General features: G+C 40.4%; 6 protein-coding genes across 9 annotated transcripts in view; 4 read left to right on the forward strand and 2 right to left on the reverse strand.

Annotated features, from left to right (window-relative positions):
* rad50 (RAD50 homolog, double strand break repair protein) overlaps positions 1 to 3,983 on the forward strand; it is a 14,059-nt gene extending 10,076 nt beyond the window's left edge. Inside the window, exons 24-28 of the mRNA XM_088280216.1 lie at positions 1 to 116; positions 1,744 to 1,829; positions 2,048 to 2,190; positions 2,297 to 2,430; positions 3,664 to 3,983. The exon at positions 1 to 116 is cut by the window's left edge and continues 7 nt beyond it. Of these exons, the coding sequence (XP_088136342.1) occupies positions 1 to 116; positions 1,744 to 1,829; positions 2,048 to 2,190; positions 2,297 to 2,430; positions 3,664 to 3,850 (666 nt within the window). The 3' untranslated portion in view covers positions 3,851 to 3,983. The remainder of the gene's footprint in view (positions 117 to 1,743; positions 1,830 to 2,047; positions 2,191 to 2,296; positions 2,431 to 3,663) is intronic.
* A 128-nt stretch (positions 3,984 to 4,111) lies between these two features.
* On the forward strand, positions 4,112 to 5,568 carry LOC148319811 (uncharacterized). Its single transcript, XM_088280220.1, has 4 exons — positions 4,112 to 4,155; positions 4,611 to 4,953; positions 5,056 to 5,151; positions 5,223 to 5,568. The coding sequence occupies exons 1-4, from the start codon at positions 4,112 to 4,114 to the stop codon at positions 5,382 to 5,384; spliced, it is 645 nt and encodes a 214-aa protein (XP_088136346.1). The 3' UTR covers positions 5,385 to 5,568.
* A 9,550-nt stretch (positions 5,569 to 15,118) lies between these two features.
* Positions 15,119 to 17,985, reverse strand: pou4f3 (POU class 4 homeobox 3). The gene is made up of 2 exons (XM_088280431.1): positions 17,855 to 17,985; positions 15,119 to 17,628 (listed from the first exon to the last, which is right to left on the reverse strand). The coding sequence occupies exons 1-2, from the start codon at positions 17,933 to 17,935 to the stop codon at positions 16,690 to 16,692; spliced, it is 1,020 nt and encodes a 339-aa protein (XP_088136557.1). The 5' UTR covers positions 17,936 to 17,985; the 3' UTR covers positions 15,119 to 16,689.
* Positions 17,986 to 22,306: 4,321 nt separating this feature from the next.
* rbm27 (RNA binding motif protein 27) lies at positions 22,307 to 37,057 on the reverse strand. 2 transcript variants are annotated; one of them, XM_088279487.1, is made up of 21 exons: positions 36,856 to 37,057; positions 35,646 to 35,764; positions 35,005 to 35,132; positions 34,846 to 34,925; positions 34,032 to 34,213; positions 33,509 to 33,811; positions 31,734 to 31,970; positions 30,087 to 30,266; positions 29,199 to 29,345; positions 28,958 to 29,111; positions 28,161 to 28,308; positions 27,806 to 28,015; positions 27,509 to 27,622; positions 27,097 to 27,222; positions 26,882 to 26,956; positions 26,404 to 26,574; positions 26,168 to 26,272; positions 24,374 to 24,571; positions 24,202 to 24,285; positions 23,936 to 24,055; positions 22,307 to 22,895 (listed from the first exon to the last, which is right to left on the reverse strand). In XM_088279487.1, exons 1-21 carry the CDS (start codon positions 36,912 to 36,914, stop codon positions 22,800 to 22,802), a joined length of 3,036 nt encoding a protein of 1,011 aa, XP_088135613.1. In that variant the 5' UTR covers positions 36,915 to 37,057; the 3' UTR covers positions 22,307 to 22,799. The 2 variants fall into 2 exon arrangements, with proteins under 2 accessions (XP_088135613.1, XP_088135614.1); XM_088279488.1 differs by lacking the exon at positions 30,087 to 30,266.
* A 210-nt stretch (positions 37,058 to 37,267) lies between these two features.
* lars1b (leucyl-tRNA synthetase 1b) lies at positions 37,268 to 54,595 on the forward strand. The gene is made up of 32 exons (XM_088279486.1): positions 37,268 to 37,418; positions 37,715 to 37,836; positions 38,062 to 38,149; positions 38,226 to 38,306; positions 38,390 to 38,527; positions 39,006 to 39,167; positions 39,256 to 39,368; positions 39,430 to 39,493; positions 39,661 to 39,749; positions 39,817 to 40,042; positions 40,464 to 40,551; positions 40,911 to 40,987; positions 41,114 to 41,167; positions 41,249 to 41,389; positions 42,235 to 42,312; positions 42,428 to 42,513; positions 42,592 to 42,657; positions 42,768 to 42,850; positions 43,468 to 43,606; positions 43,703 to 43,915; positions 44,478 to 44,535; positions 44,679 to 44,742; positions 46,440 to 46,623; positions 47,803 to 47,893; positions 48,005 to 48,145; positions 48,658 to 48,798; positions 51,725 to 51,835; positions 51,935 to 52,045; positions 53,493 to 53,597; positions 53,678 to 53,773; positions 53,852 to 53,984; positions 54,122 to 54,595. Exons 1-32 carry the CDS (start codon positions 37,413 to 37,415, stop codon positions 54,322 to 54,324), a joined length of 3,552 nt encoding a protein of 1,183 aa, XP_088135612.1. The 5' UTR covers positions 37,268 to 37,412; the 3' UTR covers positions 54,325 to 54,595.
* A 2,737-nt stretch (positions 54,596 to 57,332) lies between these two features.
* Positions 57,333 to 60,124, forward strand: plac8l1 (PLAC8 like 1). 3 transcript variants are annotated; one of them, XM_088279918.1, is made up of 5 exons: positions 57,352 to 57,466; positions 57,568 to 57,593; positions 58,719 to 58,936; positions 58,997 to 59,133; positions 59,323 to 60,124. In XM_088279918.1, the coding sequence occupies exons 3-5, from the start codon at positions 58,738 to 58,740 to the stop codon at positions 59,452 to 59,454; spliced, it is 468 nt and encodes a 155-aa protein (XP_088136044.1). In that variant the 5' UTR covers positions 57,352 to 57,466; positions 57,568 to 57,593; positions 58,719 to 58,737; the 3' UTR covers positions 59,455 to 60,124. The 3 variants fall into 3 exon arrangements, with proteins under 3 accessions (XP_088136046.1, XP_088136044.1, XP_088136045.1); XM_088279920.1 differs by lacking the exon at positions 57,568 to 57,593 and having other exon boundaries at positions 57,333 to 57,466; XM_088279919.1 differs by lacking the exon at positions 57,568 to 57,593 and having other exon boundaries at positions 57,358 to 57,466; positions 58,997 to 59,202; positions 59,323 to 59,469.
* The last annotated feature ends 10,001 nt before the right edge of the window (positions 60,125 to 70,125 follow it).

Here is a 70,125-nt window from a genome sequence, read left to right on the forward strand (position 1 = left end):
CTTCGAGAAGACCAGTACCACAAAGCGGACGAGCTCTACAAAAACAAAATGATCATAATGCGCACGACAGAGCTGGTCATCAAAGACCTGGATCTCTACTACAAAGCCCTCGATCAGTGAGTGTGACATTTTGCTATATCCCGTAACATTGGCGCGTTTTGTGATCCCGTCTCCATCACGGATTGAGTTGACGAGATTAGCTCATTGAATGTAAAAGATGGTATATGGAAATATAGTAGGCCCTGCTGTAAATGGAAAATAAAAGTCATTCAAATCTTCCTAGAAAGGTTTATGATTGCATATTTATGCCACAAGCTGGTGGCAGTGGTACCTTACAATTAAATTCAACATAGTTTTTGTCACTAAGATGGCACAGAAGTAATTTACTGTTTTGGTCTGAGCACAGAAACAGGGAATATGTCAATTGTTTTCAAAATTGCTAGTACCGTAATTGTACTTCTGTCAATGTGTAGTAACACCTGATAGAGGTTTTAAACTATAAAACTGTCTGTAGCTTGAACAAAAAGTAATTACATTGGTCACAAGCAGCCAATATACTTGTAAAAAATAACCTGAAGAAAGTAGAAAAGTGAAGCCTGACAGTCACTTAATGGGGAAGTGTGTCACTGTCATACAGTCATAATTACACAGTGGAATTGTTATTTCCCTCACGTCTGCATCGGTTGAGTCAGCATTATCGATATCAAATGCAAGTAGGCCTTGGCCACCTTCCAAGGGATGAGAGCTGCATGACCCAGTTACTGTCATAGTGGCCAAAAAATACTTTGCCTTAAACAGCAAATCATTAAAAAAAAAAATAAAAAAAAATAATGAAGAGTCACCCGAAAGTCTGATTCCACCAATCCTTTCTTTGATTGGTCAGGAGTTACTCACATCTAGTTCTCAAAAATATCTGACCAACCTTTTATCTTGCCAACCTTTTGACACATTGTTCTGTTCAAAAGCTTCAAAATTAATAGGCCCTAAGTTGCTGTATAGTATTAAAAGCTACTTTCTGTCTCGTAAGCAAACCAGATGGCTTGATAAAAATGGCTTTCCTATTTCGTCATGATTCTTCTCTTCAGTTGCCATATATGGGCGTCGGAAGAAGGCGGTTGATTTCCACTTGATATTCTGACCACATTAGAGCTGTTCATCAGTTGATGAGGTTATTGACCAAACGCTTCTAGTAACACCGGAAGACAACATCCAGTCAGCTTCTGTTTTATCACCTTTATCAACCTACTTGTTTACCGTATTTCATCAATATGACTCAGATTAAAACTCTTATGTTTTGGAATACTGTGACCCACAATTAAACTGGAGAATGAACAAATATATCACGTTTCATGGTTGGGCTGCCTCCCAGTTTTGTAAAAGTTAACCATCCACTTAAGAAATCTCAAAGTTGGACGAGGGTATTAACTTAACTCTTATCACCGTTATAAATTTCAAAATGTGATGCTTCAGCATTTGCATTTCTTTGAGTTAATAGCATTCCTGTCTATGAAACATGGACTGATTTTTTTATTATTTTTTTATTTTTTAGCGTACAGTATTTTGCACATATTGAAACTCCTTTCATGTGCATGTGCAGCACAAAAAATATAGAGCATTAATTCTACATTTTCTTTCATTTAATTTTCTTAGATTGGAAAATAAAGACGATAGCAGTATTTCATGATTGATTTGAGGTCCAATAGAATCCACCACCCCCTCTCCTTCTGTCTTTGGTCCAATCAGAACCATCATGAAGTTCCACAGTATGAAGATGGATGAAATCAACAAAATCATCAGAGACCTTTGGCGTAGCACCTATCGAGGACAAGGTACGCTAGCCTTTGCACCTCTTTTAGACAAAGATCTCACAAATTGTCCAGCTCAGAATACACGCGGATTTTGCCTGCCTTTCACGCCAAACCCAGCAAAACGAAAATAAATAATTGAATGTGCTTTTTAAATAATTGTCAATTTAGGGACACGACCCACTGGCATGAAAGGTTCACTATCCATCCACATCTCAATCGGACTCCCTTAATTTTTCTAGACATCGAGTATGTGGAAATACGCTCAGACGTGGATGAGAACTCGTCTGCTGGAGGGAGACGAAGGGTTTACAAATATCGAGTAGTCATGGTAAAGGGAGACACCGCTTTGGATATGAGAGGACGCTGTAGTGCTGGCCAGAAGGTACATAGTTGACTTTTTGATTGTTTTTTTTAATTTATTTTTTAAATTTATTTCCGAGCCTGGTGCATGTTGTGTGTTATAATTTTGATTCAATGTGCGTGTGCAGGTGCTGGCATCTCTTATTATCCGTCTTGCCTTGGCGGAGACCTTCTGTCTGAATTGCGGAATTCTGGCACTGGATGAGCCCACCACCAACCTGGACAGAGAAAACATTGAGTCGCTGGCACATGCTCTTGTCGAGTCAGTACGCACACACACGCATACACCTTATTATGACTCCATTATTAGAGTGGTTACATTTTCAAAAAGCTCCACGACCACAGACTTCTCTCTTTATTATTTGTCCTGCGGTGTTCAGTGTCAATCCACGTCTCTGCCACATTTTTTAAACTCATCAAATACAGGGGTGTCAAACTCATTTTTGTGGACGGGCCACATCGTAGTTGTGGTTTCCCTCAGAGGGCCGGTATGACTGTGAACCCATATAAATTTGATTGGAAAGCCAGTTTTGAAATCAGAAGCTAGTAAGTAATTGTTCAACAATTTTTCACTTTATTTTAAAAGGGGAGGATTGGTAACAAATAAATGGCAATATCTCATATCTCAATGTTGTTAAAAGTGAAGAAAATATCCTAGAAACAGGAAGTTGATGCAGATGATTTGCCCTTTGCGGGCCACATAAAATGAGGTTGCGGGCCAGATCTGGCCCCCGGGCCTTGAGTTTGACACTTGTGAAATAAAAGAACTATGTCAGTGTCAATCTAAGAAATTCTTTATGTTCGGTCTGCTACATTAATGTTTATCAGAATCTACTGCAAGAGACAGTCATCAAAGATCATCTCCGCAGGGGTGCTTGAGCAAGAGTTTTTGCACTAGATAATTAAAAACAGCAATGTCATATAGAATTGTGATTTAATTGTTTTTAGTACAATAAATCAAGGCAGATGGAGTGCGCCCTTTTTTCCGAAAAACCACAAATTAATTGACGCTACTACTATGAATGGCAAGTAATATTACTTGTAATAGTTTAACAGTAAACACAAACTGTTATTCCAATATATCAAATTCAATATAATTTCCAACTCATCTTACGACAGTAGATTTAAAAATAAGTTACAGATCATTTAATTTTGACAATAAATCGAAAGTCAGTGTGTACTCAGCTTGTTTTTCTGTCGAGACGTATCACTTCTACATACTGTCTTGCCAGTATGCCATTTTAAGGCTCGACACACCACTGTACTGCTTTACTGCTTAAACAGGGCTTTGGCGGTATCACAGAATGAGCACAAAGCTGAAAATATTGCAGAGGATCACTGTGGATCCCAACAGCAACAATAACAAAGTTCTATAAAACAGAAATATTCTCACAGTTTTATTGCATCGTCCCTCCTTGAATGTAATCACTGGCATCCATCTGCGTGTTTTCAGACTGCAACTCATGTTCCTTTTCCTCCTCTATGATCGGCACAGAATCATCAAGAGCCGCTCCCGCCAGCGCAACTTCCAGCTGCTGATCATCACGCACGACGAGGACTTTGTGGAGCTGCTGGGCCGCTCCAGTTACATCGAACACTTCTATCGCATTCGCAAGAACCAGGACCAGAACTCTGAGATCACCAAGTGCAGCATCAGCTCCCTCTCCTCCTATCTGCACTGAGCATGCCACCGCAGTTGTACAGTAACTCCCCTTTAGTTGCATTATTACCCGTTTGGTATTCTTCCCATGATTGTTTACTGTAGAACACACCTGAATATTCACATTCAATGAATAAAAATGTAATGTTTCTGTGTTTTTGGTTTGGTTCATTTTTTTGTTACTGAATTAACCAAAAACAACTTAGCAAGCTGTCTGCAGATCCTTAATGTGTGCATTTTGCTTTGTCTGAAAGATATAATTTTACAATGATCAACTTATAAAATGGCTTTAAAAAACTGCTTTGTCAGAAACAGCTCACAAATACAGTAACAAGTATGTTTGATGTAGTTGATTGATAAACAACATTTTGCTTCTTGCGTTAATAAAGGCCACTTCCTGCAAGCTGCAATCAGTGTAAAAATATTTCAGACTTGTAGCGAATATCAATAATATAGTTAAAAATAAGTATTCGATGTTAGTCCCCTTAAATTCCAAGTCTTGTAACAAATTGATTGCAATTCTGATGATGGCAGGAGATGAAATAATTTGCTCGGATGGTCATTTTCCAATATTTTGAACTAGTGTGACACTAAAATTCAAAGAAACATATCTCAGTTTGTTGGAAGCATAATCATACAAATCTTATTTCCTGTCTACTGCAGCGCCGCAGTGTGACTTTTTTAAGAGTGGGGGGACACCGCAAAAGGGGTGTGGCAAGACGTGTATAAGTCAAATGCTCACGATTGACGTGGCACAGCGAGCTAGTAGCCGACAATTGAAGTGATTCTTCAATTCGAGCTGATTTCGACAAAGTATTTCTATCAGCGAAAATGATGACGATGATGACAACAGTGCTCCTAATGATGTCCTCCGTGGCCTTGCTGGGCCATCCTGCTGCAACCAAGCCGGCCCACAAAAAAGCCGAGCATAAACTCGAACCCATCATCGACCTGTTTGATCGCAACTTGTCATTACCCACGGTAAGCAAATTGCAGTTTCAGTCCTTCATTAAAAAAAAAAAAAGTATACTATATTTATGGTGCATAGAAATTGAAATTACATTTTTTTCACAGGGTGACTTTGATAATTTGAGACACCTGGCAGAAGGGATCGGAAGATGTGAAGTGAGGATGAGATCATTTTAATGAAAATCTTTGAATGTTAAGTCGCACAAATACAACAGCTGTTTTTCCAAGCATACTGATCATTTTGCTTTGTCCCAACAGGCCAAATTCTTCTGCAAGGTTCACGATCTCCTGGACAAGCCTGAAGAAACCAAGGAGATTGCGAGGCATTTAAAGGTGTACAATGATCTAAAAGAAGTAAGGGGAACCTTTTAATGTCCCGTTTGGTTGTTTTTTGAGCATCACGTGGACCCTTCTCTGTGTTGCAGTTTAAATGCAAAGACGTCTTACAGCATGTGCGACGGACGGGCAATAAATATCGAATGCCCCTTCTTAAGCAAGACCTCATTGGATGCATCCAATACAAAATCATGAGTAGACCAGCGAGGACCACCGCACCTCTCATAAATGCAACCCAGCCATCAGAATAGAGGCTAAGATCATTTAGAAAATGTTTACATGAATGATGTTTTCTTTAGTATTAAATGTGTTCACCCTGGTTTACAAAACAGCTACTGTACTTAATCAACTTGAACAATCTCAGTCATTGGAATGTCTATCTATTTATTATATAGTGTGTATTTAAAAGGCATATTTAATGTGTTCCCTTTAAAATAAAAGACAACTTACTGGCCACTCATGAAATGTGTTTGGAACCTTTTTTTTTTAGCTATTGTATTGTCGAGCCCAGAGGTTCACAAAATTTTGGATTTTGGTCATGGGGCAGTGTGCCTCGCAAAAGTATCTGAGTGGGATTTCACGAGATGGGCTATCATAAGATGATGCAAACTTATACGTGCTTTTCAAATAAAATTCAGAGCCAGCATCCAAAAATGGGAAGGCATGGCACAATTGCAGACTTGCCCAAAATGGTTTTCCACCTACAGGGGGAGTATTCAAATGCCAGGTTATTATGATATAAATAAAAGTGAGACCAAGAAAAATCATTTTACATCTATTTCCAACAATGTCACCTGTAACATGTACAACTCAACTGAAACAAATCTTATGTGTTGAAATAAAAATAAACAACTGCAATAATGTGGTTTGTAGTGGCACAAGTCTGCAACACCTTCCTGTCGCAGGAGATGTGGATGTGTTCAAAATCAACAATCACATTCAAGCTCACGTTCAATCGAAGTCAACACACCTGCTGCCATTTACAATGCTTCTAATTCTCCTCAAGTGAAGGTCTGATGTTCTAGTAGGGTTTTCCTGATATTTCTGAAGTCACATCTTAAAGCACAAGCCATGGTCTGCAAATTAAATTTATGGTGACACCGCCGCAGGAATAATGCTAACGGCAGAGATTTATTTAAACATTATTAGCTGGCTGCTTCCCTTATTATGGGCTCTTATTCGTGTCCTTCGTCTACTCCTTCTTCTTTCTTCTTCTCCACGAACGTGCCCAATGCAAGTAAGTATGCATGTTGGTCATGTAGGGATTGTGGTATTGCAGGTGGGAGGAGCAGGTTAGTTTATGTGAAATCCTGGCACGCTTGAACGCACACTGCTGTCTCACGTCTGTTCATACCTTTTTTAAATTTTGTCAACCTTCTGTCCCAAAATCGGGCGCCCGGAGGGCTGGACCGACTGCCCATTGTCTTGTGAAGAAGATATGACAACAGTGACATGACCAGAAGTTCCTCCAAAATTGGTGAAAAGATCAGATTCTTGCACGTTACTACGTGTATGATTCACGAAATCAATATGAAACGTTAATGTTTCTAGTCAGATGATGGTTGTCATATGAACACGAAATGCTACAAAACCAAAGCAAATCCACTATGTATTTTACATACCTTAATATGGTCATATAGGAACGTAACCACAGAACAACTACAACGTGCTTGAACGAACACAAAAACTGATGTATTTTGTCGATATTACAATAAACATGAAGCCACATTTTTTTGTGTAACTATATTAGCAGCGCTCTCCTGAAATGTGCCGACATAAGGCACCATAGAACAAGTGTATGAACATATATAACTCACTTTAACGCTTTGTCAAAACTCAAAAGCCGCTCGCCACATATTGTGTAGAACGAGCTTCGTGGTCTGTTTTTTACTTGATTTGCTTGTTTGTGATTTAAATTTTAGCGTAATGTGACCGAAACAATTAACATGTTGACATGCGTCTAGACGCCCATCGTAGATGGCTCTAGAGGAGAGAAGACAGCCACTTTGAAATAAATATCTTTCAGGCTCAAACAATAAATAAACCAGAAGTAAAGAACATTTTTCTTTCATCTGTGTGGCCCGGTCCAAAGTAACCCGCGGCCCGGTAGCCGGTGGTTGGAGACCACGGTTCTAAAAGCAGCCATAAAACTTTTAAGTTACAAATCACTCAGATATCATTTGCTTTTAAAATTTTATTTCAGCAGTTTTCACCTTTTTTTTTTCTTCGTGCTGGATTTCTCTTCCTTAATCGTCTAATTATCTGAGATGGAAATCTCCGCTTTACCAGAACACTAACCACTAAACGGCCACAGTTTCGATTGTATCTATAGTGTTAACACTTTTACGCTTTTGTCACAAAACACGTTTAAATAACCGCTCATAGCCACTAAATCATTCCTTTATATAGAACACCTAATCTGTTTATTAGCTACTTAGCCTCAGAAGCTCTAATCAAATATGAATAAGCTCCAGTTAAGTATTCAGCCCACAAAGAAGTCTTAAAGAAACTGTTGTCTTGGGCGGGTGCACTCAAGCACTCGGGCCGTTCCCAGAAATACATGAGTGGAGATGCGGAGTTCTCTGGGACGAACATGTTTCAGCACTCTTCTCCCTCTTGCAGCCGTCACTCGGTGATGTGATGCAATGTGAGCGCTATATGGGCAGGAAGAGAATGCTTCCTGTTGGTGGGAACGTCCATGTGCCAAATTCAGTGTGCGTTGTGTGTGTGTGTGTGTGTGGGGGCGCGCTACTGAACCGTGATGCTCATTAATAATTAAGAATGAACTTTTTTTTTTTTTTTTAAATAATCCCAAAACTTCATAAATTTGCCAAAGTGAGATGCATATGATCTAATGGGATACAATACAAGATCTGTAGTTCAACTCCTTTTTTTAAAAAAAAATTTTGAAATTAATTTCTGCTCATTGCTTTTCTTATTGAATGTGTTCATTTAGTGATAGTTTTTTTTTTTTTAAAGTTGATTCTTTGAATTCAATCAGTGCTTGATTATCTTTATTGTACTTTATGTTCATTGTTTTTCCTCATAGGATTTTTGGTATCACTTTATAATAAGTACACACTAATAAGCATTAGCTAAGCATTTGTAAATACTGAAGTCATCATTTGTAAAGCATATTTCGCTTATGCTTTTTAAATACCTTATCAATATGAGAATTCAAAGCGTTTTCATTTGTCCATTAGATAAATGGTATCGACAGAGCAAACTTAATGCTGAGATTCACATCACATTAAAAACTGCAAAAATCATTCAGTGTGCAACTGCATACTGTATACTCTAGTTGGATATCAGAAAAAGAAAATATTAGGCGGTACCTTGCAAAATAATGATGAGCTACACTTGACAATAAGGCATTTACAAATTATACCAAATTATTTTTTATGTCAGAAATATGCTTTACAAATGATGACTTCGCTTATTAGTGTGTACTTATTATAAAGTGTTATCATATTTTTTTTTAATCCCGTCTGTCTTTGGCTGCCGTCTTTAAAATATATTTAATTTTGTGAATTAAAGGGCCAGTCAAGTCCCAAATGTTCTTTACAATAATGTGTTCTATGTGCCCCCATTAGTCTAAACGTGGCATTCTGATTAATATTGCATTTGTGGCGTATGAATTTAGCAAATGACCTCTTTTACTTAGCAGGGGGCCATTTTGCCTTTTACTGCCACTTCCTGTCTGAAAATGACATCACAGTGCATAGGGGTTCATCTTGGGAATGTCACATGACCAACCCACTGTGTTGTAATTTTCAATCAGCATGTAGCAAACTGGCCTCCCCTAAGATGGATAAAAACATGAATGTGCGGGCACATAGAACATATTATTGTAAAGATTTTTTTTTTACTTTAAACATTTGTTATAATTGTATTTAATTAGATTTTTTTTCAGTTTAATTTAATAATTTCATTTGGATGATAGCCACTATTATTTATACATATTTATATATTTTGGTTACTTTTAAAATCACTACTCAATGTTTTTCTGTTTTTTCCTGGAAATGACTTGCTTCCAGCGTCTGGTTAAAATGGCCCTGCGGTTTGGAGAGCTAGCGCCACCTGTTGCTGTGGACTTTAAAGCTTGCTCATATTTATTTGTACAACTTAACATTTTTTTAGCACACTTGGTGGAGAGGGGAGCTCTCTAATCTCATTGCACACTTGAGTACAATGACAATAAAGGGATTTCTGATTCTGATTCTGATTCTGGAGACAATGTATTGTTGGCTGATCGGAATATATCGTACAAAAGAGCTTTCAGTCAGTGCCAGTATCAACCACGTAATGCCATAACTGTATCAGAACGCACATCGGGCGTTAAAAGACATTTTTATGTATCTTGATGTTTTGTTTCTAACCTTCTTTCTCTTTTTTTTTTGTGTGCAGTCAGCTGCTTTTGGTCCAGTAGCCTCAGGGCTGACTTGAGGGCCCGGGGCCTCTGGGATCAGACGGCTGGGCTGATGGGGGGTGGTGGTGTTGCCACAACCGCCAGGGGCCGTCCTCCAGGGGCCTCGACTCTGCGTTTCATGTGAGTCTTCAAAGAAAGAGAGGAGGGAGGCGGTCGGCGCCATTGTTGTGTTCTCCGCTCGCCATCTTGTAACACTTCTCACTTTTCTTGCTTGCTGTGTCTGTGTCTTCCAAAAAATTTCCCTCAAGAACTATATGACAGTGTTTTCTGGATCACATTCAGATTTTGTGTTTGGAACACTATTGCAAATGTTTTTGTCTTCCAATCCCCCATTAGATTCAATGTCATCATCAGACATAAGCATTTAATTTGCACTGATTATCGTTATTGTTATTTATTAGAATTATATATATATATATATATATATATATATATATATGAGATATAAAGAAATATCATTATATATCTGTGCTTCTCTGTCACACCCCCCTTGAGAAAAAGCAAATTTTGCCCTCCCCTCAAACTCTCTGCCATGACAAATAGTATATTTTGTAAATTTTTTTTAATAGAAATAAATTAAATACACCAAAAGACCTATAGGTCAATTACATCAAAGAATAACTTCATTATGTTTTTTTATGTATCACCCAACCTTTCTTTTCTTGTCTATTAAATGTTTTTTCATCACTCAAGGTTTGTTCACTCCACTTCATATCATCGTACTGGGTATGTGCATGCACAGTGCAAATAAATAAAACTACACTTTAGAGCAGGCGTGGGCAAACTACGGCATGGGGGCCACATGCGGCCCGTTAAACGTTTTAATCCGGCCTGCCGAACTTGAAAAAAATCAAATGAATAAACCTTGTTAATGTTTTATTTTCTAAATACCGTTGTTTTTCAAAGACATATATTGTTGTCATCCTTTTGATCACTTTCATTTAAAATTAAATGTATTGTTTATTTTGTCCAATGAGGTGTGGTTACCAAAAATCTCCATCCATCTGCTACTGGAAATTTCAGAACCCATTGTGGCCCGCCAATCAAAAAGTTTGCCCACCCCTGCTTTAGAGCAAATACTCTCTGTCCACACTCTGACAATGACTGCACCATTGCCACCTACTGTAATTGATTGCAATTACACTTTATTTTAATAAAAAGTGAGTTTGTGTCAATGCACTCTGCATTTGGCTGTCGACCAGGGTGCACCTCACTTCAGTTTCAGCTGTGATAGACTATTATGATAAGATTGAAGGAAAATGAATGAATGGACTGACAGTGTCCAAACATTTTCCTAAATCCCCAAGTTTGAGGAAGATTTAACAAGATGTTCCACTGCTGAATCTGAATGGGTTTTTGATGATGTCAGCCCGCATCCCCTTTGCACGCAACACACGGGGGCCTCCTTGTCTTGTGGCTGAGGGTCCCACGGGGACTCCCTGTTGTCACACCCGTTCAGCGTCATCTTGGTTTCAGACTACCGGGATGTGCGCTTACCTTGACGCCATGATAAGTTTGGACAGTCCAGATGACGGAATGTCAAACTTGTCTTGTTTGGATTTCTACTTAAAACTTCCTTTGCTTTTTCTCCCTCTTTACTTTCCAGATCCATTTTCTTGGAGAGGATAATTAACTGTGTTGACTCCCTCTTCAGTCGATCACCTGATATAAATAAGAAAGAAAGAAATCTCACCACTGTGAATTATTTCTGGCTGGCTAAACTTATTCCTCAAGGCACTTTGATAATGGAGAGCTCTTTAAATAATGAATGGAGTGGATCATAGTTTTCTGCAGGCCTGCTGGATGAATTAAGCAAGCACACTTCTAATATCGTCTTTTCTCCCTTCGTCTTTTGTCTGCGGGATTCCACATTCTTCCTAGAATGGCATTGTGATGTATTCCTTGCACATTGTGTTTACGTAACAAAATAGCATTGGCAATTCACAGCTTTTATATTCAAAGTGACTGGGCTGGATGTTTTTTTTTTTTACTCTCAGATGAAAAAAAATGAACGACGTGTGTACGTGTGTGTGTGTGTGTGTGCGTATGTTCCACCCCCCAAATATGAACTTTCGTTCAGCCCATTTATTCTTGGGAGAAAAAACTTGAGATACTAGCAACTTCTGGCGGCAGTGACTTCAACTCACTAAACAACAAGCAGATTATTTTGCAGCTCGTGAAATAAACAGAGGCTTTTTATTGCCATTCCCAATTGAAATGTGCCATCAAACTAAACATAAAATGAAGGGGATTGCATGAGTATTTAAAGCAATCACATAACTGTGTCTTCACTAACGTTATGCTATCAAAAATGGGAAATCCATAGACTGGCTAACAAATAGCATCCGATATAACGGCGACACCGTGTTATATCACCTTTTGGAAATGGATATTTGAACACAATCATTGGAGCAGCACATGTAGACCTACAGTGGACTACAGCAATCCTCACAAGCATGTCTTCTTTATCATATAAGAAGAATGTTTCACCCCCAAAAAATACTAATACAAAAATAAAATTAAAAGAAAACTTAAAAATTCATGGAAATACATACTAAATAACGATATAATTTATTAAACCTCATGTTAGCGCTTGAATTTCAATTAATAACTGAATTATTTAAAGCTCTTTCAGCCTGCAATTTCTTTCTTATTTTTATTTTAATTATTCAACTAATTTATTTATTATTAATCACATGTCACATTTCTTTCTCCAATAAAAAAAAAAAAAAGCAAAATTAATCTCACTCCTGTGCTAACGACAGAATATTCGGAACACCCATCTGTGTTTGCTGCACGTTTGGATGTTGGAGCCAATCAAATGCTTTGTTTTGTTTGTAGATGCTGTTGATCCTTCTCACTATTGATAAGCGCAGGAGTTGCAGACAGATGGACATCATCTGCATTTAGAAGACATCCATCATCCAATCCTCAGGTTCCGTGTGTGTGTACGTGCGTGTGTTTGTGTTGATTGTGAGTTGTCATGATGGTGATAGAAGGTGACTAATAGAGTAGCGAGGTAGCCGTCTTCCTCATTTTCATTTGTTGCTACTGGCTATGAATGAATTATTGATTTTGGGGGTGCCCCCCCCTACACTCGCTGCTCTCCCCCTCTTGCATTCCCTTACCCTACCTCGCCCCTGAAATGTCATCCATTTTGAGTGTGTGTAATTGTATAGTATACAGGCCTATTCTAAAATAATCTGAAGGTCTTTTAACATGTATGAAAATAGGATATAATGAACCAACAAATCTTTCTTGTGATGTGCAATGGTCTTTTGTAGATTAAATATTTTTGCTCTTTTTGCCCACTCCCCTGCCCCGTAGCAACTTTTTTTCCCCTATTCCGTCAACCCCCCACCCCCGTCTGCAATGTTTGCTGGAAGTTGCCAGCTTGCCCCCCGAAAAAACAAAAACATTTCAATGCAAGCTTGTTGCATGACAACCTGCCATGTAAATAATTAAAGTGTGCCACATGACACACGCACACGCCTTCAGCTCCACTTACCAGCACGGCCGCTTCTCATATCAAGCCGCCCATCCATTATTCACACAGCCCAGACCCTGTTTAACCTCCGATTGATGCTCCCCTATAAGTCTATTTGTGGGTGGGTTTTAAACGCACCCAACGCACATTTTGTTAGGGACATTTGCACTGAAAATGAGATGCAAGTACAAAACAGCTGTCTGTACTTTGAAGACTATACAGTCGTTCAAATGTGTTCCAAAATGTGATGCAGATTTAAGTTAAATTACGCTTTGAGTTTTTCTGGGGAGGTTTTTCCATCTGTCCTTTCTCCTGCTGATACTACTGTATTTTCACGACCATAAGGCGCACCTTATTAAAAGGCGCAGGGATACATTATCTTAAAACACATGTTAGTATGAAGTTATGCTAGTGTTATGTTTTTAAAAAGGCAGTGAGAGCATGTACAGACTTCGGTTGTACTACAATTATTGACGCATTTAACATGCCAGGTTCCCTCTCGTCATTGTCAAAGTCAGGCCCTCCGAAATGATGTCGCTTTTGCGAAAGCTCAAAAAGCAAGCAGCCAAATCCATTCACAAATTGTGGCTTTTGTGTTTACGTAGGAATGCACGCGAAAAATGATCATTTGAGTGAGTATGTCAGTAAATTCACCGTCCACGACCCTAAGTGTTACTTTAACAAGTTGACTCTGGTTAACGGGATGATAATTATGATAATATGATAATAAAGTAATTTCAGGCACAAGTAAGTCTTGCCCATATCAATTTGCAGGTGGAAAATACATTTCATGATAGTACACCGCTCGATAAATCTTACATTGCAAACACCAACGTTGTTGATGAAACTTACCTTTAACGTTCTCTTTCACGCGCACCCTCCCCCCTTTAACGGTCGCATGCTGTCCTCAGTCACGTCCGCCTTTGTTCTGTATAAGCAGCGAGTCGGCAGGAAATGCTCCCAGTGTGTGTCCATCAAATTCAAACATTTATAAATTTTAGAACACGTTATGTACACATAAGAGCGTTGCATTGCATGGTGTCCCGTCCACTTTGGAGAAGATTTAAGACTTATAGTGTGCCTCATGGTCGTGAAAGTCACTCATTTCAGACAAGTTTAAGAATTAATTTCCTAGTTCAGCCTAATTACTTTAATGAACTTTTACACATTATTAGGCAAGTCAGTTTTTCTCCATAATGTGGGCAAAGTGAGGCTCTTTCTGCTGATGTCAAGTATGGAAAACTATGTTGCCTTTCAAAAGGAATCAAGACCATGGGCGTATAAAGAAAATCAGATGGCAACTCAGCATGGACATATTTACGGGCCAGCGGTTATCACCAGCTCATTTAATGAGGGTAACCGCTAACGTTGTCTGTTGCCACGCCGGTCATGGATTGCCATGTCTTTTTCCAGTGCAGACGTGTCACCTTGAGATGAGGGAATGAAAGGAGCCACTTTGAGTGGCTGCAAATGGAGTTCCTTTTGTTCATGTCCACCGAATTACCAACTTTCAGTCTAACACGCCACCGCACATTTATGGTGTGCCAAATTTGCACCGGTCATAAAAAAATAAAGCCCAGAAGCTTGTGCTTGTGTGCATTTTGTGTCTGTTATTCAACTACATTAGAACAGGACATTTTATCAAGCAAAAAACAAATAAAATATTACAAATCAATACAATTGGGAGAGTTGCATTGAATGAATGATTACATAAATAATTTATGCTATATAAATTTAAGATACGCATTAATAAAATGAAGCAAGGTCTTCATCACGTGACGACGTGGTATGTCTCCATCCCCTCTATCATTAATCTGTCGTCATGACGTTTCATACGTCATTGAAGGAACACAAGTTAAATAGGTCATCTTGTGCATTAAAAAAAAACTAAACGGAAGATGATACCATTTATCTTGGACGAGGATGAAAATTCAAACCCTGTGGGGGGAGTAAGTGAAACAATCTCTGCGTTCCCTAAAACAACAATCACCGAGCGTTTTTTTTTTTTTTTTTTAATTATCACCAATAGTCCCACGTTTCAAATAAGTCACACAATCCACAACTTTTAGAAAATAACCAGTCATTTATTCCATTTAAAAAGTGAAATTTAACAGTGCAGAAATTCTTTCAATGACGTGCTGTCTTGTGTGCGTGTTTGCGTGTGTGTGTGTGTGTGTCCGTCCTTATGCTCGCCTGCCACTATATTAGGTACACATGCAAAATCCACCAACAACGTCAGTCCCTCAAAAAATCTGAAAAATCAATTGTAGTATTAAAAAATTGAGTATTGTTTTTGCACGTGCACCTAATAAACAGTCCGACGGGCGTCCTGTATGTCTGCTGGCCTATACAAATGCATAAACTCTTGTTACAGTGCCCCAAAAATGATTTGAAAATATAGTGCTATAAATAATTCATCATAAATAATCCACACAGCAATCATTCGTTTGTGTTGTGGGGGAGGGGGATCACGTTCATTTGCACGTAGATGTGACGAAGTGATGTCAACAAACACAAACAAACACTCAGTTCTCAACATTTAAACAATCCATTTCAGATCATCTGTAAAGTGACGCAAATATCCCTGATTGTGACATAAAGTGTCTGGTGTATTTATAGTATTGTACAGCACAATCGTGTGTTCAGGAAGTCCCGTTTTAATGATTTAAAAACAGGGGTTCTCAAATTGGGGTCCGCGAGTCCTAGTTTGGGAGTCTAGAAATAATTTGCAATAAATTATTACATTGTATTATTATTTATTAAGGGAATGCCTGCTCTGGTCATGATTTTAAGGTTTAAATATGCCCACTTAATCAAATGGGAGTAACTGGCTAAACCACCGGTGTCAAACATAAGGCCAATTAACGTTTTGTGGCCCACTAAAGCAAAGAAAGTGTGCTGACTTTACGTTTCTTGCAAAATGCATTTGTTCTCATTTTGAGAGAAAATACTGCACCAAGCTTGCACATTTTCTTTGCTTTTTACAGATATTACAAGTATTTTCTTCACCAAATGTCTTGAAATGAATAAAATCATAATTTTAAATATAAGATTGTCACTAGTTTTGTAAAATAGGCAAAAATGTCGATCTTTGTTTACCAAAGTAAAAGCAGATCTTTTCAAATGTCTTATGTTGATTCAACACAAAGATCATCCATCTACTTTTATTGACGCCTACAAAAATCTGAGAATATTTAGAGGGTGAACATTTTTAATTCATTACGGTCTCACAGTGATTCATCCATTATCAAAGTAGTTGTTAATTAATTTGATAATTGAATACATTTGTTGATCAATATGGTATATATTTTTGCATTTATAGTCAAAATTTAAATAAATAATAAATCAATCAATCAATTAATAGCATTTAGGGGTAACACATGCTTGTTATGTATATAATTGACATAAAATAATGTGGTGTTGGATTTCCCTTGGACCCAAAAAGTTTAAGAACCCCTCCAGAAAAAGTGCAATGAAATCAAGAAAAATGGAGGAAATAATCCCATATATCAGAAGTGAAGAGCTGCAGCGTTAATTTAATCCCACGGGATTATCATTATTATGAGTCGATGAAAAATGCGTCATCCAAAGCAGCAGCAGCAGCAGCAGCCGAGGTGTTTTATTGATGACGCCTTCAAAGTCAGTGCACGGCCGAGTACTTCATGCGCTTCTGCTTCTGCCTTTGGTTGCAGAACCACACGCGCACCACGTTCTTTTTCAGGTCCAGTTTCTCAGCGATGGCGGCGATCTTCTCTGACGACGGCCTGGGCTGGATGGCGAAGTAGGCCTCCAAGGAGCGCTTCTCCGGGGCGGCGATGGATGTTCGCCTTCTCCGCCTGGCGTCGTCCGCCCCGGCGCCCCCCCCTCCTCCGAGAAGCTCCGGCGCGGCGGCGCTCCTATCCCGGTGTGCTGCCTCCGCCTCCTCCAGCCAGGCATGCAGCACTGGCTTGAGTGCGATCATGTTGTTGTGCGACAACGTTAGCGACTCGAACCTGCAGATGGTGCTCTGGCTCAGGGACCCCACGCCGGGGATCTTCAGGTCGGCCAGGGCCGAGCCCACGTCCGCCTGTGTCACGCCGAGTTTGATGCGCCTCTGCTTGAAACGCTCGGCAAAGGCTTCCAGCTCGCGTGGGTCCGACTCCACGTCGCTGTGCGTCGGCACGGCTGGGTGAGGGTGGCCCATGGCCGCCATGGCCTGGTGCAGCTGCCCCATGGTCTGGAGGTGGTGGTGGTGATGGTGATGAGGGTGCTGGTGGTGGTGTGCCACCCCCGGCTCGGGTGCGCCCATCCCGGTCACCCCCAGGCTGCTGGAGAGGTGCTCCAGAAGGTCCCCGGCCTCCAGGCTCGATCCCAGCTGGTGGCTCGGGAAGTTGTGGTGATGGTGTGAAGCGATGATGGACGAGACAGTGGAGGAAGAGGAGGAGGCGGCGGCGGTGCAGGAGGGCACGCCGCTCATGGTATGGAAGCTGGCGTCTCTCCTTGCCTGGGAGACGAGGATGCTGTCAGCCGCCGCCTGCAGAGCCTCCGCCCGAGCCAGCAGGCTCTCCTCCACGCCGCCCCCCAATATATTGGCCTGGAGCTGAGAGCAGGAGCGCGCATGGTAGGGGAGTCAGTGGGGAATTGTGTCAGAGAAGGAGGGTCATAAAAATTAATATGGACGCGAGGAGGAGGGAGGAGTGTGTATCGGATAGAACAAAGTCATGTCAAATCACATTTACACATTTTTCCCTCTGTGATTACTCCCTCCTATTGCTCCTGCCTTGAACCGCCACCCCACCCACCCCCTTCCCCAGGTCTCGACCTACCTGAGGCCCCTGCGCGCACACTCTACGCATGCCATCGTGAAGGCCAAAGTGCTGCTTGCCGTCCACGGTCATCATCATCATCTTTTCGTCTTCCTCCTGCCCTCGTCCTCCGTGCGTTCTCTCCGCAAGTTGTCCCGTTCTGGACTGAGCCCATCTCTTTTGCCCCCCCGCGACACCTCCCTCTCATCCTCCTCCCCCCTTCATCGTCTTCCTTCACCTCCCTCCTCTTGCATTTTTCTCAGCTACGGTTACAACAGGTGAACCTCTGCGCATGCACAAGATAATACTCGACATCATTCTGTAGCTATGTAATGATTGATGGTGAAGAAAGTAGAATGGCCAAAAACAGCTTTTTTTTTTTTTTTTTTTTGCAAAATGTTGGAACAGAAGTTGAACGTTTTGGCCAAATAATTCCAAAAGGTGCAAGGAAACTTTGGGATGTTTTTTCTTCATGTGAAACTGGGCCTTATGAGAATTATTACTAGTTTAAAAAAAACAGTCAGTTTTATCACAAAACCTCCATGCTTCTACTCAAAGAAAAAAGCCTACGAGAACAACGGAACCTTATTTGGGGTTAATTTGAGGCACTTTAAATGGTGGCTGACTCCCATTATATGAGTTTGAATGTGTTTGCTTCGTTTTGTACACAGCCCCATATAAAAGGATGTTCACACTTGTGCAACTGCAATCTCAAACCCTTCATTTATCCTCAATAGGGTCACGTGTGTGCTGGAGCCTGTTGACAGGGCATCAATATTTCATGAAACAAATGGTATTCACTAAATGTGCACTAATTAAGATCATTTTTATTTTATTTTATTTTGCCGATGCGCTGCCAGTGTAGCACCACGGACACCTCAGTGACTTGAAGAATAGTTTGATGAGCTGTCCGAGATGCTGCTGTTTTCACACATAAACTTGCCAAAATAAAAATGACTGAAATGTTTTCAATATTTTTTTTCCTTTTTTGATGGGATTCATTTATTTTGGGGATGAAAAGACACAAGCGTGGTAAAAAGTGCCTATACTTTTACATTAAAGTCTGTTTTACAGTCTCGCTGTCAAGCAATTTAATTATGTTAATTTGTCACTGTATTCAACATCCATCCATCGCATCCATTATCTCAGCTGCTTCTCACAAGGATTGCGGGTGTGCTGCTGCCAGCTATCTTCGGGCAGTAGGCAGGGTACACCCTGAACTGGTCAGCCAGCCAATCACAAGACGCACTAAGATGAACAACTTATAGGGGAAATTCAGGGTGTCCAATCAACCTGCCATGCTCGTTTTTTGGAATGTGGGAGGAAACCGGAGTTCCCGGAGAAAACCCACGCAGGCACGGGGAGAACATGCAAACTCCACACAGGAAGGCAGGAGCTGGAATCGAACCCACGACCTCTGCACTGTGAGGCCATCGTGCTAAACAGTCGTCCACCGTGCCACCCGTAAAAAACATTAATTTTGAAAATAACCAACTTTTTATCTGGAAAAACAAGTTGAGTATTAAAACAATACAACTCTCATAATTGGACTAATCTAAAAAAATATTACAGATGTTTTATCTTCGAATATCGAATCAAATATCACAATGTTGATCTTGAAAATATACTGTTACCTCCCCGCCCCAAAAAAATCATTATTTTTGATTTGAAGATTACAACTTCAATTTCAATGTGTAATTGTTTTTCTGCTTTTCAGGATTCACGCATCATAGAAAGTTGTTTTGATTCCTGTTACAGGAATGAACTAGATTACAGATTTTCATAGTGTGGTATGCATGCGCCATCTAGTGGTTAATGAAAGCATCACTGAATTAATTATATTCAAACTGTATAATGTTATAGTGGATTAAACTTTTTTATGCAGTACAGTAAATACATTTCAGTTGTATTTAACTTGAAAGTACAAGTCACTGGATGTTAGCAGGTACTTGATTAAAAAGTTTGAAAATCCTGAACGGCATTTTACGAATTGTAAAGAGTAGCAAAGAATGATGCCAGATCTGTGCGTCTATCTGATCCTGCTCCTCACATGTCTGCTTCTTTCAACTTGTTAATAATGCAACAAGCAGCACGGCTGGCAGCATCCATTACCATCCTCAGGCTAATATTCATTACACTGGTGTAAAAGCAGGAACCCACACTTATTTGCGATCAGGATATTCCAATTGTCCTGACTTTGTAGACGACTGCGTGCCACTGGAACCGTAATGTAGAAAATGGATGGATAATCTCATGATTCATGACAATAGTGTTCTTGTCTAGTTGTCTTCAGTTTGTGCTCTATTGAGACTGCATGTCACCACACACACTCGATGTCAACTGCCATTTTTCTCTGAATAAAGCATGAAATCCCTTTTCTCACCCTCACTATCCTAGACACATTAATAGGCACTAAGGTCATTCATTATTGACTGGTGATTGTTTGGGAGCTGTCATCGTGTGTGTAGCTCTGATGTTGATGGTTTGATGTGTTGGTGAGATAGAGTTGTCTTTTTTTTTTTTTTTGCTCCTGATGACTGTTACTGCAGCCCCTGAGTCAACATTACATTAAACCTGATATTAGGATAATAAATCAAAGGCAGCAGTGTTTAGCAATTTCGCACATCTGCTTCACAGTTCTGAGGTTTTGGGTTCAAAACGCCAATCTGGCTTTTTTGTATGGAGTTTGCATGTTCTGCATGTGCTTATTAGGTTTTCCAGATTTCTTCTTCAATACTTCTCACTTGAAAAGGTGGCTTCAAACAATGTGCAATAATAATATATGGTTATTGGCAGCTGAAGTTATCATTTTGTCCTTCTGTGTTGTCTGATTTTGTGATGCATATCCAGTCTGCGGCTCCTCTTGGATGCAATAGATAGTTGTTCCGGGTTCCCGTGCTGGCCAAAGTCACATTTTGCCTCTGCATTTTGGTCAGTTTAATAAAAGTTGTGCTCATACAATTCAGGTGAGCGAAGATGAGGTGTGTTCTCACAAATAAGGTCAAAATTTAAGTATGACTAATATGTCAGTCTTTCTCCTGTGTGGAGACGCCCAAAATGGGTCATTGCGGCTTTTGCATTTGTTTTATAGTAGCTTCAAGTGTTTTTAACGCAAATATGTGATTTCAGACTTTGCTCCTGCTTTTGCATATGTTCGTGACAGACAACGGAGAATCCGGTATTAATTGCAGTTAATTTACCGATAAATGGGGTGCCAGGTCTGACCAAAAAAAAAAAGAAAAAGTCTGAGGTGCAAAATGACAAGACAACACAACAGTTTTAAGATGAAATTTCCTGGAATGCTTTTGCTTTTTTTTCTCCCCTTAAATTTGCCAATACACTTTTTTTTTATTTTTTTTTTCCCCATGATCAAATTGTATTTTTTCTTTTGCCCTTTCATTTTTTTTTCTTCCCGCAAGCAGCCCATTCCTTCGTCTTTATTGGCAAAAGCAAACATGCTCGTAAATTAGAAATCCATCTTTTTACAAACAAAATTACATGAAGAAAATACATCGTTATCATTCACATCCTGCAAATATAAACAGTTACAAATCCAAAACTATTATCCGATAAACAGTTGGTTTTTTTTACACTACGGTGTATTAGCGCGCACACACAAGTACAAAAAAAGAGGATAGAGAGCAACTTCTCTGAATATACAGGAAACCAGTTACTTTGTCCTTTTTAAACTCCATAAGAAACTTATTAGGGATGTGTGGGAAAGAGAAAAGTAATCAAGGTGCGAGGATGACTCCAAAGGACACACTGAGTGTATTTACATGCAGGAAAAGTTCAATAAATATTCTTTTGGTTTTAGTTTTTCACTACTGAAAAAATATATGCAATCAAGTTACTCCACATCAGGGTGCTTGTAAACAGTACTATGTGAATTACAATTGAATTTTGATACAATAAAGGAGGAAATATGAAATAAAACCTCCAGGGGGAATGGGACTATATTGTTGTTTTTCCTTATTAAAATAACAGAAACACTAAATCAAAAATAAAAAAAGTTGGGGAGGGTAGACTACATTTAACATTTTTAAGCAAATGTACAAAATTTACACACAAAACCCCCCGAAAGAAAGTAACTCACAAATCTTGAAAAAAAGAAAAGAAAAAAAAATCCGCCAGGGGGCCGACGGATGTAAGGCAAAGAAAGAAATTCTATCATTCTCACTCTACTAAAATATATATATGTGTGTGTGTGTGTACACACTAAACTCAAGGGTTTCAATTTTTACATTCAAACATCTGTCTATGGATATTTATGAATGATTGTGTTCTCTCTTTGTTTGAGAAGCAGAGGTTGGAAATAAAAGAAATGCAATATTGCGACATTTACAGTAAATGATTGCACAGTGGTCCTACTTGTTCTCAGAAAGTCCTCCAAGGGCCTTACTAAATTTATTAAAAAAAAAGAAAGAAAAAAAGATAATACACTTATGAGTATTTGTGGGTTGAATGTGTATGTTTGTGTTTTTTTTTTTAAGAATTTCCAAATATAAGTTGTTGGAGGGATATTGATGCAGTACACCCTAGAGGACTACAGGGGGTGCTGTGCCGGTGACAAAAGGGTGACTGAGCCTTCCAAATAAAGAAGCAGGTAAGAATTTGAGGAATAAATTAAACATGGTCTACAAACCGAGACCAAATTGTCCCCAAAAAAAACAAAACAAAAAAAAAATCTTAAATACAGTTATGTATAAAAATAGCTTTTCACAGTAGAAGCAAATGTGCATTACTAACAGTTGAAGTAAGCACACTCCAAGAAACGAACCATCGTCTTTCTCAGCAAAAGTGAGATTTTTTTTTTTTTTTTGGGAGTGGAGAGAACCCTCGAAAAACCTAACTTTATACTTCCGTTAGTCTTAAAATGACTGTTGAAAATACTGGGGGGGAAAGGGGGGGGGGTTCCTTATGGGTAATCCGCACTGGCGATTTGGTTGCTGTCATGAGGATGTCTTCATCGTCTCCAAGATCTGCTTTCGTACTTGTCGTCTTCGTCGTCATCCTCTTCCTCTTCTTCCTCCTCACCAGGCAGATAGGCGCGACCTTCCTTCTGCTCATAAAAATCATAAAGCACAAAGTATTTTCTTCACTTTTGTACACCTTTTCCATAATAGTGACACAAGCAACCTTGTCTGATTTATTTTTAGTTTGACAAAAAAACACTACTTCAAAGCTCGTTTGGCATCAAGAGAAAAGGAGAGTAGAAAATTTGAGTTTTGTGGGGGAAAAAATAGTTTTATTTTAAGCATCATACCACTGCAGTAACAAAGTATGCTGGGGAAAGTTAATAAGATAACCACTGTAGACGGAACTTTTATTATAGCCAATCACTTTATATTCTTTCTAATGGAACAACTTGGAAGTTAACCGGCATCCCAGCACGATTTGTGTTCAAACTTTATCTACGCATGGAGGGACATTCCTGGAAGGATGAGCCTTCCCGATGTCATGTGACACAATGGAGTGCACCCTAAGGTCACAAGACCAACTCGACTGTGGCCTCAAAAGCTCTGTGCGTAAGCATCCGGGAGAGGATTCCTCCTGACAGTCATGTCGCTTCCCTCAAGAGGTCAAAGACGCTCTTTAGCTGCAAGAGGCTCAGACTCAATTTTCACTGAGAGCTTCGTCTGGTTTAAAAATTAAGAAGCGCTGCAGAGAGCAAAACCTGCCTATTCCAACTGAAACGCACCAAATTTGCACTCACTTCAAAGTTGCACTGCACGAGAACTTCCCGTGGTTTTGAGGTGGGTATGTATACAAATATTGCTTTGACGTTGTCTTGTCATCTTAGTGCCAGGGAACTATGTTAAAGTGAATTGAGGGACTTCATTTAGACAAAAGTAAAATTTTGCAGCTTTCCATAGGCAATTATAAAACGACAAAAGAAATTATTGACAAACGGATAGTACTTAAATTTGTAGCATCAAGGTTGTTTCATGCTTTTTTTTGCAAAAAGTCATGATTATGTTCAGCCACAATATATATTACTTGCCATATTTTGCTACTGTATGTATATGCAGCATCAAATTTGTTGAACAGAACAGCGGGTTTGGGACAAATAAATCCTAGAAAGTTACTGTCAGGTGGTACCGTGTTGTCGTCGTCTTTGGACTCCTCCTCCTCGGGCTCCGTGGTGACGGAGGGCGTCTTGGGCTTGTACCAAGAAATCTGCAACATGCGACCTTTAAACTTAGCTCCCTGGTTGGCTGCCTAGACAATGCGAGTGGAAAAACAAAAGGTTTAGCTCAGGGGCTGTCACACCGCAGGTTGAGGGGTACACCTACAGCACATATGGACAGTTTATTTTGGTGATGGCGCAACCTACTCAGCCGAGTAGAGGGACTAACGCGACTTACATTCTCAGCTTCACTCCGAGTCTTAAAGGTCATGATGACAGTGGTGGCATCCTGGTCACGGAGATCCTCCAGATCACCGAATTTCTAATAATCAGCAAAAAATATTAAAAACATAAATAAATGTTCATTCAACATGAAACATTTAAAGACAATCTTTGCATTGCGTTCTCACCACAAAGTGCGACGTGAGCTCCTCCTTTTCCTCCTGAGTAATCCCCACAATCGACAAGGCCCTGGGTCGGTGATCCACCACCATGCGGTTCACGGAGCCGCTACGGCCCCTTGCGCGTATGGCGCCCGCTTCCGGCGGCACCTTCCCCCGGCCGCGGCCTCGACACGTCGGGGATCTCAGGATGCCCAATTGTGTTGCCTGGAAGGAGGGCAAAACAAAAGACTTCAGAAAATGATTCAACGAAAACATCCAGCGGCACTTTCAAACAACGTCCAGAACACTATCATGCAGAAACAACCGCATTTCCCCGAAAAGTGAGACGATTTTGCTATCCTATCAAAGCCAAAAGGTAAGCAAAGCTGTGTTGAGCTTGTTGAGCTCAAATTAGGGTTAAAAGTTTCTGATAAAAAAAAAAATCTGCTTTAAACGACCACTGGAATTGAAAAATGACCCTACAATGGCCACTTCAAAACAAAATGGCATCTTTTCAGGTAAAGCGTTCCGTGACTTTGCTGTTGTCCTGCCTTATCAATGTTCATTATATATTTATTTTTTTCATAAGTTTAGCCCTTGGTGACCCCAGGACTTAAATAGCTCCTTTGACTTGGGTTCTCTACATCTTCCCCTCACTTTTCAATTACATGTTCCATCTCACAGCTCTTAAGTTTACTTCTTCACCTCTCCAAAACCTTTCCTTCCATTTGGTCTTCCACTCTTATTGCTCGCGCCCGTGATTTTTGTACCCTGCGGCTTAAACTTTAATGAGATGGCCTCCATCAGCGCGAGAGAGCGTTGAGTGTCTGATTGGGCTTCGTTAGCATTTAGCTCTTCCTCTGGGCTTGCTAAAGTGGCTGCGCTTTTAATGTGCACAGGGAGGATAGGCTTCGGCTTGGGGGATGTGGGGGTTTATGCATTTTTTAACCACTAGCTAATTTAGAACCCACAGGGAGGGAGTGAAGGGATCGAGGGCGGGAGGGCATGTTAGGCAGGGTGTTACTATCAAAAACTGTGTTCCTATTCGACGGATGTTGTGACACGACAAGCCTCGTCCTGTGTTGTGTTTCAGTGGGAGGGCACATGTGGGGCCAGTCTGAGGCTGAGATGACTATGTGCTTGCTTTAGAGTGAACCTTTTTCCGATAAGTTTGCCTCCCCCGATATGGTTGATAATATTTTTTTTTCCAATCAATAAGCCACATTTTAGTACCACCATTCAACAATTAGTAAATATGGTGCAGTTCTGTATTCTCCACTTCCGTGCTGGCTTTTCTACCACGACCTAAGCGGTGCTAGTTGACAGTTGAGTCTATCAATAAAAAGTTCATCTTTCTTAACACGTGGAAAACAACTCAAGTAAGCATTCCAGTGGATGGCGGTAGAAACCTTTGGAATGTCCTACCCTGCTAAGGGGGGACTTTTTTTTTTTATCATTTGAGGCTAAATAGCAATTCAGACCCCCCAATCAAAGACCTTCAACTTTTTCAACATACTAGCCATGAGTAGAGATTGACAATTGGCACAATAGACCATGCTTCAAAACTTCCTGAACCTCTCACCGTAGATCTTTCCCACACCCCTAAATAGGGTTCCATAATAATACTGGCACTTGCAGACCCCTCCCCTACAAAGATCCTGAACCTTACCAGTTCTAACCCCAAGCCGGTATTCTTGGTCGGTGGAATCACTTAGCCATGCGATATAAGCACAACAGAACTGAGAATGTTTGTAATTTGAGTGCAAAACTGTTGCGTTTGAAGTGTGAGGTAAAAAAAAAATAAATAAAAAAATGTTTGACCTCCTTCTGTAGCTGGCCCAATTTTCTTTTGAGATCTGTTGTGTCTTCTCCAGAGTTCATCTTCTTGTGGAAGTCCAACTCAGCATCCAGCAGCTCCTTCTGGGCCTGCACGTGGGAAACGAACCAAAATACAGTGATTTAACTTGAAGCTGTGTAATGTATCCGCTTCCTGCCTCAGGTACTATTTAGAGTGCACCGCGAAAGTCCTAAACACCTAACAAGGGCCCCAAACTCACGTCGGTCTTGGTCTTGGGCTGGTTGTGATTGGCTTTAGACACCTGGGAGGATGGATTCATTTCGTTCTGGAGCTGGGCAATCTTGTCAGTCAGTTCCTTCAGCGTTTTCATGATGTTGGCTCGCTCCTCCGGTTTCATCCCCCGGTTCTTCTCCAGACGGTTAATCAGTGCCTGATAAGAAATGTAAGTGACGGGTGAAGAGAGGCTGGCAGTGTCAACGCGCCGACTTAATAGGCCGAGTTATTGTGTGACGTTGATAAGCAGTGGCGATTGGTCAACTTTTCAAGCCAAAAAGCATGTCATTAACAAAGACATCATCACTACTTTCATTTGAGGTGTGACTTGATATCGTTTTTTTTTTTTCCCCATGTATTTTTAGAACATTATCATGGCAATTTGACTGACGAACACAATATTTGGAACATTGGCAAGGTAAAAGAAAGCAACATATTTCCTGGTTTGCACTTGCACTTCTCACCTTCTGACACTCAATCTGAGTCTTTAACATCTCTTGTTTCTTCTTCTGCAAGTCATGCTGTAATTTTAATGCCTCCTGAATGCAAGCAAACAGCATCAGACAAGACATTAATCTTGGAAAGTGAGATACAGCAAATTCCGGCATTTTCCACACACGTGGATACAAACACCATCACGTCATCCTCATAAAGCGTATTAAAAAATTAAGCAACATGCCTGTTTCTTCTTCAGGGCTTCCTGTGCTTCCAGTGCTTTCGCTGTTTTCCCAAGGCACTTGGAGGACAACTTGAGCGGGGTGGAAGTGAAGGGGCCCTTCTGGGTGTTTGTCAGCACCGGCGCCACCTAAGTGCCGCGCAAAGCGAAACGGGACAGCAACACATTTAGGTCATCGCATGGAGCCAGGAGACGTGGTTCAAACAAGACTTTACTTTTAAATGCTGCTTGCTTAAAACTTTTCCGAATGCATGTAAATGATTATTGGCTTTCATGTTTTGCACTCGACCATAAACCTCAAGAACATGTTTTGCTTAACCTTATCTGTAAGGATTTTTAAAAACAAGGTCTGTGTAAAACTCTCCCACTAAATGGAGCTTAAAAAAACAAAATCAGAAAAGACGGAAAGACGCACATGTGCAGCTTCTGCATTGGGGTTCAGGTTGTCAGGTGTGCTTGTGGGGCCGACTGGTGCTGGCGATCGATGCTTGTTCAGCACGTAAGCAGCAGGATTGTGCTGCTTGATCCCCTGCAAAACAAATAAAAAGTTATATCCAACACTTAAAAGACTGCAAGTCAAACTGTTTTGTAGAGTAACAACATTAAGGAAGACAAATACAGGATACTGTCTTTCATATTAATTGCGAAATGAATTCTTTTGCAATTGATTTATTTTTCAGAATCAGCCCCTACAATGTGTTTTGGGCCTTACCTGCGGCCCGAGGTTGGGTACAGAGCCGACCACCTGGCTGCCTGTGCCGTGTTCCAGCTGGTGAATCCCCGGCATGTTGGACTTGCGATGCCAGCGCATGTTGATGAAGCGGTTGTTGAGAACCGCCTCCACGCAGTACATTGCCCGACAAGCTTCTTCGTTGGATGTGAACTGGATTAACGCCACGTCTGGGTCGCCACCAAACACCACCTAGATGGATGAAGTTCATTCCAAAATCAGGATTTTTCAGCCTTGGAGGAGGTCTGCTCTCTATTTTGGCTGTTTCCATTCTCTTTTGATTTTAAATGCAGTTCCAGAATCTGACAACTGTTATTTCACTCGCTCACAATCTTACCTGAATGTTCACGATGGTCCCGAACTTGCTGAAGTGCTCATTGAGCTTGGTGATGGTGTTGAGCTCAGGTGGGATATTGCGCACCTCCAGCTTGGTGTTCACATGGAAATGTCTCTTTGGGAAGCCACCTTTGTTGTTGAAGTTTGGCCTGAAAGCACGAGAGAGGTTCATAATGATGCGGATATTGGCAAATTCTTAATTAGTGAATTGTGGAAAGAGAAATTTTCACGTTTTGAGTGACAATTTTTTTTTTAATTAATAGTTTTTCTTTGTTGTTTTCAAATAAAACAATCAATATGAGAAGGTTGTGGATTTGGCAGTCAACATTAAGTAATTACACCTCAATTACAGCCAAAGATACGACCAATACTTGGAAGAATTTCATTTCGCGGGCAGACAGAAAAAGAATAACCTGAATTCTATATTTTACAGTACACTTTTCAGTTATTGAGGGAAAAAAACTAAGTCAGTAGGAACCACAAACAAGCAGCAAGCGAAGGCCAGACAATGCCGAGGGGATTTCGGAATTAATGATTGCCATCCAAGTAGTAAAAATTATGGCTATATTTACAACGAGGTCACTTGTTCAACTGCTTTTGAGCTGCTGATAATGGAAGTAGTTAACACAAACAAAATGGCTGTAAATCCCAAAAGGCAGATGCCACTGCTTGTGTGAAAAGATACAAGTCCTCAGTCAAATGTCTTATTGTGTAAAAGCTGTCATGTAGAAAGGCAAAAAACATACAAAAAATAAATAAATAAAAAATGACTTTTGCGGAAAAGCCTTCAATTCTTACTTTTGCATCCAGGGTTTTTTAGCCGTGGGTCCCTCAGCTATCATACAGCCCATGGGTCTCTTCCTGTTGTGCTGCTCTGAGTTGAAACATGATATGTTGCATCCTGGTGTGCTGGCGGGAGTGGCGGGCTCTGTTTGGATCACTATATTGGCAGCTAAGGGGGCGCAAAGAAAGGCAATCTCATTTGAAAAGCATTTCCATTTGGAAGATTGTGAGCAATGAGAATGTTAATACTCTGTACCTCTGGAGCCTTGTCCCTCATTGGATGTGAGGCCGATGAGGTTGGAGCGCTGCGTCTGTACTCTGGGAATGAATTGGCGATACTGGTTGCGACCCGCCCCGGTCAGCCCTGGCGATTCGGGGTTGTAGCCCTCTGGATCGTAGTTATCTGAGAACACACAACAGTGTTTTGAAATACTAAAAAGCAAGTAAACACAAATATCGATCATCCAGGGGAGCTCCACACAAGAAGGCGGCAACAGAGATTCAAACATAGACCCTTTGAATTATAATGCAAATGTGGTCATAAATTTATAATGTGATAATTATAATTTAAATGAAACAACAACATGAACAGGATGCTGACAAACATATATATCTTCGATCCATTGAAAAGCTCTCAGAATTTAGAAAAATAATTTATGAAAAATAAAATTGTGACACATAAAAAGCAGATGCATGCTTTTCATTGGACAGTAAAATTGTGCATCCATGATGAAAACTATAATACAATACAACAAGATGAAAATGAGTTTTACATTAGCCTTGTTTTTTGGCAGTCAACTTGTATTAGGTTTTGGAGCTTGAAGATTATCTTGATTCATGTTGGGAGCAAGGCATTGCATTAAATTTGTTTTACTTATTCATGAAACGAGGCCAGGAGGGACAACATAATTTTACTGGCGCCAAAAACAATGTAAAAAAATAACGTTGCACTGCCGCTTTCAGGTCAACAGGCGACATTGCAGTCTACCCACAACGACAACAAAAACAGAAAACAAAAATCCTAATTTAAAAAAAAACAACAACAAAAAAACAATGCAAGTGAACAAAAGGTTAGTTAAATGGAGTGGGCAAAAGAACAAGCGATGAATGGTGAAATCCCATGACAAGCCTCCAACCTGCTTACATTCAGACTGGACATATCGGGGACGAAGCGACACCGACGATGAGGAGGGAGGAGGCGGAGGAGGCAGAGGAAGAGGAGGTGGCAGCCTCACGCCGGGCGGCCCGACAGGAGGCGACGACGTGATCGCCGACTGGTGGTTGGGAGTTTCCATTCCACTGGTTGCGATCAGTGGAGGGGGTCCTGATGGAGACACAAGCCCAAGCTGATGTCTCGTAACAGCGAGTCCGTCACTCATCGGGGGTGAGCCCTCACTTCACCCACTCATTGGTTGCTTTTCATTGACATTGAACACGGAAATACAAGAAAAAGATCCTTGTTCTGCTATTTTGTGCAGAATACACCCATTTACTGAGAACATTATACTCACTAGTCATTACGTTAACACTTCTGAAAGAATTATGTACTGTGTTGTAGAATTTACCACCGCACAAAGAGAATCCAAACCAAACATCCCGGGTGTGTATAGACACATTTTTATCATTGACATTTAAGATGTAAATTATGATCAAATGGTTTGCTTTACAGAAATACCATATTTCCATAAGCATCAAATGCACTCAAATGCAAACACACAAACTAAAAAAAGTAAACAAATGAAAAGAGATGTTTACTTGTCTCGAATGGGTGAGGCACATTTAGAAGAAATACGGTAAGTACCATCAACACCAGGGGGGAACGACGTGGTGCCCCCCGAGATCAAGTAGGCCCCCAGGACTTGGATAGCCCCTGGACCTGTTCGATAAGTAGTCCACTGGTGATGTGATATGGCAAATTCCAAGGAAAGTTGCACAAGTGATCATTTAAGATTTTTTTTAATTAAAAAAAAAAGTGCTGCATATTGATTTGTATCTGTTTCCTAATCGTTGCGAGAAATCATTAGCATGATCTGTGTCTTCCCATGAATATAAATAATTAAAACTGACATAATTAAGTATCCGGCTATCAAATATTTTGGCATTTGAATAGCCCAATGAAAATTCTATCAAATAAAGTTGAACAATTCTGAATCCCAAAGAGAAAATAGCACATTTCACTCAATGAACGACCTATTGGTCATCATTCTCAGCTCATCAACAGGATGGCAGCAAACTATTTTAATTTCAAGAAAAATTAGAAAGTGAGATTTAAGGCTATGAGATGAAGTGACGTCAGAATCACAGTAGCGATTTTGACGGCTGAAAAAAGCACATTTGAGGAAGCTTGGTTTGTTCAAACCTGATCAGCAAGAACTGACGCTATGATGGGCTGTCAGCATCAAAGTGAGCAGAGTCATTTTCACTCATTAAACTGCATTTGAAAAGTAGTCTGACGGCTCGTCAGCCTAAATTGGTCACTCGCCTAGCGGTTAGCTGCTAGCCATTAGCCACTAGAGCTGGTCACTAGCGTCGTTTCAAACAATGTCAGCGTTATTGTCTTTTAGTGTCCTTAATTAGCGATTGAACATGATTTCTAAATGTCGTGTTGATTGAAACTTTTCGTGACGGTCCTGTAAACTGGATTCAAACTATTGAGCCTCTCAGGTTGGGGGCGACAAGTCACAGTTTTATTTTCCCAAGTGTGTAAATTGGTAGCCTTTCGCATTAATCAGTACCCAAGAAGTAGCTCTTATCTTAAAAAAAGGTAAAAGACAGACAGATAGATACTCACCAGTTAACGAGAAGACGCCAGGTGGCGGCGGTTGGCCGTAGGGAGGCATCGGCGGCGGCGGTATCCTGAGTGAGGGGGGCGGCTCAGTGATGGGTGGGGGCATTGGCAGGCCGCCGGGAGGTATTACGGGCGGTGGTGGGAAAGGGATGATGTTGGGAAGATTGACGTCATCTACGATGAGAGGGTCGTTGCCGTGGTCAAACGGGCACAGGTCGCCGCGAACGCAAAATCCTTTTTCTGCATGGGGGAGAGAAGATAATGTCAAAAAATTTTTTGTTGACTTGAATCTAAAAAAACTGAATCTCATTCATTCACCTAGTACCACTTTTTTTTAGAATATCGCTGAAACATTTATGTTCCCCCATTATAGTGTTTAGGAACTATGTTGAATTAAGTTAGCGAGTTTCATTTAGACAAAAAATAATTGTGCTCAAACACGCTCTTGTGACATCTTGGTGTCAAGAAATTAAGTTGGGGCAGGTTGAGGAATTTCACTTTGACAGAATAGTGTTTTTTTGTCATCTTTGTTTTTAAGAACTATGTTGTGACTTGAGCAGCCTTTGATGGCGCGGCAACCAGTTTCAGGGTATGCAATGCTTTTCGACCAAAGTCAGGTAGGGCAGCTCTAGCACACCTCTGACCCAGATCAGGATAAGCAGCATTGAGAACGTGACATTTGATCCCGAGAAACCATATCGAAGTGAGTTGAGTTTAATTGAGATAAAATAGTGCTATGCCGCATCTTTGTTTTAAAATAACTAGATTGAAGTGAGTTGAAGAGTTCCATTTACACAAAAGTAGTGCTTTACCCCCATGTTGGTGTCAAGGAAAAATTTTAAGTGGGTTGAGGAGTTTCAATTCAATGACATAAAAATAGAACTTTGATGACATCTTGTGGCATCCATTGACAAAATTAAACCATTTTATGGGGCGTCAATTACCTTGTCATTCATGAAAAGCCCCCCCACTACTAAAACTAAAAGCAGAGATTTACTACTTCTGTGCTCTTCTGAAACAAGATTTGCCCTCATCGTGGTGGAGTTGAGAAAAACGTAAGACAAAGACCGATGGTCCCGGGAGGCGAAGCCAGACAGTATTTACTGCACAGTTTCATTAAGGGAACCGATCCCTCGTGGTTGAATACTGTGATGGTGAGAGCAGCAGCGGCCTTCAGGGGCACTGGATATTCTAACTCTGCTTGCCTCTGGAGAGGTGTGTTTGAGCCTTGCCCCACTGAGGACGATAGCCTGAGTGATCAACATTAGTGGTCATTAGCCGTGAAAACACGACCATCAATAATCCCTATGGACAAACGTGTGTTGTTTGAAAAAAGCTAATGCATGTATTATACTAAACCCAGTTTAATAGCAAGTGAGAATATTTACAAGTGAACCCAACTATTTTACTATTTTATTTCGACTATCGCACTCTGTCATTCTGTGTGTTGACTTTGCAGCAGACTCACAGTCACACACACACTCATGCTCATACACAAACACGCTCACACAAAAATAAATAAAGACTCTGATACTGTGTCACATGGTGGTATTAGCCATGGTACATTACTACCACCTGTTAATTTAAGGAGACAGAAAGGAGGCTCAATTTGATGTGCAACACTTGCTTAAATTGATCATGCTACCTGGGATTAAATCGGTCGCCAATTAGAGCGGAGGTCAAAATTCAAGGGCATATTTGTACACATGAAAGCTTTCAGTTTCAATGCATTCCTGATATTACGCATAAACTATGAGAAGGTGTAAGTATGCGTTTACCATCGTAATCCCGGCACCGCTGCTTGCGTGATGGGTTTTTATTGCTGAACGGCTTGCCGACGCCGTCTTGTCTCGCTTTGCCATAGTAGCCAGACCAGCTATCTGTGGTGCCGTCGGGCATGTGCGCGTGGGTCGCCAAGGGGATGCTGCCGGGTCCCGGGCCGCCGCCGGTGGACGAGAAAGGATGCAGGGGGGTGGGCAAGAGTGGCGACGTGAGCTGGGGAGGCTGCTGGGGTCTACCCGGGGTGGATGAGTTGTAGCCGTCCACTTCCTTCCTCTCCACCTCAAACTTTGACTTGAAGTCTGTCAGAAGGACAAAAAAAAGTATTGCAACAAATCACAGATGCTCTATCTTTCACATCACACAAACCAACCTTGAGGATAGTAAGATGCATTCCAGCCTGTGTAGCTAAATGCTCTATGAGGTCCATGCAAAGCGGCCCACATTTTTCATCCCGCTGTTTACAACGTCCACTGACTCAAAAACAGCTTCTTCCTCTGAGCTGCTGTTGTTGTTTCTCACCTCGACCCCTGCTCTTCCCCCGGCTGCCACTCCTGCTCCGGCTGCGGCTGTTGCTCCTCCCGCGGGAGCTCCCCCTGCGGCGCTCATGGCGCTCACGCTCACGGTGCGAATCACCACTGCTCTTGCTGTGACGATCAAAGTCCCGCCTCTTGCGCTCATCACGCCTCCTGTCGTCGCGACTCCTGTGCGATCGGAAACCAAGATGACCAACTTTAAATTTGGCCGTCATCTTACAAGTGCAGATTTATAAAGACAGATCCTACTTACAACTATGAGCGTGCATGTCATCTGAGCATACGGGTGCTTTTCAATAACCTTGAATATTTTGTAAAATGTTCATTTGAATTGTTCAGTTACAATATTAAATAAGAGTCTTTTACAGCTTCATTTAGTGTACAGGAAAACATTTTCACAAGGCGAATTCCTTCCTTATTACTACATTTAAATTTATTTTGTATTGTTTATGTAATACAGTATTACAATTCCTTGAGATGGTGAATTTGTTTGGTTTTTTTCTTTTGCATTAAACGATGAATCATCAAAATAATAAAACACAAAATCACTAAATATTTAACAGTATGCGGTGAATCTTCAGTAGATAAGTTGCACTTACGGAGTTGAACTAATTTTCCACAATATTGTGATTTGAGATGAACCAAGTGTAGGACCATGCCCTCAAGCAATCATATGACCACATTACGACAAGATAATGGCAATTCTATGAGTATTTAGATTCAAATTGTTGTGGTCATGGTAGCAGAACTATTGTTGTTTGTATAGTGCAGCTTTTAAATAAATGGAGCCAAACTCAAACCTGGATTCATTGAAGTCAGAGCGGTTCCTCAGAGGACTTCTCCTGCGCCTGTTTTCTCTCTCCTCTTCTGGAGCTTCAATCTTACAACAACCAAAAAAAGCAATTATCACTCTTGGTTTGTTTAAAATGTGGAAACAGCAACAACTGATTCTGTCTTACTTCCACTGGATCTGATTTAGCTGGAGGAAGGTTAAACACTTCTTTTTGAGCATCCTTGGCAATGGGGTTCCCTTGGTAGTTCTTGCTTGTCAGACATTCAAAGAGTTTATCCACAAAGCCTACAGTCTCTGGAATGACACGATAACTAAATGATTAGGTTAATGCATCTTTATTTGTCATATAGCGTCTTATGAGCGACCATGCTCATTCTCAACTAACAAAATCATTGTAATTCATCCCATTCAAACCACGATAACTACACAACCAGTCCATTAAATGAATTTACTCAATCATTTCCAGGAGGCAGCAAAAGTAATATTACGTTTGATGAAATTTAAAACACTAGTCATGATTCACTACCGTGACCAAATGATTTAGTGCTGGTGTCCCACAGCTGGTCAAAAGTGACACGTGCCTCATTGATAATAGGTAAATAATTAAAATCGAAGTAGTTCAGCTGTGACAACAGTATTTGTTTTATTTGGAAGGCTACTAAATATCTCGTTACAATGGGCTTCTTCTACGGACAAAATCCATCCAAATGTAGACATTGACTACGTTATTCCGGGGGGGTTGTTACCCAGGCAGCATGTTTTTAATAAAGAAGCGAGCGTGGCTCCAGCAGTGCTGGCAAGCAATACCTTTTTGTAGGAAGACGTCGAGCTGATCGGCACACAGTGCTTTGAGCTCCTTCTCCGGTTTGTCCTTCTTCACCAGAGCCACGACGTAATTGGCTAACGCAGAAGGGTCAGCATCACATCTGCGATTCGCAAAATAAATCCATTTTCAAGCCTTGGTTTAAATTGCTAAGGACTTAAACAATCATAGTAAAATAAGCACAAAAACATGCTAGATTGGGCTAGTTTGTCAGAAATGTGTTGAAATTATGTTATAAATTAGTTCAAAGTTTTTTACACGGATTGTTTTATTAGTCATTGCAGTTCAGCGTTTTAAAAAAATGAATATTTTAGAATTTCATCTTTTATTTGGCAGTCCGTATCAAAACTCTGTTAGAAATGGTTATACAATCACTACAAATGCATCTTTTTTCCATCTATCTATGCCAGCGATGTATAGCGGCAGGAAGAAAAATAAAATGCACTTCCACTAGATGGCAGAAGATATAATTAACCCATGTTATCCACCTGTTGCCATCAATACACCAGAATAATAGCTTTGTGTTGTATTACACGCAGGGTAAATACATTTGTGTGTAAATTAAGTCAGGATAATTCTTATTGCAGTGGACCAATGCAAAGTATTTCCACTGGCTCAATAAAGTTTGGGATGCCTCCTTGTTACGGGCCTAGTATTTTTAGTTCAAAGCATGTTTGCTAGAGATTTTGTTGTGTGTGTGCCTAAGGTTGTGGCAACTGAGTGGAAATCAAAATAGAAGCTTTTAACACTTTATGGCAACTTAACTGCATGTCATCTTGCTGTAAACAGAGTAATTGTAATCATTTATTTCACAGGTGAGCAATGGTAACTATGGTAACACTCGTGGCAAGCGTCTACTCTTAAACATTTTTTCACAGTTTGAAATTATATGAATCCAAGAGAGCTTCTAGAATTGCAAACAGAAGGGTGCATGCTGTGCTGCAGTTAGGAGGCGCGCTCGAGAGTAAAGTTGTTTTCTCAGGAGCCAATTATGTTCAAGAATTTCTTTGTCCAACCATTTCGAGAAGCATAGTGAGCATTTCATAGCCCAGTAAACAGAAAGCCAAACAATTTCTTAATAGCAAGCGATCGGCCACGGTGATCAGTTTCCAGCAATCACCCCTCATTGATGCTAGCACACTTAGCAAGCTACGTAGCGTGCGAGCTAAATGACATTTCAATTCAAACACTCACATAGGCTCCAGAAGTTTTGCCAGCCAAGACTTGAGAGCGTCCACATTCTCTATAATCATCGTGAGGAAAACGATAACGCGGTCTAAAAAATGAAACAGAGCCTCCAAACGCCTGCTTTCATCGTCTACAAATTTGTAAGCTTTCGGGGCCTTCGCTCTCCACTGGCAGGTCGCATCGAAGCAGTTTACGGCACGTTAACTCACTCGAGGTGTCGTAAAAGAATGACTCGTGCACGCTGATGATATTTTGTAAGTCGTTTCTTTGACTTTAGCCTACTGTAAATCACTAATATACTCCCAGAAGACTGTGATTTGATGATAAAATAAACACGTTCTCCTCCTTTTTTAAATAAAATTCAGCAAGACATTAACTTTCCCGGATAGCAAGAGTAATACGTCTAACCAAAACTATGGACTCCATCTCCCAGAATTAATTGCGAGTGGCTTGGTGTCATCAGCCGGGCATCGGTGGCGTGGGTTTCCTTTGCCTTTGCTGCTTGTTTAGCGCTAGAGTTTATTTTTGACGAAGCAACAGAATAACATATCGGTTTTGCCAAAATGACGGTAAGTTTGTTCTTTGGTAAGTATTACCCAACCCCCAAAAATCGGCGTAAATAGCTAGCGTGGGCTTTTTTGCACTACATTGACATGCTGTAGCTTTTAGCAACTGTGTGTCAGCTAGCAAACAGCTCGTCAGTCGAAGTACTGCGACGACAGGACCCTACTCTAAGGAACGACACTAAAGTTTGATATTCCGTATGAAATTTTCTAGCCCCCCCCCCGCTGGCGTTTAGAAACGCATTGATTAATTTCAAGCTTCCACTGTTTTTGTGTACATTTTGCTTACCATGTCTTTGCAGGAACGCAAGGGAACCGCAAAGTTGGACTTTTTGAGAAAGATTGAGCTGGAAATGCAGGCTAAATGGGAGAAAGACAAAACGTTTGAGAATGATGCAGCGACCACAATTGGGGAAAGTGCACAGTAAGAGGATCCTTTATGTTAAATTTCTCAAAGGGCTTGACATAATACTTGCATAATACTCTGCATTTGGCTTTGGAGGATTAATTCCCATGGCATTTATAAGCACAGTCGATATAGAAAATGGATGAAAGGTGTTCTATTTCACATTTAAATATTCATTCAGTGATGCAATGTTATGGCTCATACTTTTCCTCCCAGATTTTAATCAATAACTCTATTTCACAGCAAAAACAAGTATTTTGTCACCTTCCCCTACCCTTACATGAATGGGAGATTGCATCTTGGTCACACATTCAGCTTGTCGAAGTGTGAGGTAAATTCCAATTATTTAGGAAGGGAAAGAAGGCCTGAACATGGAAATGCATCTCATCTATGTTATGATTTCTCAGTTTGCGGTTGGCTACCAGTCCTTGAAAGGGAAGAAATGCCTTTTCCCATTTGGTCTCCACTGCACAGGCATGCCGATCAAAGTGAGTTCCTCAAGATTGTCTCGTACGTGCAGTGTTTAACACTGCAAGAAACAAAACAAAACATCATCATCTTTTTCACAAAGGCCTGTGCGGACAAGCTCAAGCGGGAGTTGGAACTGTATGGAAATCCGCCCCAGTTTCCAGACGAGGAGGAAGAGGAGAAGGAGAAGCCAAAAACGTGTGATGAAATCATCATCAAGGACAAAGCCAAGGGCAAAAAGGTCTGAATTTGAGATGCCTTTTAGGTGTATATATGGCTTCTAATTGTCACTATTAGCCTTTGGGTGGAGGCGTCATCCACTTTAGACACATATACACCTGCCTCAAATAATGACTCAAAAAATGTGTTGTCACTATAATCAAATTCGTTCTTTGACTCTGTTGTTAACCCATTGACTCGAACGCAGCATTCCACCAGATGGCACCAAAGAAGCGCATTGCTTTGGCATGAGGACAAAAACAGCAAACAGATACTTTTTTTATGCAGGAAATAATTGACGGTAGATTCCAAAAAATTAAGCATATTAGCAAATGTCAAACTGCCAATACGAGTGAGGGTTTCACCTTTAATGTTTTTGTTTTTATCATAACGGCTGAATTTTTGATACTATGTTGTTGGAAATATGAAGTCAAATAACAATTACACTATTATTATGTTGTTGTAGTTTCTGCCATATTGTAATTGGCTTTTCCTGTCAGAGTAAAGCTGTGGCCAAATCCGGTTCCGCCACTTTCCAGTGGAACATCATGAGATCTCTTGGCCTGACAGACCACGACATTACCAAGTTCGCCAATGCTGAACACTGGCTGGAATATTTCCCTCCTCTGGCTATTAAGGATCTCAAAATGATGGGCGTCAAGGTACAAAATCATCTTTTGCAGAGTCTTTTTTTGTTTGTTTGTTTTAAACACATTGAAAGGTTATTAAATGTGCCCTGTGATCTCCCAGGTGGACTGGCGGCGCTCATTTATCACCACAGACGTGAACCCTTTCTATGACTCCTTTGTCCGCTGGCAGTTTGTCACCCTGAAAGAGAGAAAAAAGATTAATTTTGGCAAAAGGTGAAATGAAAACAATCAGTGTTTGTTGGATGTCAGTTTATATTTGTGAATATTTTTTCAGGTATACCATCTACTCCCCCAAGGATGGACAACCATGTATGGACCATGACAGGCAGACAGGAGAGGTACGCTTACCTGTTGCTATGAGAAACAAGAATAGCGTTTTCATAAAATAAGAGCTTTATTAAAAAAAAGGTTCAGGTTTGTTGTTGAATTTAACCTGGGAGAAGGTTTATGAACATATACTATTTATCATATGATATTGTTATATTTCTTTTCACCTCACGTGTAGGGAGTAGGACCTCAGGAGTACACACTCATCAAGATGAAGATTGTTGAGCCGTACACAGCCAAATTCAAGTCCAAAGTTTTTTACAGCAGGTAACAAACATTACTACTTTAAATTTCTTAAAAGTGAAGTACATTATTGACGCCGTCCTCCCTGCAGCGCCATGAAAGGAAAGAACATCTACCTGGTGGCCGCAACCCTGAGGCCGGAGACCATGTTTGGTCAAACCAACTGCTGGGTGAGGCCAGACATGAACTACGTGGCCTTTGAGACCACCAGCGGGGATGTCTTCATCTGTACTAGGAGGTCTGCCAGGAACATGTCCTTCCAGGGCTTCACAAAGGAGAATGGTGTGGTCCCTGTAGTCATGGAAATGCTGGGACAGGTATGCAGATTTTTAATTATGGGTGTGTTACAAGGCTTGGTTCATGTGATCATATAGATCATTATTGCAGTAAATATTTGTATGAAAAAGTTTTGTAAGCCATGGATATGAAACAATCTCAAGAACAGTAAGTACTGCGTGACTACTTTTTCTTACGCCGCGTCATATAATAGTTAATTGTGCGCCGACAGCTTCGTATGTCTGGGGTGTCGTAAAGGGTGAATCACTGTTCACCGTACCTATGCCCACTCAAACTGATTCCTTACTGGAAAAAAACAGCCACCCTTATGTCATCACTGCATGACAATGGCAGCCATCTTTGCAAAAGTTGTCGTCAATACTTATAAAAGCAATAGCGGTGCCCTTTAAAACATTGACTTTCACTGCAGTCCATTGACACGCAAAACATTTTTACTCGCAGGACATCCTCGGCTGCGCCCTGAGCGCTCCCCTGACGTCCTACAAGGTCATCTACGCTCTGCCCATGCTCACCATCAAGGAAGACAAAGGTACAAGAAAGTGAATCCAAAACAATTAAGCATTCAAACTTGCACACCAGTGTTTTTCTCTTTGGAAAAAGTTAAATGTCAGAATCAAACTAATTACCCTCAGGTCCACCTGTTTTTAAAGGTTAGGGGATGCAATGAGGTGTGTTAAACACGGATGGTTTTCGTGCAGTGACATTTCAGTGGCTTCCCAAGCAGCTTTATTTACCTTTTCCTCTTCGGAAATGTTCATCACAGTGCTCATCACGCGCAGTTAGACAGCAGCTCGTCTTTGGTGTACTGTGACACCAAATAGCGGAGTAGTGCAGCATTAAATTTGTCCTAAATGTAACAGCTTTTCTCTTTTGTTTGGGTTCCATCAGGCACGGGTGTAGTTACCAGCGTGCCTTCTGATGCCCCTGATGACATCACTGCTCTCAGAGATGTCAAGAAAAAACAGGTAAGTTGCCAATTTTTGTACACTGCGTCACCTCAATAACAGAAACTCTTCAAGTTCAGTGGAGAAAACGTCACATTTATCCTACCAAAGCTTGTTAATCTTAAACTGAATGTGTATATTCCGTAGGCCCTGAGGGAGAAGTATGGAATTGAGGACAAGATGGTGCTGCCTTTTGAGCCGGTAAGATCATCTCCTCAGATATGTCATCTTAAACTCATCAATTGTAGTTGTAAAGCTGGTATGTGTATGCCTGTATTTCAGATTCCCATTATAGACATCCCAGGATATGGAAATTTATCTGCCCCGCTGGTCTGTGATGAGCTGAAGATCCAAAGCCAGAACGACAAGGAGAAGCTGGCCGAGGCTAAGGAGAAAGTCTACCTGAAGGGATTCTATGAAGGGGTTAGTCCACCTTGTCTGACTGTTTCTCTATCTAATGATATAATACATGTTGGGTATCTCTCACAAGGAATATATGTAAATGAATGTCTCTGGACACTTCATTAAGAACACATAATCCGCATAGATTATCCATCTGACCAATTTGGAGACGGGCACGCCTCAATCGCATTGCAAATGAAGATTTCCAGCCATTCACACTCACATTCACACCTATGGGCAGTTTTGAGGCTTCCATTTTTTTTCCGTCCATCCATCCATTTTCAATACCGCTTCTCCTCACTAGGGTCGCGGGGCGTGCTGGAGCCTATCCCAGCTGTCTTCGGGCAGTAGGCGGGGACACACACTGAACTGGTTGCCAGCCAATCGCAGGGCACACATAGACGAACAACCATCCGCGCTCACACTCATACCTAGGGGCAATTTAGAGTGTTCAATCGGCCTGCCATGCATGTTTGTGGAATGTGGGAGGAAACCGGAGTACCCGGAGGAAACGCTTCCATTTTTTTTTTTTTTTTAAATGAACCTTGTTTTGGGGATGCGAGAGGGAGCCCAACTACTTGGAATAACATGCAAACTCCAGACAGGAAGGCCAGCGCCGCGATTCAAATCTCAAATCTCAGAACTGAGAGGCTGACGTTCTAACCACTAGGTTGCCTTACTACCAACACTGATTATCTTTAGTCCTACATTGTATGTGGGGATTGATTTGTGTTGTGGGTTAATCGTGATGCAAAACCCTTTATCCACTGAGCAGCACTCATTCACATCATTATTTACCCAATCGTAATTAGGGTTCACATCTTCAATTTTTACTGTCTATTATACTGATGAATTAATCCCCTCAGATCATGTTGGTTGACGGCTACAACGGGCAGAAGGTCCAGGATGTGAAGAAGCCTATTCAGAAGATGATGGTAGAAAAGGTAGGACCGGTTCTGTATGGGGCCTCTTTGTAATGTATATGGTTTCATTAAAGTACTGTTAACTGATTAATTTGTATCCCAAAAATGTTGACTCCTAAGCATCGCTGGTTTTCAGGGCGAGGCCTGCATCTACATGGAGCCAGAAAAACAGGTCATGTCGCGTTCGGCTGACGAATGTGTGGTGGCGCTCTGTGATCAGTGGTGAGTGACATGAACTGAGCGCAACTTATGGAACTGAATATTGTGAGCATTATTCAAATCAGCAAATTTGTATCTCAGGTATTTGGACTACGGCGATGCTGAATGGAAAAAGCAGGCCAATGAAGTCCTCAAGTCTTTAGAGACGTATGACCAAAGCGCTGAAATCATTTGACACATACATTTTATGCCTCTTGCTGGCTTACCAAATGGATTTAATATAATTGTACTTTGCTCATGTATTCCGTTCTGCCCAGATTTTGTGATGAGACAAGGAGAAACTTTGAGGCTACTTTGGCATGGTTACAGGAACATGCCTGCTCACGTACTTACGGGCTTGGTAAGTGTTCAGCTCAAGTGTACCAAAACTAATTGACCATTTTTCTCATTAGGTCTTAGCTTGATTGACTCTAATTCATTATAAAAAATGCTATTGCTCATAAAGAATTTAATCAATTGAGCGATTGCATCAACTGTTTTATGTTTTGCAGCAGCAGAGCAATTTTTTAGCTTTCTTTTCTTCATAGTCTAGTCCATGACCATCCATCAGTGTCAGCACGTCACTATAAAGAGGAGAACTTTTACTTTTTCAGCTTTCAAGTGGAACTTTCCATGAGCGAGTACATAAAGCCATCTTGCGATGGTCTACTACTGACTGAAATTGACTAAAAGGCTGTTGACAGACGAGACACTGCGGCTAACATGTTTTTATACACCTGAAAGGGAGTGAATGCCTTTTTGTACGTTACAACTATACAAACCGACAGTGGCTTATCTTCCTTTGCCAGGAATACTCTTAAATCAATTTGTAGGTTTCTATTTTTTCCTTTTTTATGGTTTTCTCAAGCTTATTTCCCCCTGCTTTGACATAAGCCTGCTTTCCTTTTAATGCCTTTGTTTATGTGTGTACATAATCATATCAGTGTGTCATGCATGTTTGTGCTTTGGTTGCTATAGGAACGCGGCTACCTTGGGACGAACAGTGGCTGATTGAGTCCCTCTCGGACTCCACCATCTACATGGCCTACTACACTGTGGCTCATCTCCTCCAGGGAGGTGTGCTCAATGGACAGGGGGCCTCGCCACTGGGCATCAAGTGAGGACACAAATCACGACATGTACCAAAGAAACGCATCATACACACGGAATTGATTATATAATCGTTTCTTCTGTGTGTATATATGTGTCTCAGACCACATCAGATGACCAAGGAGGTGTGGGACTTTATCTTTTTCAAAACATCCCCATTTCCGAAGACTGACATCCCGAAAGAGCATCTTCAGAGGCTCAGGAGGGAGTTTGAGTATTGGTACCCGGTGGACGTGCGCGTGTCTGGAAAGGACCTGGTACCCAACCACTTATCTTACTACCTCTACAACCATGTGGCCATGTGGCCCAATGATAGGTAGGCTGTACAGTCTTTTTATTTTTTTTATTTTATCTTAGCAGAAATCCCCACTATGTCACAGAATTCTGCAATTTATTGTTTTTGTTTTATGTTTTATTTATTATTATAATTACTTGCTGTATTGCCCTTGCTTGTGGGATAGGAGAGCCAATGCCGTTGATGCACGCAGCTGTTTATTGAACACCAAGAGAATTGTAAAACTTACAAACACAATGAGAACACGAGTGCAGCAGCTGCCGTTGGCTGCAGCCCAGGCCCAGACTTGCTCAGCAGTGTCACAGTGTCACCCCAACCCGCCTCTTAAAGGTGCATGGAGACTACAGTACCAACCATGATTTCTGTCTCCCTTAAAGTTAAAAATTGTTTAAAGAGTGTTGTGTGGAAGAGGGAGAGCCATATATTTAAAAAAAAGTCTCTTTATATTACGGGTGGGTATAGAGTGAAACCCTTAACGGAAGCGGAAAAGCTTAAATTGTTTCCAGAAATGGCTGAGAAAATTATTTTTTAAATTATAAACTTTATTCATACCACCGCCAACGTCGCCCTCTATTGTCCACAGTGGGAAGTGGCCACAGGCTGTGCGAGCCAACGGGCATCTGCTCCTCAATTCTGAGAAGGTGCGTCAAATTTTAATGATGTGATTTGTCATATTTAATCAAACAAACTAGTCACGGTTAAGCGATGGTACACTGCTTTTGATGGAATTCTCTGTGGGAATCTGTGGGGTGTGGCGTTACCATCTGTTTTTCTTGTCCACCAGATGTCCAAATCAACCGGAAACTTCCTCACTCTGAGCCAAGCCATCAAAAAGTTCTCAGCAGACGGTACTCTGACTCCTCCTTGCCATATCGCTTCATCTCCGCAGCATTTTTTATTCTCCACACACTTGACAAATTGAATTTGGGGGTGATAATGAATTCAACAAAAACGTTCAAAACTTGGTTATGAGACAAGTCATTTATTTTGGATCTATGCTTTAGCTGCTGTCTTTGAATTTAAATCACTCAATATAACACATGTGAAAGCATCACTCAGAAGTTACTAGCATATGTTCAACAAGGAAAACATCAAACTCCTCCAGTCCTCATTTAACTCCATCTTCATTTAACTTGAGTGACGTTTTTTTGTTGTTGGTTTTTTTCCTTTGCTCTCGACAATTTTCAAGATCAATGAAACATCTGCCAAGCGCCTGAGTCATTACACGTTATTACACAATAAATATTTAGTTAGAAAATAAACAGCATCATTTATATTCCTAATGAGATGCGGGTCTCTGCCAGATATAATTTACTGCCCTATTAGAAACGACTTCCTGTATGATCATTTAATTTGTTTGATTTGCAATTTAGCTATTAAATGGCTCTGATTCCATATGCAAGTCCATTAGAAAAACATGATAGATGACAGTTAAAAATGTCCTGTTTTAATGTCCTTTTTAGCTATTAATTATTTAATATTTGTGCCTTGGAGAGCGTATCGCCTTGATTTTATAACCCTCTGATACCCTGTTTTCCTCTCACTTCCTTTTGGTTTGAGGGAGTTGAATAATAGATAGATGAGCATGTTGCGTTGTCTGTCTGGAAGCCCGCGGTGGGAGTAAAGAATCTCATGTTCTGACAGCAGACAGACATTTCAAGTGCACGGCCCATCTGATTCCTGTCGGGCGTCGACTGACGGCTTACGCCTGTAGATGGAGACAGAGGGCCCGGAAGACGGTTTTCTGTCTATTGGTGCTTTGCGGTTCAGACAGCTGTGGGATCAACAGTGTGTGCGGGTGCGTGTGAGCGCGTGTGCGTGCATGCGCATGTGCGTGCGCATGTGTGCGTGTGTCTGAGCAAAGATTTTCTGGCTGAGGGTGGGCAAGAAGGGTGGGAGGGATATCCTGGTGGCATCACTTTTATCGTGATGTCTCATTAGAACATGTCTTGATGAAGATGTCTCCTGGCTGGAAATTGTGTCCGCTGGGTATTTGCAGGAGTCTCAAGTTGACAGTCATTTTGCTGATGAAGAGATGAAGTCATTTGTCTTCATGTTTGCCTATGTGTGAATTAGCACCTTTCCGCAAATAGTGACCCCTCCCACTCTGATGGACACCATGCCTCGTCTCGATGCCGGCTGCGTCTTCCTTTGAACAATGAGATGCTTTGCCCCAAATAGACTGCTCCCCTTGCCCCCTCTCAGGGCAAAAAAGAAAGATGTAAATCCCTTTACCTTGGCTAACTGATCCCCCCAAAGTATGCTGATAGTGATGCATTACTTTTAAGGGTAATGTTGTAAGATGAGGAAGGAAACAAAACTGTTTTGGGATCAGAGGTTGAGGATTATAGTTACAGTTTAACTATTAAAATTGGGAAAAATATCTTTTTTCTTTTCCATGATAAAGCTTGTTCTCCATTCCCCGTGAATCGCGAGGTATTATTTGTACTCTGGTAGTCGTTGACGTATCAAATAGAAGTACCCGGCCACTTTTTGAGGAGTTATGGTAAACAGTAGGGTCCTCAACCTTGTTGTTCTATCTTAGGTATGCGTCTGGCTCTGGCTGACGCAGGTGACACGGTGGAGGATGCCAACTTTGTGGAGACCATGGCGGATGCCGGCATCCTGCGCCTTTACACCTGGCTGGAGTGGGTGAAGGAGATGATCGCCAACCAGAACAATCTGAGGACCGGATCCGCAGACACCTTCAACGACCGTGTTTTCGCCAGGTAGACGCTGCTGTACATTTAAGATGATACCAGGGGCACAAGATGAGCACAAGTAGGGGAGTACCGGTAGTTGTGAATCAATTACACGCTTCAGTCTGGCTTTACTGAAAGTTTTCACTGCAAAAACGGGCTGATCCGCTAACTAGGCAAAATAGCCACAAAATAAATTTTGAGCTTTCTGAGTGGAGTACATACAAATTGATTAATTAAATCATGCTATGTGATTTTGTCAAGCATAGGTTGCGTCTTTTAATTGCACGTTTGACAGGCAGGTGCGAACCCGCACACATAACAATGCCAGCATAACACTGGCAAAATGAGTGGCCGCGGAAGAACTCTTTTTCTTGTCATAATCGTTTTTATTGGCCAAGTATGTTCAAAGCATACAACAAATTTGTCTCCAGTAATTTGAGCCACTCTAGTAAGACAGCAACATGACACTACAACAAAATAAACGTTTGGTCCTCAACACTCAAGCGCAGAGATTAATTAATCAATTTAAGGATACCATTAGTGCATTAGTCCCAAACAATGGCAGCTTGGCAAATGGTGCAGAATTGAATTATAGAGTGACCAGTAGTGTAAATATTTGCGGAAATGCCAAAAACAAAAATTATCTCAATGCCAACCTCATGATCTGTTCTGCATTTAAATTTTGGAGCATCTGAATGATCTAAGGTAGTGGTCACCAACCACTGGGCTGCCGACCGGTACCAGGCCATAAGCCACACATATGGAAGAAAGGAAAGAAAAAAAAAAAAGTAACAGCATTTCCGGTATATTTATTATCCAAGGCTGAAAAAATATATTTTGAAAAATGACAGGGTTCTCGCAGTTACATGCATCTATGTCTGACTCTTGACACATGTGAGGGTGCTATCTGTGTCGGTCGCGTAACACGAATATTAAAATCTTGAACCCACAAGCTAACAAAATTAGTAAAAAAACAGATGCATTTTTTAAGTCTATGTAGTGCAATAACTTTTGCAGTAACCGATCATACCAGTGGGCACACATGCATATTCATTTGAAATTTCCCCCAAAAGCTGTAGTAAAATGAATTTTCAGACTCTAGCTGCGAGCGAGGCAGTCTGGAATCATTTCAGAGGCTGCATTGAAAACAGCTCTTTTTAAAGAATCACCAAGCCTAAACTTGAAAGCATTTTGTGTCTTGGCCAGCGAGATGAATTCTGGAATTTTGAAGACGGAGCAACACTATGACAGGATGATGTTCAAAGAGGCTTTGAAGTGCGGCTTCTTCGAGTTCCAGGTAAATAAAATTGAGTCATCTTCCCAAGCAATTCACAGTTGTTTATTCCCTGAAAAAGGAGGTCCCAAATCCATCCAGAACCAATATTAATATGATGAACGTTTCCTACAGGCTGCCAAAGATAAGTACAGAGAGTTGGCTATTGAAGGCATGCACAGAGAGCTGGTCTTCCAGTTCATAGAGAGACAGACGCTGCTGCTGGCGCCCATCTGTCCACACCTGTGCGAGTACACCTGGGGTCTGTTGGGAAAGGTAAGAAATTTGCTCGGAATCCTGGCCGGCAGATCAAACCTGACTTTTATCCTTTTCTGACGCCTATGTGTCCAACTCCTTTTGTACACTTGAAAGGAGGACGTGGCACCGAAGCAACGTTTTTTTTTTTTTTTTATAAAAGACCAGCGCTAATATACACTATATTCATGAGTACACCCACCATCAACCCGGCTTATTGTATCCACTTCTAACACTCTTCCTCACTTGTCTTCACATACACACAAATATACCACTTTTAAATTGAGGTGCACACTTATCGTGCATGTTCCTAACAACACAGAGGGCTGAGAATATTTTCAAAACTCTACTGTATGAGTACAAAAGAAGTCTGCTGTGTTGGGGATGTGTATTTTTGATCATCACCTAGCAACAACCGAGGCTTGACAAGTTTGATTTCCTACAATGGCTTCTGTGTTTTGTCATTCTAATGACCGTTTTTGCTTTTTAAATCTAAATGTAGCCGGCGTCCATTTCTCTCTCTCTCTCGACAGGCTTCTTCTGTGACAAAGGCATCATGGCCCATAGCCGGTCCAGTGGATGACATTCTCATCCGCTCCTCGCAGTATCTGATGGAGACGGCACACGACCTTCGACTGAGACTCAAAGCATACATGCTTCCCCCAAAAAATAAGGTACCATGCAGGCATACACCTGAGTTCAATTTCTCTGGTGGTAACTTGAACTTGCAAGAGGCCGAGATGATCACTGACCTAAGATTTATGGGTTTAATTTAGGCTGTATTTATTATTCAAAAATGTTTTCTATAGTTGTCTTACTTGGCAGTTATTCTGGAGAACTGACTTCAACAATCTTAATTTAAAAGTACAGAGGCAGCAATTTATGTATTAAAATGTTCAGAAACAAAGGTTGTCTGAAAGTTTACCGTCAATTACCCGTACGAAAATATTTGTCGAACAGCATTGCCTCTCTGAGTCAAAATAGCACATGTCTCTTTGGGACTGTGTGTGAAGTACACACTTTCACTGAGGTGTGGTTCTGTGTAAACGTGTAATTCCAGGCCCAGGACAGGACAGGATTTGATACTGCGTTATTATATTTCAAATTTCATATCAGACGTCATTTAATTATATGTTTGCGCTACAATATTCTACGGAAGAGGAAAAAAAAACTTTGCATTCCCTCGCAAAATATTTGCGTTCCCTTGCAAAGTTTGCGAGGGAATGCAAAGTTGATTTTTTTTTTTTAAATTTATTTTATTATTTTTTTAAATGCGCGTTTATGTACTTCCGGGTCATCTTCCATGTAAACAAACGCATCAAAAGTGGAGCGTGTTCACCCGTTGGCGAGTTTAATAGAATTTTACTTTGAAGTTGGCTTGAGATACAAAGACATACAATCAGTTCTGGATATTAAGCACGGTTTTCAAGTAAGTGAAAGACATCTGAAGCGCGTGCTAAACAAAACGGACTATTTCATCGTAAAACGTTCTCTGAAATGGCAGTCCTGTTTGACTTTACTAGCGGTCAATTGCAGCACTCCGGACAGATACACGGATACCCTTGGGTGCACAGTAAATGCAGAAAACATGGACTTCTAGTCAGGAAAGAGGATGTTTGTCTGGTGCTGAAAAAGTTGGACGCGAGAGGCGTGTCGTGAAGGTAGCCAAGACGTCTGAGACTCTCAAGGGCGAACTTTATTTGGCACCTGGACTCATATGATAAACTGAGGCCCTTTTGCATTTGCATCAGTGGTGCTATTGATGTTTTTTTTGTCAGAAAATAATGTGGCTCAATGCTTACACAACAAGTAGTGACCCGAAGTTGATTGGCAATTACTACATGGAAGTTGTGCAGCGTTTAGGGGTTTGTCCTCGAATCCTGGATGTGAAAGATTATTTCTGCAGACAGCTGTTGTGAAATGCGCTGTACAAATAAAGTTGTATTGTATGTATTATCCCGATCGAGATTTGATAAACTTGCCTGTTAAAGATGATGACATAATTGTCACTCCTTGCTCTGGTCAGCAGGTGGTGTCATGTGTTTAAAAAATGCAACATGTTTCACTGAAATAAATAAATTTTTATTAGCAGTCACAAATTCTTCCAAACATCAATGTACCTGACAGAAGGCAAGGTTAGGATATCTGTTCACAAACAGCCTTTGGATGGAAATGGGATGGCAAGTGGAAAAACACATCTATTGTAACAGAGCAAATATTTTTTAACTATTCAGAATGTTTTAACACTACATCACAACAAATCTGAGCAACAGTTGCTGTTTTTCCCATAATGGCATGCCTTGTTCCGCTACCGTTGGTTGTCCTCACTTGATGATATTCATTGCCATAAAAATTGAGCCATCCTATTTCAAACTCCCCGAAACTCTTTTTTGCAGAAACATTTTTATGTCTTGCCATTCCCTCCTCGTGGTTTTGGAGCACACATGGAGTTCCACTCAGTAGACGTTTTTTCCTTGATCTTATTCTGTCCCTGAATCTTTGGATGAGAGTTTCATTATCAGCACTAGGCATTTTCTGTCAACAAAAGCAAACGACAGCTACTCGATCACCGTAGGAAGTGATATATTTGCCCAATTGCTCGTCAGTCAAAAGGGAAATTACTGCCATGTCAACCTGCAAATATGAAATATGGGATTAAATACTTGCAATGTTTACTTACTTAAAAACTTATTTTGTATATATTCACATGAGTAATGGCGCACACAACAGTCATAATTAAATGTATTCAATATTAAACATCTGGAAGTGGCAGCACATTTACCATTTTTGTAACGTAGTTTTTAATTTGAGTTAAAATATCTTCAATCCAGTAAGAGCATAAACAGTGCAGCTAGACTCGATAGAAATGCTAGCTTCACCGCTCCCCGAGTTAATTTCACACTGTATTTTTACCTCTGTTACTCTTACCAGTAGTAATAATACTACAAAATAATAATAAAATTTATGCTTGTCTTGCCACTTAAAAGGTAAACAGTTTGCATGCTAGTATGCAAAACAGAAAGTTAACAGTAGGGACCCATATTGCTATTATTAAGGAATTATGTTAGAGTGAATTGTATGTACCTTGTCGCTTTTGATGCGCATAATGTCACCGGGACATCTCTTGACCGCAAGAAACGTTCCAAGCCCTCCTCCATGATGATTGCCGCCTCTGACGTGTCGTCTCTCGAACAGCCGCGCATTAGAGGCAAGGGTAGTCAAACTGACCCGGAAGTACCTAGATGCCCATAAAAAAAAAAAAACATTCACTGGAAAAAAAAAAACAACTTTGCAAGGGAACGCAAAGTTGTTTTTTTTCTCTTACATGTCCCCTAAGGGGCTCCGTAATATTCCAACCAATTCAGAAAAACAAGTCAGTTTTGTGTGATATTTGTGCACGTCTTTGATATCTGGAAAACCAATCACTCACTATCACAAGTTTCCAGTTTTTGCAAGTGAACTTTCTATAATATTCTCATTTATTGAAAAGCACCTGCGTACACATAATCAGATCCTACGTACACTATGTAAATATTTCTTTTCAGCATCCGGGTGTATATGTAATTTTCATTATTTAATCACTTTGTATTCTTTGATCAGAAAGGTGAGTCAAAGCCCCCCACCAAACCTTCACACTGCACCATCTACGTGGCCAAGACCTATCCGACATGGCAACACAGCGCCTTATCCCTGCTAGGAAAGCATTACAAGGTCGGTAACACACACACACGCACAACCGCACGCAAGCACACGCACCCATTGTGTTAGATGAATGCCTACATTGCGCCTTTGTTTGTCCTCTTCGTGTAGAGCAACAATGGCGTCCTTCCAGACAACAAGGTGATAGCAAGCGAGCTTGGTGCGCTACCCGAGCTAAAGAAGTACATGAAGAGAGTCATGCCCTTTGTGGCCATGATCAAGGTACACAAGCAACACTGTGGCAGCTCATTTGCTTCGAATGAACAAAAAGGGATAGACAAAACGGCCCGCTCTGTTCTATTGTAAGCATTTACATTCTGGAGACAATTTGTTGTTTAGTTTAGATGGATTTTTTTCCCTTAAATTAATTAATCACATTTAAATGAATTGTAATGAAACAATTTTTCATTTCTTGGTCATTCTACTTATTTTAGATGTGAAATATTCGTAATCTGAACAATTTTGCGTGAACACATTCAATTCTTGGAAAAAAAAAATACTGCTGTGCTTTGAGATTTGAATTTATCTCATTCCATGACCTGATGAAAATGCCATTAATCTGTCCTAGTCTCCCCCCAAAATTAAAAACAGTATATTTTTTTTATAACAATGGAAAATAGCACTCTATCATATTGTACAAAATTCTTCTATATATGTCACGACTGTTTAAAAAAAATACTTCAAGCCACAGTAATATTGACAAATAAAAAGACGTGCCTATTAGTTATTGTCTATATTATGGCAAATAACCATTGCTAAAAGCGTTATAACACCCCGCATGGTTTTATTTCTTAGCCAGTCTATGGAATTTTCATCATTTGTTAGCATTATGCTAAGTGGCCTGAAGGCAAAGCTGTATAATTGTTTTAAATACACAACGTGTAATTTTCTTTGTTTTATGTTTTTCTAGAAAGCAAACTCCAATTGGGATTGACATTAAACACCCTAAGCATCTTTTTTTTTTCACTTATTCATTTTACCCACCAAACTGTTGTGAAGTGGGTTAAGTTCACTGCCACCAACCAGCTTTCGTATCCCAATTTTTAAGTAAAATAAAAAATAGAGAAACAACTGCTCACATGCCACCCCCAAAAAATTCAAGTTGGTTAATTTTTATTTCAAGGCACCACAGTAATTGATTCATTAATTCAAATAAATTAAGGATAAAATTTGAAACTTTTCTTCATTTATTTTTTTTAAACCTCAACTAAATAACCTGGCCTCTCAAACAATAATAAAAATGAAAAAACAACAAATCCCTTGAGCACAAAAAAAATCATTCAACAAAATATGTTTTGTCTTCTGTCTGTCTGAGGACAATGAAAAGCTTTTCTTTTATTCTAAAAAAAACCCCATAATTTCCAATAGTTTTCAGGCTACATCGTTGCTATCAACAAAAGAGGAAAAACCCATACAAAATGTTATTCTTCTCTTTGTTGTTTTTTTTTGTTCTCTGTTGTTGCCCCTCATACACACATTTTTCATCAATATCCATTTTGCAGTCAATTGTGTGTGTGTGTTTTTTGTTTTTTTGTTTTTTTAATTCCTTTCACCGACTGCACTGCAACTCTCAATTTAATTCCCAATGGAGTTATATATTGAGTCAGAGTTGTTTCCCATAAACTTAAATGACAATGAGTTCACCTATCATGAATGCGGCTTTCCACAGGAGAACCTAGAAAAAAGCGGCCCCAGGGTTTTGGACCTCGAGCTGGAGTTTGACGAGCGGGCAGTTTTGATGCAGAACCTTGTTTACTTAACCAATTCCCTCGAGGTATGTTGACACCTCTGAAGACTGATTAGGCTCTCAAAGATGCCTGACATGTGTTCCTTTATTTCTCATGCTTAACGAAGCTGGAGAGGATCGACATCTTGTTTGCGTCCGAAGCCGACGAAAAAGTAAAGGAAGACTGTTGTCCGGGGCAACCGTACTGTGTGTTCAGATCTGAGGTGACCACACGTGTGAAGGATTGCTTCTCAAGGTTACATGTGGTCATGTTAAATTTGAATTGTGCAATTTGTTGGCAGCCGGCAGTTTGTGTGACCCTGGTCAACCCTCAGCCGTGCAACGGCCTCTTCTCGACCAAGCTCGACATCAGACAGGGGGACAGCAGGGACAGCGTCGTCCGCAGACTCACCAAGGTTAACAGACTTATCAAAGGTCGGTTATCCACCACGGTCCATGTTGCAGCAAACAAATTTGGACTTTGTTTGGTTGAAAATGAATGAAAGATTTTTGAAAGGGGCTTGTCGATACCTTGAGTTGATACGTCATGTCGCCACGCTTCCTCCCACCAGATCTCTCCAAAGTGAAGCTGATGAGGTACGAGGATCCCCTGCTGGGGCCCCGTCGGGTGCCCGTGCTGGGACAGGAGGAGCTGGGAAAAGTCATTATCTCGCCTCAGTCCGTGTTCAGCATCAACCTGGATGAGAAGAAAGTCACAGTGGCTGACAATGGCCTCACTGTGGACATCGGCGACACTCTGGCCTTCCTGGTTTAATTTAAAACGAAATGTTGCGACACAACACAACATCATGATTTGAATTATGGGAAGTTTTTGTATTAACAAAACAAACAAAAAAAAAACAAAACAGCAAAACACCCCACACTTTAGAGCAACTTTCATCAATAATATATGAGCTCCACTTGTTTTCATACTGATGGAATTATGTCTGCTGGCTTGTTTTGTTCATCTAAGTTGAATCGTTATTGTCCCCCCTGTTGTCTCCATAGACACTGTTTGTGCTTTTTTTTTTATTTCCAGAAATAATAAAACCTGTGAAATAAAATGTTTAGCATCTTCACCTTTTTTCCTGTATCACACCCTCCTCATACATTGGTTTTATTCTGAAGTCAGCCCAGTTTGAGAGGGTGGCCCACCCTATACCATATACTGCTGTGCCAAGGGTAAGTGTGCATTTTGTTACCATGGCAACAAGGGGCAGAACTAATGGGTTGGCTGCACTTTGAGCTCCAAATATAAAGTGACTGCAAACTGAAAAAGCCCACAGGATGCCCTATAAGACAAAAAGTGGATTACAAATACAAAGTAAGCCAAAGTATTCTCATTATTTTCCTCTCTGAAGTCACACCAAATTGAACTTGCCAAATATGTGTCACGCCCTAGTATGCCCTCCCCGTCAACAACTTGGTAATCGTTCAGATTTGGCATGAATTCCTGATCAATAATACGGCAATGCATGATATATTTCAGTGTGTTTCATTGCTGGATGCTTGTCATTGGAATAAATGCAAGCAAAACCAAATTGTTGCCTAGAAGAGGACACCATTAAGCTCTTTAAAATGACATTGGGATTCAAAAAAGCTTTAGTCCTTCAAGGTATTACCTCAGTGCTTCAAAGGCAACGTGATTTATACTTGAGCCCAGGGGATGGCTATTATTCAAATGTGTTCCTTTTGATGTTTATTTCTGTGAAACAAAGCAAACATATCTTTAATCTTCTAGTATTTCACTGTTTTTACTTGAGCGTTCTTGGTAGGGGGGTCGATCAGAACAATGTGTCACATCGTGTCACAGCCAACATAACAAAATCAATCACTCTTTTGCAGGTGAGCTGTAGATATTATCTCCCTGAATCAAGTTTCTCCTTGCCTGCGCCTTATTTGTTGGAGTCACTTTTTGTTTTCCTGCCCAAGGGTGAGTGTAGCATTTACGTCCTTTGGGTTTATTAAGAATATGCTCATCAGGAAGGTGTCCCAGTGTGTTACTGATTCAAAACTATGAAAAATGTTTCACCCTTACATACTGTTCATTTTTCATATGCACATACACCCCATTTCCACGGTTTCATAAAAATATACATGGATAAATTTTAAAAAATTACATTCTTTTATGTTTTCGCCTCTCAAATGCCAAAGATGCCCGGTGGTGCAACTGTCCAAACAATTTAGCAGCTAAAGAAAACTAATTATTTTGGTAATAATTTAGGTTTTAAGTCTTTTGGATATCGTGTTGTTGTCATATCAATCGTTTTAAAACTATTTAAACACCCGCAAAACATTTGTCCAACAATTAACATTGACTAAATTTATGCTGCAAAACCACAAGCATTAGACTTCTATTTTGAAGTGAAGAGACAATCGCTGTAACCAGGATGTTGGCTCAACAGGAGGACACCAATTGACCCTTGTGACTAAACTGAAAGGTTTGTAGAGCTCTCAAATACTGATTTTAGTAAGTTTAAGTCGTTTTAGGTTGTAAAACTACAAAATTATTTCAATCATAAAACTCCTTTGATATTTATTTTTGCAATGGTCAGTTTGATCTTGATGAAAATGGTAGATGCTGAAGTTATCATCCAAACAGAAGCTTTTTTAATTTGAGATATTTGCAATAGTCTGTCCAATCAAAATTACAGAGATTAAATCGAAGAATTATCAAAACATTTTATGCTGCCATTGATTACAACGGTAGAATAGTCGCTGGCCGTCTACATCACACTTTAAACTCATGCGTCATACAAAGTCTTGAGTGATGGTTTTGCCAAACCTTACCCTGTAAAAGTTGCCTTGAGGGGCACCTTTGAGGATCCTTTGAGCCCCCCAGAGACTTCAAAGGCGCAAGTGTGTCATTGTGGCCTATGATGGGCTGCAGTTTGGTGAAAAGAACTTAATGATGTTCTGTTATTGCAGAACCTAAGCCAGCAACATTAAACTGGCATAAACTGAGTCATTTAATTAGTTTGGTTTTTGATTAAATTTTGAGTGGAATTGTCATGTCATTTGGCGTAACCAGTCATGATGTGGCGTGACTGTTGCAATAACTGCCTTCAATGTCGAAATAAGATGATGAATATACTGTATCTTAATAAATTAAATTACCAATGATTATATGTAAAAAAATATATAATTATTTCCGTATTTAATTAATTATTTCGTGGTGTTGCAGTGTGTCATTAATTAATTTTCTTAATTCTTTATCTTTAATTAAGTAATGACACATTGATTTAATTAATTCCATATTTAATTAATAAGTAAAACATTTTATTAATGACACCTATTTAATTATTTTATACAATAGAATACAACTTTACTTATATTTACATTGGTTCATTTATTTATTTATTTATCACATTTATTTAATTCCATATTTAGTGCATTAATGAAACAATTAATTAATTGACAATTTTAACTCAACATTTCATGGTTTATTTATTTATTTAATTATGGCACTTTCAGTCCTCCATAATAATATGCTTAGGTGATTGATTTGTAATTATATTTTTTTATCATTGAATGCAATTTACAGGATAAAAAGAAATTTTAAAATAGAGACTGATGACTGATAACACTTGAAATTAAAGTGCATTTTTAACCATATGTCATACAAAAATCTAAAATTATAGTTGACGGAGTCATAAATAGTACGTTTCTGTCAAGTTTGTGTGCTGTGTATCTTTTGCAGTTTTAAGTGCAGAGGACAGCCAGCAGACTTATCTCTTTCGGACATTTTTTTTTTTTTTTTTTGCCAAGCATTGGGGTGAGTTGCTTTATCTGTCCCTGACATGCTCTCTAACACTGGGTGGATGTCACTATTTCCTCCTTGTCATCTCCCAGGCCTCACTCTCCCTCCCTAGATGCCAGCAGCTTGTTGTTATGGAGCAGAGTATTGTCACACACCAGTAAGTGTTTGCCTTGTCGGTCGCTTGTGTTCACCACTGAGCATGGAGTGTTTCACGAAACTGCTGTGTGGTTTCCTTCTTTCTTGGCATTACATTCACAGGCCTCAACAGTAGGCGCATACTGACAGTAAGTATGATCTAATGAGATCCGGTATTGAAGATCTATTAATAGTTCTGACTTACAAAATAATAATGCTCACATTAACAACACTCAGAGATAATACATTTGTTTACTGTTTTAAATCCTAGAGACAAGACTCTGATGTATTTTGTCTAAAAACTTTCAGTTTCAAATTATGGAAAGTTCCTAAGCAAATTAGGAAAGAAGGAAAATTTTATATTTATTACAAAACCCTTTTAACTCTACATCGAATGTCTGAGTGACATTTTAACCTATTTGACTGTTGTGTGAGATTAAAAATAAGGAGAAGTGGAGAGTAAATGTAGTCCACTTTGCTGTTTGCCTGTTGAGAAAATAAAAATTTGTTTAGAAGGCCAATTATGTAGAGATCAGCAAGCAGATAGGCGGCACGGTGGTCGACTGGTTAGCACAATGGCCTCACAGTGCAGAAGTGCAAGGTTTGATTCCCGCTTCGGCCTTCCTGTTCTCTCCGTGCCTGCGTGGGGCTTCCTCCGGGTACTCCGGTTTCCTCCCACATTGCAAAAACATGCATGGCAGGTTGATTGGACACTCTAAATTTCCCCTAGGTATGAGTGTGAGCGTTGATACTTGTTTGTCTTTGTGTGCCTTGCAATTGGCTGGTAACCCGTTCAGGGTGTACCCCGCCTACTGCCCGAAGATGGCCGGGATAGGCTGCAGCACCCCCCCGCGACCCTAGTGAGGAAAAGCGGTACAGATAATGGATGGATAGTAGTATGTAGATAAGTAATTGGATTATAAAAAGAAGGGATCAATGTAGATCGATGCCTGCTGTAGCACAGCCAAATCATGTAACAAAAAATTCGAGAGTGCTAGTTCCCTTATTAAAAACACTTTTTTTTGGGGGGGGGACGAATGATTGGCATTGCAATTCATTTTAATGAGGAAAGATAATTTGAAAGTGTTTTTAGGAACAAGAGAGATCACAGAATGAATTAAGGGGCAAAGTGATGCCTCTAAAGAAACAAAATTCACAAATGAGCTCAAAATATACTGGCATAAATAAAAAGTATGTTTTATTATGTTGAATTTTATTTTTTTCTATTTCTTTATGTAACAATGCCAGTTTCACAAAACATCTCCTGCTTGCAGACCCTCTCGATCAGGGTCCATGGTGGAGGAGAAGGGGGATGGAAGTTCCTCTACAGTAACTGACACCAACTGGAGGTCCACCAACTTTCCTTACGTGAGCGCAATAGCTTTGACTCAGCCCGGCTTGGGTGTCACCACGACGACCGTCACAACTATCACGCAGACAGGCGGCGACTGGAGCAGCGGCCTGTTTGACATCTGCGGAGACAAGTGCACATGTGAGTGATGTTCTGCGCTTTTTTGATTCCAAGGCTTGAGGTTATGTTTTTCCCGCGCAGGTGTCATCGGTGCTCTGGCGCCGTGCTGTTTGGACCTGAGTCTCGCTATCCAGTATGGCGAGTGTCTCTGTTTGCCTCTTTTGCCAGGGTCCACGTTAGCTATGAGGGTCGCACTCAGGGAGCGGTACAAGATACAAGTGAGTCACATGTACAGGATCGATGGGAAAAAAACATAAATATGCCATGGGCAAAATTACAGCAATTAGGTGAGTATTTCAAACAATAATGTAGAATGGCTTTCAGGAAAAAAAAAATGTGAAAGCCAAATTTTGAATATGTGGTGGAATGATCTACAAAACCAATAATATGGGAGTTTTGTTCCACAGGGGAACATATGCGAAGACTGGAGCGCCGTGTGTTGCTGTTACGCCCTGGCTGTGTGTCAGATGATGCGAGAGATGAAGCGGCGCACGGGGGCTCGAATGTACCACGTATCCACCGCCCTGGAGTGCTCTTAACTGGGATCACCGTCGCCGCCAAACGTGAACCTCAACATCTCACCCACTTGAACTCTCAGTAGCGTTGATTCTGAGGTCCCCTGATGCAAGCCTACATTGGCCACTTCATTAGGTCTCTAAAAAATGCAAATGCGCACGTATTTACTCTGTGTCGGTCATAACGAAGCATTATTACTACTTTGTTGATTTATGGTAATCATTCTTTTTGGTTCCATTATTTTCAACATGTGAGGGACAAAATAATAGGAACAGCTTAACGTTGGATGTAGTTCAGTGAATTACAGCCACAGTAATAAATGTACAGTATAGTTGAATCAATGTCAACAGAGTCATTGAAAAAAATGGTTTTATGATGAGTCATAATCAACCATAAGGTGTCTTTGAGACTTGGCTGCTTCAAACAATTTCCATTGAACTTCATATTCATTTTATTACGTTAATGAACTGCTGTTATGATGTCATAAATTACCTGGAAGCCAACATTGTGCATGCAGACAGCAAAATACAGTATGTGAGCCTCCTGACAGGGATGACAATATCACAGTGGACATTTTTGACTGATGTTGGCATTTTTATGAGCCCAACATGGCCCTTAAGTAAGTGGACAGTAGACTGTTAAACAAATGTGTTTAGAATTTCTGAAATAAATCTCCAACCTTTACTGCCGTAATTAGCTTTGTCTGGTTTTCATCAAGATGCACTATAGGAAAAAAAAAAGGATTACACGTCTGGAGATGTGAGCCTCATAATCTTTGGAGCCGCGTTTTAATGCTTTATGGATTTTGCAGGTCTGAGCTTTTTTTGATTTTTGTCTTGCACGCCAAAGGTCAGCTGACACATTAAATGTAATCCCTCTCTGGTACATGACAGCGAGATAAAACGTGGCAGCAATGCGGGCGAAAAAGCTGGGCATCTGCAGAGCCAATACAAAGGATGTCAAAAGTCTACACACCCCTGTTCAAATGCCAGCATTTTGTGATATAAAAAAAAAATTAGACTAAGACAAATCACTTAAAACCTTTTTCTACCATTATTGACACATGTACAAAGTTTAAAAAAAACACTTTGAGAGGCAAAAGAAAGGGTTGCACAAGTGTGCACACCCTTTGAGACGGGATGTGACTGTTCAAAATCAGTCACATTCAAACTTAAATACCTGCCACCACTGGGTAGTACGTGAACCCTCCGTGACCCCTTGTCCCCAAAGAAAAACACAACTGCAGTTAAAAAGCATGTTGATTTCCATACTTGATATCATGCCTTCATGCAGCCACGCCCACATTCCTACACCGCAGGCATTCAATCATGTTATAAATCCTGATTGCTACCCTCCCTCAATTTGAAATGCCAGCCAGCAATCGTTCACCGTAAGGGTGTGAAAACTTTCTACACGAACCAGCTGGGTGCTTGAACGGCAAAAGTGGGATTTATTACCATCTTGTGGAGGTGGCTGACTACCTGGCAGCTAATTTCGGGAAAGTCTCATTTCTGATGTTACAGAAGAGAAAGTGTTGTCTATCGGTGAACCCAAAACTCAGTATGTCGTGGTACACTTTTTGCTGTCTCACAGTATATCACAGGATTTTGGTCTGATCATTTTTCTACATTGAGTGTTTACTGCCCACCCAAAGCGTTAAATATGAGCCAGGAGGAAAGAGTGCGTAAAATACACAGAATGGCCAAATTTTGGGATCATTACACAATAAAGTGCAATGTGTCTACTGCAAATCAGAACTGCACGTCCATGACCCAACCTGCGTTCAACATTGTTAGCTCATTTAATGAAGCCACACACATTCAGAGTTCCACATGAGGATGGCAAGAAAGTGGAAAAATAAGACATGCACCCAACACATTTATTTTGTATTTGTGTTAGGTGCAAGATTTTAAGTTCACCCTTTTAAATAACCAACATATTTGCGTATCTTTCTCTGGATATTTTCCTGTGTAACCTGTCCTCAAGCTTTTTTGTATTAATTCTGGAACTTCCTTGAGATACGTCTGCTGACAAAATGTTTGAGCTACAACTAAACAAAACAAAAATATCAGTCCAAGTGATGGCATGAGGGTGAAAGAATGCCAGTCAGTTTTTCACATCTTGCTGGTTGGGTACTGCCAGCTGACCCACTGTGACTAGGGAACGTTTTAAAGCTAAAATGGGGATGAATATGCTATGCCAAGCATAAAAAAAATTAAATTAATTAAAAAATAAAATAAAAATAAACACCCTCCCGAAACACCAGGGGGCAGTCTTGGTGCAGATGTGAGTTGACCGTTTTGTAATAATCTTAAAGAGTGAATCTGTCCAGGGGGAGAAGTTGTCCAGTGTGCTGATCTGAGGTCAGATTCGATTCCCCTAGTGGGAGAAGAGGTCAAGATGTGAAGCAGTCTTGGCGCATCTGAAGTCAGCAGGCGGCCCATAAAACGTGTATGCTCATATTACTTCCTGCACTTTCAGCATCAGAACGCAGAGATGCATGGGGTTTGGAGTACACGCGCTTATAGAAAACAGCCCTTTGGGGAAATGTGTATATGAGTAATTTAGACTATCCTTGATGCGATTCCACTCTTTTGCCGCTTGCAAACAGATGAAATCAAAACATAGCTCAAGGGGGACTACATCAGAGTCTCAAGTTGCACACCCACTACCACTGTAAAGATGATGAGGTGACAAAGAAGTGTTTGGTACGCCAACCGCCACTCTTCTTTCTCCTTCCTAATCTCCCCATTTATTTACCTGCTGTCTCTTATTTTTAAGAAAAAATCTTTATAATAAAACAAAGAAATGCCACCAGTTAAGCCCCTTGACTTCTTTTAAGAAATTCTCGCTCACAGCATTTTCTGGGCTTATAAAATGGCAAAGTCACGAGCCACCTCGCATCACAGATGTTATTTGTTAATTTCTAGAACAACATAGTGGTGTTATTTAAATTCCTATGCAAGGAGGTGACACCGCAGACGAGCCCGCTGCCTGTCTTGTCAGCCAAGAGGCGTCCCGTAAACCCATTAGCTTGCTAGCTAGCTGATAGCTAGCACCTCTTCTCACCATGTAGCAAGCAAACATAATGGCATGTGTAGGCATTAGAAAAAAGCTAATTGCGTTCATTCTTCAGCAATTACATATTTAGTAGACATACCCATAACGTTTGAGCACAGAGCCAATGGCTTGACTTAATGCAATTTTGAAGCCTCTGTTTAAATACTTGCTGAGTTTTACTTTAATCACTTAAATTTAGCAAGGCAGGGTTATTAAAAAAACTGCTCCGTGGTTTATGAAATTTACAAGACATTTATTTTCACTTTACAGGAGTGGAGTATTGAGGATGTTCCATGGAGGACGTTAGCTCCTCGACAGCTAAATTTGAAAATGAGCACATCTCAAAATTAAGTGATTAATGTTTTGTATTGGTCATTCCTTCAATATTTTAGCTGAAATATAAATATTTTCTTGAGTCTCGTGTTTTACTTGGTCCATTTTCCAAAGGTCTGGGGCCACCAAAGTTAACTTGTAACGACTGCATGCTTAAGGCCTAAAAGGGTCAATTCGTCTGTTGTTCCATTTTGGAGGATGTTGAATTTTATGACAGTCAACACTTGGACAGCAGACCAGGAGAAATCTGAAAAAAGGAAAAGTGGGGTGAAATCTGCGAAGCAGGAGCAGTTGCTCCCCTGGTGATACAACACGCAGCACCTGGGTATTACACGCACACACTTAAACACGCCCCCCACCCCCCCCACACACGCACACTTCCACTCTGTTCATATCACAAACTCACTGAGAGTCTTTAGTTGCAAACTGCCTTTCCTATGTCTCCTTCTGCTTGCCTTATTGTCTGCTTCTACTTTACTCTCTCTCTCTCTCTCTCTCTCTCTCTCACTCTCTCTCTCTATCTCTCTCACGCCTCCTCTTACTCTGACAGACACACGCACCCCCCCACCCCCCACACACACACGCACGCACTTCCGCAAGCATACACGCATGAAGTACAACATGGTGATTGGAGGTCATTCTAGCATTTCAAAACCAGTAAAAAGTCGAAAGTGAGTCAAAAGCCCCAAAAAATAATAATAAATAAAAAGGAGTTTTAAGACAAGTTTTAAAGATGGAAATCGAGGGGGCGTGTCAATTTTGAGACAGTTGGCTTTCGATAAGGAGATAGGGCCCAAGCCAGCAGGATGGGAAAGTACAAGGGCCACTAGGACCAAACACCCGAACTTCTGTCTGAAATTCAACCCCAATTCCATTGAAGTTGTGATGTTCCGTAAAATGTATATAAAAACAAAGATGGGGCGAGATTCACCTTTTTGTGAACAACTACCTGAGAAAACCAGCATGGGCTCAGGAACACTTCAGAAAACCAATGTCAGTAAAAATAGTTCTGCGCCACATCCATAAGTGCATCTTCAAACTGTACTAGGCAGAGCAAAAGTCACACACCCAGAAATTAGCTTCTCTGGAGCCAAGCTCATCTAAAATGGACTGATGCAAAGTGGAAAAGTGTTCTGTGGTCTGACGAGTCCACTTTTCATCCTGTTTTTTGAAAACTGTGGATGTCGTGTCATCCAAAGAAATATCCGGACTGTTATGGTCGCAAAGTTCAAAAGCCAGCATCTGTCGTGGTGTGCCAATGGCATGGGTAACTTACATTTGTGAAGGCACCAATAATGCTGAAAGGTTTTGGAGGAACATGCTGTCATCTTAGCAATGTCTTATAAATAGCAGAACTGTGAAATTAGCCTCATTCTTGTCAATTTCTTTTAATGAAATGACATTATATTATTACTCATTATTTTGTTTAATTGTAATTTCAGGCAATCTTCGACTGAACACATAAGTAACTAATTTGTGTACTTGATGTGCTATGTTAATATTTTTCCCATTCACAGTTGTGTCAGAATAAAGTAGCAAGAAATGGAGCCCGACAGTAGCAAAATAATGAAGGCGAGGTGCACATTTCTCACTTTGATCACAGAGGTGACTTGCTATTCGGTGGAATATATTGTAGACACTGTGCACTCTCACATACACAACTGTATTACTTGTGCAGCACAAATGGTAGTTTACGACACCAAGATGAAACTGAAAGACCTGGAGAGGAGGAGGAGGAGGGAAAAAAATGCGTAATTAGAAAGAATTTGTGCACCAAGGGCAGCTTCATTGATTTATCGTCAGACTACACACGGTGCAGATGTAATACGTTTTATTTTGGGGCAGACTTGCGGTACTTCAGAGAAATAGACTTTGGAACCGTTAGCAAGTGCCAAATGTATTTGTTTTTTTCTTTTTTTTCATGTTAAATCTGCATTTTAAAACTTTTATTCCAGTGAAGAAAATGTTTTTTTATTTTTTTTTATTTAGACTACATTTCCAAATACAGTTCATTTGAATCTAACATTTGAGTACATTTAAACTTTCATAGTGGCTTTCAATGATATTTATCATCCATTTTAGAGTAATGTCTGCCTCGATTTTTCCGAACACTTAGGCCTACTATGCTACTGAATTTTAATACATAGGGAAGGTTCAAGTCAGGAAGGACATTCATCCATAAAACATGCATCAAAACTTCTTCTAAAATGGTGACTGAGGACGGAGCACAGAATGCCATTTAAATTAATTTCAATGGAGAAAATTGATTTGATTTGAATAAACTGAGTCGGCCGCTCACAGCTAAGTGCTAACTAACGTCTTTGAGCCATATTGGCGTCTGAAGAAATCCAGAGGGGAAGAACGTCTCCTTTGAAGGTACCATTTTGACTCCTTTCATGTGACAGCTTCAAAGTGAATGTTTAGGCTCATTCCACGAGGGCTATTTGTCATTCTGCTGCGCGGCAAAATATTTTGGTGGCCGGGGGACCTTGTGATGCCGATGGGGCCCTTGTGCATCAGGATCCGCGACGCATTCCTGAGTGCTTCCATGGATTTGAGGAACAGGAAGTGTAGGTAGGATGAGGCACCTTTTTCCGATTAAGCTACATACACAACGTTACAGTATCATACCTCATTGTCTTCATGTACCTGTGCTGCATATCACAACTAAGACATAAGTACACATTATCACAGTTTTAAATTCCTAGAAATCACATGCTCTAACCTTTTTAACTAAAAGACTGAAGGATAACACTGGTCGACGGCAATTTTAATCAGAGATGGCTTTATGTGTCCCTAGTCTTTGCAAGCGTTTTCTTTTAAAATATATTTTCATTTTTTGTTTTGAAGTATGACCTCTAAAAGCATTCGAGTTTGCATTTGGATTTCAATGTCATTAAACTACTACTACCACTGTCATGTACAATTTGATTACGGATAGACTGGGTCAACCAAACACAGCATTGGAGGCAATGCACGCAGTGCAGTCTTTCAGTAGCAGCTCTGTGATGTGTGTCCCTTATGACCCATGCAGGTCCAAATTAAAATGGAAATGTTTTTTTTCTGTGCGAACAACGATTCTTCCACCAAAGCCTTCAGGACAGAAAGGCAAAAAAAGAAAACGATCCCACAAGCCCAAATGGAAAACATGGTGTTCAGCCAGTGACAGAGGGCCTCCGGGCAAAAGCATAACACAACCTTTTTTACATGTTCTAAATTGCATTTTCTCTCCTGTCACTTTGCAAAAGATACACATGAAAGGAATATTTTTGACAAGGCAAAGAGCACTTGTTTTTTGTCTTGTGTGGTGGCTTCAGTCTGCCACACATTTCAAAATGAACTCTAATTCACAGTTAGCTGATGGAAATATATATATATATATATATATATATATATATATATATATATATATATATATATATATATATTAGGGCTGTCAAAATTAAAGCATTAACTCAGGTGATTAATCCCCAAAAATGTAACTCAGTTAAATATTTTAACTCAGTTAACTCACTTTGATTTACTTAAAAAATAATTTGCATACTTGGCAAATATTGTGCCATATTAGCTGTCTTTAGCACGTCTCAGAACAAAACACTGTGTTTAAGTTACCACTGGGCCTTGCAAACCAACACTGCTGGAGTGTGGCGCTTGTGGGCAGTTTTGAGAATTGTTTCGAAAATAAATGTCTGCAAAGATGTCTTAATTTAGATCGTATTCAAGAATCCAAGAAAGCTATTAGGACAGTCTTTGAATTAAATATACTTCATATTTGGTGAGTTAGCATCGATTCCAAGTTATTATTCAAGTAAATATCTGTTATAAGCTTCACAAAAAAATAGCAGTTGAAAAATGTGATTAATCACAATTAATCATGGAATTTTATGTGATTAATTAGTTAAAAATTAATGACTTGACAGCACTAATATATATATATATATATATATCTATATCTATATATATATATATATATATATATATATATATGTATACATGAACAAGGCATTTAGAGTAGTATACTTGTACGTTAATTCTCACTGTCATTGATTGACACTTCGTCTTACCTCTCTGTAAGCGTTTACTTTCAAAAAAATGTGTCAGTCAATTATATTTCTATCATTGTTGAATTTAGTTTGTTAAATTTTATCGGGGACAATAGTTTTCCAAGGACCGCCTCGTAATTTGAACACCAAATAAACTTAACGACATTTACCCCGAAATGCTATAATAATTAAAAATGTGCTTAGTTTTTCTTTTTCTTTTCTTTAATATTGCACATTTTACTTGCTTGACTTTACTTTACTTGTGCTATTGTTTTTTGTCCCTTATACATTTTAATTAAATCGGAGCGTTTCCTATTTCAATGTCTTTATTGAATACTACCTGCTGTATGATTGCACCGCGCTGTCACCTTGTCATTATTGTTTAGTGTGAAAAACAACACCCGAAGGCCATTTGCAAGACGTCACACCACATTAAATGTCCTTGTCACTAGTACCAAGACCCAGTTGTATATGTTGCCTCGTATATAAGATGTTAACAAGTGTTGCATAATGCTTTCATGTCCACTACACACACACGCACACCCACAAGCAATGAAGCAATATGTTAGGTAATCTGTCCATCCATATGTCCACCGCTTGATCCGTTTGTCACTTTATCCATCTGTCTAATAATCTATCTGTCCTTCTACCTGTCTATCCTTCTGTCTAAATCAGGGGAAAGGAACTCCGGTTCCTGGAGAACCATATCCTGCTTGTTTTAGATGCTTTACATTGTCCCACACACCTAATTCAAATGATCAGGATCGTTTCAGGCTTCTACAGAGCTTGTTGAGCAATCGATCGATCGGTCGATCTGTCGATCAATCAATCAATCAATCAATCAATCAATCAATCAATCAATCAATCAATCAATCAATCAATCAATCAATAGGTCGATTGATCAATCGATCAATCAATATTATGATCTGTCGGTCATTTTTTCCTTTGACCCATTGGTCCATCATTCATGTAATTGAATAATTTAAATAATTGATCTTTTTTGGAATTGTCTTTCAATCAGTTTGTCTAGCCTTCTGTTGATCAGTCAATCCACTGGAGCAGCCATCCATCCATCAATCAATCAATCCCTCAACCACTCTGTCTGTTCTTTGACCGTGTGTCCATTTGTCCCTGTACGTCCATCCTTCCACCCAATTAGCTACCACGCAAATAATCTGTCCATTTATCAAATGATCTGACTGTTCCATTTGTACACCCATGTCTATCAATCTGTCTGTCCATTTAATGATCCGCTTGAATTGCCATCTTTCTTTAAGTCTGTCAATCAATTTTTCAATCAGTCAATCTATCCATCCTCTCAGTCTTTGTTTCCATGCTTCCATGGGCGTCTCTCTCTTTTTGTCCATCCATTCATTTTTCAAGCAATTTGCTGGAGCATCCATTCATTCTTACAACCTTGTGAAAGGTAAAAGTTGATACTGAGCTGAACAAATTACGTTGTTCACCATCATCGTCATCCATTGACCGGAAAGTAACCTGAAAAATAAACATCACCAATTTTATAGTCACCTTTGTTAACATTTGGGCCTTCGGGGGATTTCTAACTACCGGTGCACGCATTTCAACAAATCCTGCAGATAATGTTTAACCACCAAGGTCGGCTCTCTTCAAACAAAGCATGCGGGATGTGAACAAGTCTTAGAAATCTAAAAATAAACAAGAACCAAGCGGCCTTGTCTTCCTTCAAAGACGAACGCAAGCTGCGATCATGCAAGCGTGTCCAATCTAGCGAGCGAGCGAGCTTCTTCTGAGGATGACACGTCACTCAAAGGCAGACACAAACAATGAAGCGCGATGAGGCGTTGAGCGAACCGACTGGTGGAGGTGTCATTCAGCGCTTGGAGGACACAGGCCGATATACATGACGCGGAAATTTGTGTGACAGTGATACGCTGACCCGGGCGGCCTACACCACTGCCTGCACGGAAAAGGTTACTCAATTCAAGTATGCCATTAAGATGAAGAACACTTGTGTGGACTATGATGACTGACGAGGCGGCAAAACACTCTCCAGAAGAGAGACTGACAGTTTGCTGTGTTCACCATTTGTGAGGAAATAGATCCAATTATGTGTCAGTGTTGCCAGCAAACTTCATTGTGTCAGAGACACAAGCCTGATGGGACCAGTGCTGGTTTGTCTTTGCAATGGATGACATTGTAGCGAAATGTCAGCACGATGTTAGATTTGAATTATTAGCACAACTTCAGTGCCTGTGCAATCTCAAAATCTGTCCATTCATGTGTCCGTTGATCCCTCTGCAGTCTTTGGACTGGTCTGAACGCCAACGTCTAATGACCTCTCTGTCCATTCATCTCTCTGTCTCTCCATGAATCTGTTGATGCATCTGCTCACTGGTATGCCTGCTTGTTCTTCTGTCATCCATCATTCTAGTGATCTGTCTGTCTGTTTGTCCATCTGGTTGACATATCTTATTTATGAAAACCTGCTCTTCCCGTCCTCCATCCATTCGTCAATGAATCTGTTTGGCTATCATTCCATACGCCCGACCATCTATACATCCGTCTAATGATCTAGCCTGTATGTAAGTCAGTCGGTCGTACTATTGATGTCTGCCAAACTGTGACCATCTATCCATTTGCTCATCCATCCATCTGTTCCTCCGTACTATGTCCGTCTACAGATATTTGTTCATCCATCCAGACATCCATGTCTAATAATTTATCTGTCGATCCATCTGTCCGTCTTTCAGTCCCCCGTCAATCCATTTCTTAATCTACGCGTCCGTCCATGCATCTGTAAGGCACTGCAATTTGGACACCCACCCAGTCACCAAATATGTCTCCTTGTCCAATAAAAAGTGGACACACATAAACGACCCTGTGATCCAGGGCCGATCTGACAATTTATGGTGCGCTAAACGTCTGAGACAGGCTCCTATTTTATGAGAGGCCCGCTGAAAAAAAAAAATGACACAATAGGAAGCAGAATTCAGAGAGAAAATCCCTGGAAAGAATCTCAAGACAGAAACATGTCGAGGCAAAGGCAAGTATAAATGAAAGAGACAAACGACAGAGCACAAAGACGGATAAAGCCACAAGTAAACAAATGGGCACAAGCTAGGTGTTAAAAGTGAGAAGCCATCGAATTGGGGGACAAGGAGAGTGACAGAGTGAGCGATAAATCAAATGGACTAAAAAAAAAAAAAAAAGACATCCAACAAATCCGCCGCAGCTCAGATCCCACATGACAGACGGGTAGGCGTGTGAGGCCAGTTA

The sequence above is a fragment of the Idiotropiscis lumnitzeri genome, chromosome 17 (genome assembly GCF_059441095.1).
Source record: "Idiotropiscis lumnitzeri isolate Australia: NSW breed Sydney's pygmy pipehorse chromosome 17, RoL_Ilum_1.0, whole genome shotgun sequence".
Classification (NCBI taxonomy): Eukaryota; Metazoa; Chordata; class Actinopteri; order Syngnathiformes; family Syngnathidae; genus Idiotropiscis; species Idiotropiscis lumnitzeri.

Coding starts and splice junctions, on each gene's coding strand:
- lars1b (XM_088279486.1), top strand. Junction 38,307..38,389: donor GCACAGGCATGCCGATCAAA/GTGAGTTCCTCA, acceptor TTTTTCACAAAG/GCCTGTGCGGACAAGCTCAA. Junction 41,168..41,248: donor TGGTGCTGCCTTTTGAGCCG/GTAAGATCATCT, acceptor CCTGTATTTCAG/ATTCCCATTATAGACATCCC.
- rbm27 (XM_088279487.1), bottom strand. CDS start 36,914: ATGATTATAGAGAATGTGGACGCTCTCAAGTCTTGGCTGGCAAAACTT. Junction 27,623..27,805: donor TACCCAACCTCGGGCCGCAG/GTAAGGCCCAAA, acceptor TTTGTTTTGCAG/GGGATCAAGCAGCACAATCC. Junction 26,273..26,403: donor AGCCCAAGACCAAGACCGAC/GTGAGTTTGGGG, acceptor TCCCACGTGCAG/GCCCAGAAGGAGCTGCTGGA.
- LOC148319811 (XM_088280220.1), top strand. CDS start 4,112: ATGGCTTTAAAAAACTGCTTTGTCAGAAACAGCTCACAAATACA. Junction 4,954..5,055: donor AAGGGATCGGAAGATGTGAA/GTGAGGATGAGA, acceptor TTGTCCCAACAG/GCCAAATTCTTCTGCAAGGT. Junction 5,152..5,222: donor TGTACAATGATCTAAAAGAA/GTAAGGGGAACC, acceptor TCTGTGTTGCAG/TTTAAATGCAAAGACGTCTT.
- pou4f3 (XM_088280431.1), bottom strand. CDS start 17,935: ATGATGATGATGACCGTGGACGGCAAGCAGCACTTTGGCCTTCACGAT. Junction 17,629..17,854: donor TGTGCGCGCAGGGGCCTCAG/GTAGGTCGAGAC, acceptor TCCTGCTCTCAG/CTCCAGGCCAATATATTGGG.
- plac8l1 (XM_088279920.1), top strand. CDS start 57,441: ATGGAGCAGAGTATTGTCACACACCA. Junction 57,467..58,718: donor CAGAGTATTGTCACACACCA/GTAAGTGTTTGC, acceptor TCCTGCTTGCAG/ACCCTCTCGATCAGGGTCCA. Junction 58,937..58,996: donor CTGCGGAGACAAGTGCACAT/GTGAGTGATGTT, acceptor TTTCCCGCGCAG/GTGTCATCGGTGCTCTGGCG.